This window comes from Carassius auratus, chromosome 27, assembly GCF_003368295.1.
Source record: "Carassius auratus strain Wakin chromosome 27, ASM336829v1, whole genome shotgun sequence".
NCBI classification, from domain to species: domain Eukaryota; kingdom Metazoa; phylum Chordata; class Actinopteri; order Cypriniformes; family Cyprinidae; genus Carassius; species Carassius auratus.
The window spans coordinates 31,262,380-31,334,468 of NC_039269.1; the positions used below are offsets into that span (position 1 = coordinate 31,262,380).

General features: G+C 37.0%; 2 protein-coding genes across 2 annotated transcripts; both read right to left on the bottom strand.

Annotated features, from left to right (window-relative positions):
- Positions 1–322: 322 nt before the first annotated feature.
- On the bottom strand, positions 323–3,353 carry LOC113046491 (putative protein TPRXL). Its single transcript, XM_026207333.1, has 4 exons — positions 3,281–3,353; positions 1,920–2,048; positions 634–1,343; positions 323–472 (listed from the first exon to the last, which is right to left on the bottom strand). The coding sequence occupies exons 1-4, from the start codon at positions 3,351–3,353 to the stop codon at positions 323–325; spliced, it is 1,062 nt and encodes a 353-aa protein (XP_026063118.1).
- A 262-nt stretch (positions 3,354–3,615) lies between these two features.
- Positions 3,616–32,685, bottom strand: LOC113046492 (MAM and LDL-receptor class A domain-containing protein 1-like). The gene is given in 53 exon segments (XM_026207334.1): positions 3,616–4,101; positions 4,552–4,672; positions 4,805–4,889; positions 5,004–5,263; positions 5,377–5,514; positions 5,659–5,763; positions 5,897–5,981; positions 6,107–6,366; positions 6,496–6,633; positions 6,811–6,915; positions 7,050–7,134; positions 7,242–7,501; positions 7,632–7,769; positions 7,949–8,053; positions 8,188–8,272; positions 8,380–8,639; positions 8,770–8,814; positions 8,817–8,906; positions 9,086–9,190; positions 9,326–9,410; positions 9,518–9,777; positions 9,891–10,028; positions 10,174–10,278; positions 10,413–10,497; positions 10,623–10,882; positions 11,012–11,149; positions 11,329–11,433; positions 11,568–11,652; positions 11,760–12,019; positions 12,150–12,287; positions 12,467–12,571; positions 12,706–12,790; positions 12,898–13,157; positions 13,271–13,408; positions 13,553–13,657; positions 13,792–13,876; positions 14,002–14,261; positions 14,356–14,493; positions 14,882–14,947; positions 15,172–15,256; positions 15,379–15,635; positions 15,778–15,915; positions 15,992–16,042; positions 16,175–16,440; positions 17,021–17,304; positions 18,980–19,360; positions 19,523–19,719; positions 21,139–21,679; positions 26,741–27,096; positions 27,224–27,305; positions 27,963–28,210; positions 29,546–29,635; positions 32,667–32,685. Coding segments are annotated over 53 exon segments (8,403 nt in total). The 3' UTR covers positions 3,616–4,064.
- Between the last annotated feature and the right edge of the window lie 39,404 nt (positions 32,686–72,089).

The following is a 72,089-nucleotide window of genomic DNA, read 5'->3' on the forward strand; positions in this document are numbered from 1 at the left end:
GCTCGAAGTCTTTTATTTGCTGTAGTTTCTCTTAAATTTTACAGTCCACTGCTCTTTTTCACAAAAATTTAAGGCCAGATTAAATAGTTTTGTATTATTATATATATATAAAAAATCGAATTTCTGTTAATTTCTCTAAACATACTACTCATACACAGAACCACATTCACAGTAAAGCACATTTGTGCACTATTGAAAGTAATTTTAGGAATGACTTACATCCTGCACAGCCTTCAGTGTTGCTTGCATATTAGCCTTGGAGCGCACATACATATGCAGGCCTGTGGTCACTTTCTTATAATCCATAAATGGTTTTGATGGTCTAAATGATGGAAAGTTTGGGGAGGATGGCAAGATTGATGACGATGGGGGTGAAGATGATTCTGAGAATGATGGAGAGTTTGGGGATGATGACGGTGGTGATGACAGTAAGGATGATGGAAATAATGGCATGGTTGGTAATGATGGTGATCTAGTCATTGAAGTCAACGAGATTGGTGGAGAAAAAGAGGATGATGGTGCTGCTGTTGGTGGTAATAATGGTGGTGAGGTTATTGATGAAGACGGGGATGTTGGGGATGGTGAATTTGGTAATGAAGATGGAGTGAGTGATGACATTAGTATTGGTTTTGCTGAAAGTGTCATTGTTGAAGATGACAATGATGATGCAAATGGGGATAGTGGGACTGATGAAGATGCTGCTGTGGATGGTAAAGATGAAGAGGATGGTGGAGTTGATATTACTGAGGGTGTTGACAATGATAAAGATGGTGTTGATGGTGATGTAAGCTGTAAGTCTTTTAATGATGGTAAGGATGAGGTAGATGATGCAGAGGTTGTTGACATTGAGGGCTGTGCTGGTTGGGGCAATGTTGATGAAAATAGTTGCACTGATGAAGATGATGTAGATGATTTTATTGAAGAATAAGATGATGAGGACGATGATGATGCTGCTGATAGTGAGGGCTGTGCTGCTGGGGTTGATGATAAGTTTGTTGATGAGATCGTTGTGGTTGGTGATGATGAAGTCGATGGTGTTATAGTTAAAGATGGCGAGGTTGATGAAGTTTGTATTGAGGTTATTGCAGAAGATGGTGGCATTGAGGATGACAATGGTGTGGGTGATAATATCGCTACTGCCGACACTGGTAAAGATGAAGAGGATTTTGTTGATGGTGTAGAAGATGAGGATGATGGTGATGGTTTAATGGTGGGTGAGGATGATGACTGGGGTGAGATTGACACTGAAAGCTGTTGGAATGTTGGATGTGGCTGAAGCAATGGGGCTTTTGTTTCTGTTTGTGAAAGTATTGATGGTATAGATGTTGAGTTTGGTGGAGAAGCTAGAAATATGGACGGGTGTGGGGGAAAAAATCCATTAGTCACTGAATCTGATGGAGTTTGTTTCATCACTGAAAAAGTCTAAACTGATTCAAGCAGTATTTGGTTTGTATATCTATCATATCATTATAAATTTGGTAAAATTTCTTTGTAAGGCACAAAAAAAAAAACTACCACAAAATAAATCATACACTAGTACCTTTGTACATTTTGTCACTTTTTTATCACGTACTGCCCTCTAGTGGTTAAAAAAAAACAGTACTGGGGAGTTTCTATGAAAGGGATCCTCAATTCTGGCCCACTATCCTGCAGAGTTTAGTTCTAACCCTAACCAAACACACCTGAGCATGCTAAATGTCAAGGTTGGAGTTAAACTCTGCAATGCATTTGCCTTCCAGGGCAAAATTTGAAGAACCCAGCTGACCTATGACATTGAAGAGCTTTGGCCCCAGGCTGTTTTTAAACTTTTTTTTTTTTAATTGTTTACCTAGAGTACCCCATCTCAAATTTGAATGCAAAATCAACTTTTGACAAATTATTATTTATTATATTTATGTGTTGAGAGTATTTATTCTTACGATTGCATATCTGATTGTAGTCAGAACAGCAGTCTCCGAGTATGATGCAGAACTCATCACAATAGCACTCTCGTCTGCAGTTGTCATCCCTGCCAAGACAGCAGAGCACTGTGGGCACTGAACACAGGGCTGAAAGATAAAACACCCAAGATGAATGCAGAGCTGAATTCAGCTCTTAGAATGATCAACATCCTTTCCTATTTTTTCCTTAGGTTTTGTTCATTGCTACACATTTTAGTGCTATGTAAGAAATCAAAGAAATTTAAAAAAGGAAAAATTCAAATAGGATTGTTTGTAGTACTTTACAGTAATATTTAAATACTCTTTAAATTATGTATACACACACACATATAAAATACTTGTGCATTTTATATTCGGATGTGCAAAAACACTTAAGCAAATGCATACGTTTCATCCAGTGTAATTGTGACCTCCATGTTAAACAAATAAATACATTTGTAAATAAATGTGTGTGGATTAATCACAGTACATTAAGATAGACAAAAATAAATACATTTTGTTTTTAGGAATAAAATGATGGTGAATAATGATATGAAATAAAATTAGACCATTTGGTGTATGCAAGTCCTGCTTAATAAAGACTAACCTAATGGGGAAGTCGTGGCCTAATGGTTAGAGGGTTAGACTCCCAATCGAAGGGTTGTGAGTTCTAGTCTCGGGCCGGCAGGAATTGTGGGTGGGGGGAGTGCATGTACAGTTCTCTCTCCACCTTCAATACCATGACTTAGGTGCCCTTGAGCAAGGCATTGAACCCCCAACTGCTCCCCGGGCGCCGCAGCACAAATGGCTGCCCACTGCTCCAGGTGTGTGCTCACAGTGTGTGTGTGTGTGTGTGTGTTCACTGCTCTGTGTGTGTGCATTTCGGATGGGTTAAATGCAGAGCACAAATTCTGAGTATGGGTCACCATACTTGGCTGAATGTCACTTCACTTTCAATGTCACTTCACTAATCTATTTTTTATTTATACAGTAAAGATCGTTGTTTTACATTTATTACACTTTTGTACTGTTTTCTACTGTTGTACATGCCTTAAAAATGTAAACTAGCTTGATTAATTTGAATCAAGAAATCGAGAAATTTCACAGCTATGAAAAATTCTGGTATCATAAATCACATGAAATACTGCTACTTTAGATAAAAATCTAGACACAAATAGATTCAAATAGATGCACTTAAATGTACAGTTTTGAATTTTTGTTCCAGGTGTCTGAATTTAGTGCCTTGCCGTACACAAAGGGAGGTTTTCCCTTGTGGCTATCTTATATGAATTTATTGTTACCTGTAGTTTCTCACAGAACATGTGTATACATGCAGCTGACCTGGAGAGTGTCTGACTTACCTGACGCCAGATTCTCCTTTCTTTGGTGCAGAAGCAGTAAAAGAAGCCAGAAACGGACAACTAAAACCTTCATCCTGTTCAGGTAAATGTGTCCAACTCAACTCACTTCACTAAATGTTTAAATAGAGCTGCTGAGATTTCTTGAGGCTACATACTGTTTTGCATCTGCATCTTGCTAAACCGGTTTTGCTGGATATAAAAGTCACTTAGCATTACACTTAAATTCTGAAAGTATGACAGGAATGCTGGAAAACTATTTTGTAACATCAAAATAATTTGCAGAATCATACAAAATCACAAAGTTAAAAAATAAAAGGACCTTCAGAAGATTTACTCAATGAAATTAATGTTTATTAAATGAAAGACAAAAACACAGACTTACAGATAACATGCATGCACATAAAACATTCAGCAACAAGAATTTAGCTAGTTTTATAAATGATAAAACAGATTAATTGTTGAAAATTAAAATAAGTATTCAGGCGTTATATGGATGTTTAAATATTTGTGTAACATTCTCATGATCAATGTAAAGTGGTTACTCTGCTAGGAGACGTAAACTTGAGGAAGAAAAAAAAAATCACAGTGATTTTAGGGGAAAACGCATCTTTTTTGTAAATCATAATATGAAATAACGATGTAAAAGATATTTCCTAGAAAAACAACACCTCAAATGACCTTGCTAAAACTGGTCTGAGTAGCTCTTGAGCTTTGATGTTGAGTGGGTTCATATTGACAGATGACAGGTGCTTTCAGCTAATGGTTTGCCTCGTAGTGTTCCAGCTCAAGCCCGAGAACGTTCCCTAAACAGTAGTGACCGCCTGCATACCAAAGATTATAGGCAAATTAACTGATGTCAACAAACAAACAAACAAAAAACAGCTAACACGAGTAGTTCTTAAACAGATGCATAATTTTCCTCATATTATATATGAGCAGAAAGGAGGACAGATATCAAAACAAAACATGCAATACAGTAAATGTCTTAAATGTATAACTATATAAAATGCACCACAAAAAGTATTTAATAATGACTCTCTCACATATATACATGGCTTTTAATCAGTTCATAATCATATTGAATTAATTGTATATGGTAAATAATTTACACACACTCACTCTCTCTCTCACACACACACACACATACATATATATATATATATATATATATATATATATATATATATATATATATATATATACACACACACACACACACACACACACACACACACACACATATACATATATATATATATAAGGCTCTCTACCTTCTTCTTGCTGTGATTTTGTCATATGTTGCTTTCCAGCTTTCTTTCTTAGCCACCTCCTCATCCATGATATTTTCGCTTATGCTGTCATAATTTCCATGCGTCTCCAAGAGAGTGATCTCTGCAGAGACAGAAAGAGGTTTCGCTGGAATGCTTAGTTATTGGATTTAGATAATGTGTATTAAATCGATTGAAAATTCTGAACACATTAGGCTTTTTATACTAAGGGCCTCCAGACACACGTGGAACATACCGCTACAGGCTCCTCTGTGCAGTGAGACGTCATCAATGGCAACATCTGACCGGGCTGAGCTTCCTCTACGCCCCTCAAAGATCACCTGATAGAACAATAACAGATTTTCTATGTCTCCTTATTGTCCCTGTCCAAATATTTCTTGTCATACTGTAGTTTATTTAATTTAACACAAAGTATTCCAAGAAGATTCACTGACCTGGAACTTAACATCTGGTCTCAGGTCCACCCGTGCAAGATGCCACATGTTTCCTTGGTCTTCTCTCATTCTCCACACCTCTTTAGCCACATTGCCATATTGCAGCAGGTAGACACTCAGTCCCATGGTCCAGCTGGAGCCATACATGTGATACCAGAACTGAAGACACTGAGGTTGAGGATCAGCACATTCTGCACTGAGGAGACGGGCCGTGTCGCCATGGACAGCACTGTCACCCTCAATGTACATGTAAAACCCACCTGGAACAGAAGTTGTTAAAACAATTATTAATTTATTGATGCAAAAGAATTCATGTAATGATTTTGATGTTAAAATGGTAGAATGACCTGAAGATCTAGAAATCAAGACCTACTTCCTGTTGTGTGGTCAGAGGAGGGACCAGTCATTGATGTGGGGGTGGAGCCTCCATTTCTTGTCCAATCAAAAACGTCAGTTGCCAGCTGAGTCCAAGCACAAATGTCTTTTTCAAAATCACAGTCGATGCTACAAGCTGGAGGAAAGAAGCAAAGTTCATTCATTTATAACTGAATTACATATGAAGGAAGATTCAGAGATTTCAACATGAGTGTTAATTTTTGGCATCATCAATCATTACAAAATGTGATCACACTACAATTGTGGATAGTGAGCTTACAAGCTGAGGTGTTTGGTATTTCTGCAGTTTGGATGGGTGCAGGTTGTGGCATTATTGCAGCTGGTGGCAATGGAACTGAAGATGGAGCTGCCTGGTTTGGTAAATCTGAAAGACATTTACAACTATTTAAATAAAGTTAAGAACCCTTTTGCAAAATGATGTCGTTGTTCTACTGAGTGAGTTGGTTTTTATTTAATCTTAATGTTTTACTAAGTGCCGCTGCAGTGTAGAAACATACCGCTACAGGCTCCTCTGTGCAGTGAGACATCATCAATGGCAACATCTGACCGGGCTGAGCTTCCTCTACGCCCCTCAAAGATCACCTGATAGAACAATTACAGATTTTTATCTGAATAACAGTCTCCTAAGTGTCACTGCTGAGATATTTCTAGTTATAGTGTATTGCATCTCATTTAACATATAAAGCATTCCAAGAAGATTCACTGACCTGGAACTTAACATCTGGTCTCAGGTCCACCCGTGCAAGATGCCACATGTTTCCTTGGTCTTCTCTCATTCTCCACACCTCTTTAGCCACATTGCCATATTGCAGCAGGTAGACACTCAGTCCCATGGTCCAGCTGGAGCCATACATGTGATACCAGAACTGAAGACACTGAGGTTGAGGATCAGCACATTCTGCACTGAGGAGACGGGCCGTGTCGCCATGGACAGCACTGTCACCCTCAATGTACATGTAAAACCCACCTGGAAAAGGAAAAAAAAAATTATTGAACAAAGAAATTGTCATATAATTTGTGCAACAGTACTATTAATTTGGTGATCTTAAAAAACTGCTTTAATTTTTATGCTGTAGCTCTAGAAAATAGGACCTACTTCCTGTTGTGTGGTCAGAGGAGGGACCAGTCATTGATGTGGGGGTGGAGCCTCCATTTCTTGTCCAATCAAAAACGTCAGTCGCCAACTGAGTCCAAGTGCAAATGTCTTTTTCAAAATCACAGCTGATGCCACAAGCTAGAAAAAAAAGTAAATTTAATTAATTTATATTTGAAATACATAAGCAGGTATTTGACAAAGAGCTGTCATGTGTCTTTCTGAAAACAAAGGAAGATTTAATTGTGAGTGTTATTTCATGGCATCATCAATCATTACAGAATGTCATCTCGTTGTGTTGTTCGATAGTGAGCTTACAAGCTGAGGTGTTTGGTATTTCTGCAGTTTGGATGGGTGCAGGTTGTGGCATCATTGCAGCTGGTGGCAATGGAACTGAAGATGGAGCTGCCTGGTTTGGTAAATCTGAAAGATATTTACTACTGTTTAAACATTAAGTTACACTTTTAGCAAAACATAGTAGTCATTTTGCTGAGTAAGTTGACTTGATTTTAAAGCTGAATGTTTTTACTAAGTTCTGCTGCAGTGTAGAAACATACCGCTACAGGCTCCTCTGTGCAGTGAGACGTCATCAATGGCAACATCTGACCGGGCTGAGCTTCCTCTACGCCCCTCAAAGATCACCTGATAGAACATTAACAGATTTACCTTTCCCTCTTAAATGTCTCTGCTCAAACATTCTAAGTTATAGATTAGTGTTTAAAATTTAAAGCATTCTAAAATATACTGACCTGGAACTTAACATCTGGTCTCAGGTCCACCCGTGCAAGATGCCACATGTTTCCTTGGTCTTCTCTCATTCTCCACACCTCTTTAGCCACATTGCCATATTGCAGCAGGTAGACACTCAGTCCCATGGTCCAGCTGGAGCCATACATGTGATACCAGAACTGAAGACACTGAGGTTGAGGATCAGCACATTCTGCACTGAGGAGACGGGCCGTGTCGCCATGGACGGCACTGTCACCCTCAATGTACATGTAAAACCCACCTGGAAAATGAAAAATAAAAATTATTGAACAAAGAAATTGTCATATAATTTGTGCAACAATACTATTAATTTGGTGATCTTAAAAAACTGCTTTAATTTTTATGCTGTAGCTCTAGAAAATAGGACCTACTTCCTGTTGTGTGGTCAGAGGAGGGACCAGTCATTGATGTGGGGGTGGAGCCTCCATTTCTTGTCCAATCAAAAACGTCAGTCGCCAACTGAGTCCAAGTGCAAATGTCTTTTTCAAAATCACAGCTGATGCCACAAGCTAGAAAAAAATAAGTAAATTAAATTAATTTACATTTGAAATACATAAGCAGGTATTTGACAAAGAGCTGTCATGTGTCTTTCTGAAAACAAAGGAAGATTTAATTGTGAGTGTTATTTTATGGCATCATCAATCATTACAGAATTTTATCTCGTTGTGTTGTTCGATAGTGAGCTTACAAGCTGAGGTGTTTGGTATTTCTGCAGTTTGGATGGGTGCAGGTTGTGGCATCATTGCAGCTGGTGGCAATGGAACTGAAGATGGAGCTGCCTGGTTTGGTAAATCTGAAAGACATTTACAACTATTTACATAAAGTTAAGGACCCTTTTGCAAAATGATGTCGTTGTTCTACTGAGTGAGTTGGTTTTTATTTAATCTTAATGTTTTTACTAAGTGCCGCTGCAGTGTAGAAACATACCGCTACAGGCTCCTCTGTGCAGTGAGACGTCATCAATGGCAACATCTGACCGGGCTGAGCTTCCTCTACGCCCCTCAAAGATCACCTGATAGAACAATTACAGATTTACCTTTCCCTCTTAAATGTCTCTGCTCAAACATTCTAAGTTATAGATTAGTGTTTAAAATTTAAAGCATTCTAAAATATACTGACCTGGAACTTAACATCTGGTCTCAGGTCCACCCGTGCAAGATGCCACATGTTTCCTTGGTCTTCTCTCATTCTCCACACCTCTTTAGCCACATTGCCATATTGCAGCAGGTAGACACTCAGTCCCATGGTCCAGCTGGAGCCATACATGTGATACCAGAACTGAAGACACTGAGGTTGAGGATCAGCACATTCTGCACTGAGGAGACGGGCCGTGTCGCCATGGACGGCACTGTCACCCTCAATGTACATGTAAAACCCACCTGGAAAAGGAAAAATAAAAATTATTGAACAAAGAAATTGTCATATAATTTGTGCAACAATACTATTAATTTGGTGATCTTAAAAAACTGCTTTAATTTTTATGCTGTAGCTCTAGAAAATAGGACCTACTTCCTGTTGTGTGGTCAGAGGAGGGACCAGTCATTGATGTGGGGTGGAGCCTCCATTTCTTGTCCAATCAAAAACGTCAGTCGCCAACTGAGTCCAAGTGCAAATGTCTTTTTCAAAATCACAGCTGATGCCACAAGCTAGAAAAAAATAAGTAAATTAAATTAATTTACATTTGAAATACATAAGCAGGTATTTGACAAAGAGCTGTCATGTGTCTTTCTGAAAACAAAGGAAGATTTAATTGTGAGTGTTATTTTATGGCATCATCAATCATTACAGAATTTTATCTCGTTGTGTTGTTCGATAGTGAGCTTACAAGCTGAGGTGTTTGGTATTTCTGCAGTTTGGATGGGTGCAGGTTGTGGCATCATTGCAGCTGGTGGCAATGAAACTGAAGATGGAGCTGCCTGGTTTGGTAAATCTGAAAGACATTTACAACTATTTACATAAAGTTAAGAACCCTTTTGCAAAATGATGTCGTTGTTCTACTGAGTGAGTTGGTTTTTAATTAAATCTTAATGTTTTTACTAAGTGCCGCTGCAGTGTAGAAACATACCGCTACAGGCTCCTCTGTGCAGTGAGACATCATCAATGGCAACATCTGACCGGGCTGAGCTTCCTCTACGCCCCTCAAAGATCACCTGATAGAACAATTACAGATTTACCTTTCCCTCTTAAATGTCTCTGCTCAAACATTCTAAGTTATAGATTAGTGTTTAAAATTTAAAGCATTCTAAAATATACTGACCTGGAACTTAACATCTGGTCTCAGGTCCACCCATGCAAGATGCCACATGTTTCCTTGGTCTTCTCTCATTCTCCACACCTCTTTAGCCACATTGCCATATTGCAGCAGGTAGACACTCAGTCCCATGGTCCAGCTGGAGCCATACATGTGATACCAGAACTGAAGACACTGAGGTTGAGGATCAGCACATTCTGCACTGAGGAGACGGGCCGTGTCGCCATGGACGGCACTGTCACCCTCAATGTACATGTAAAACCCACCTGGAACAGAAGTTGTTAAAACAATTATTAATTTATTGATGCAAAATAATTCATGTAATGATTTTGATGTTAAAATGGTAGAATGACCTGAAGATCTAGAAATCAAGACCTACTTCCTGTTGTGTGGTCAGAGGAGGGACCAGTCATTGATGTGGGGGTGGAGCCTCCATTTCTTGTCCAATCAAAAACGTCAGTTGCCAGCTGAGTCCAAGCACAAATGTGTTTTTCAAAATCACAGTCGATGCTACAAGCTGGAGGAAAGAAGCAAAGTTCATTCATTTATAACTGAATTACATATGAAGGAAGATTTTAGAGATTTCAACATGAGTGTTCATTTTTGGCATCATCAATAATTACAAAATATGATCACACTGTAATTGTGGATAGTGAGCTTACAAGCTGAGGTGTTTGGTATTTCTGCAGTTTGGATGGGTGCAGGTTGTGGCATTATTGCAGCTGGTGGCAATGGAACTGAAGATGGAGCTGCCTGGTTTGGTAAATCTGAAAGACATTTACAACTATTTACATAAAGTTAAGAACCCTTTTGCAAAATGATGTCGTTGTTCTACTGAGTGAGTTGGTTTTTATTTAATCTTAATGTTTTTACTAAGTGCCGCTGCAGTGTAGAAACATACCGCTACAGGCTCCTCTGTGCAGTGAGACATCATCAATGGCAACATCTGACCGGGCTGAGCTTCCTCTACGCCCCTCAAAGATCACCTGATAGAACAATTACAGATTTTTATCTGAATAACAGTCTCCTAAGTGTCACTGCTGAGATATTTCTAGTTATAGTGTATTGCATCTCATTTAACATATAAAGCATTCCAAGAAGATTCACTGACCTGGAACTTAACATCTGGTCTCAGGTCCACCCGTGCAAGATGCCACATGTTTCCTTGGTCTTCTCTCATTCTCCACACCTCTTTAGCCACATTGCCATATTGCAGCAGGTAGACGCTCAGTCCCATGGTCCAGCTGGAGCCATACATGTGATACCAGAACTGAAGACACTGAGGTTGAGGATCAGCACATTCTGCACTGAGGAGACGGGCCGTGTCGCCATGGACGGCACTGTCACCCTCAATGTACATGTAAAACCCACCTGGAAAAGGAAAAAAAAAATTATTGAACAAAGAAATTGTCATATAATTTGTGCAACAGTACTATTAATTTGGTGATCTTAAAAAACTGCTTTAATTTTTATGCTGTAGCTCTAGAAAATAGGACCTACTTCCTGTTGTGTGGTCAGAGGAGGGACCAGTCATTGATGTGGGGGTGGAGCCACCATTTCTTGTCCAATCAAAAACGTCAGTCGCCAACTGAGTCCAAGCACAAATGTCTTTTTCAAAATCACAGCTGATGCCACAAGCTAGAAAAAAATAAGTAAATTAAATTAATTTATATTTGAAATACATAAGCAGGTATTTGACAAAGAGCTGTCATGTGTCTTTCTGAAAACAAAGGAAGATTTAATTGTGAGTGTTATTTCATGGCATCATCAATCATTACAGAATTTTATCTCGTTGTGTTGTTCGATAGTGAGCTTACAAGCTGAGGTGTTTGGTATTTCTGCAGTTTGGATGGGTGCAGGTTGTGGCATCATTGCAGCTGGTGGCAATGGAACTGAAGATGGAGCTGCCTGGTTTGGTAAATCTGAAAGATATTTACTACTGTTTAAACATTAAGTTACACTTTTAGCAAAACATAGTAGTCATTTTGCTGAGTAAGTTGACTTGATTTTAAAGCTGAATGTTTTTACTAAGTTCTGCTGCAGTGTAGAAACATACCGCTACAGGCTCCTCTGTGCAGTGAGACGTCATCAATGGCAACATCTGACCGGGCTGAGCTTCCTCTACGCCCCTCAAAGATCACCTGATAGAACATTAACAGATTTACCTTTCCCTCTTAAATGTCTCTGCTCAAGCATTCTAAGTTATAGATTAGTGTTTAAAATTTAAAGCATTCTAAAATATACTGACCTGGAACTTAACATCTGGTCTCAGGTCCACCCGTGCAAGATGCCACATGTTTCCTTGGTCTTCTCTCATTCTCCACACCTCTTTAGCCACATTGCCATATTGCAGCAGGTAGACACTCAGTCCCATGGTCCAGCTGGAGCCATACATGTGATACCAGAACTGAAGACACTGAGGTTGAGGATCAGCACATTCTGCACTGAGGAGACGGGCCGTGTCGCCATGGACGGCACTGTCACCCTCAATGTACATGTAAAACCCACCTGGAAAAGGAAAAATAAAAATTATTGAACAAAGAAATTGTCATATAATTTGTGCAACAGTACTATTAATTTGGTGATGTTAAAAAATTGCTTTAATTTTTATGCTGTAGCTCTAGAAAATAGGACCTACTTCCTGTTGTGTGGTCAGAGGAGGGACCAGTCATTGATGTGGGGGTGGAGCCTCCATTTCTTGTCCAATCAAAAACGTCAGTCGCCAACTGAGTCCAAGTGCAAATGTCTTTTTCAAAATCACAGCTGATGCCACAAGCTAGAAAAAAATAAGTAAATTTAATTAATTTACATTTGAAATACATAAGCAGGTACTTGACAAAGAGCTGTCTTGTGTCTTTCTGAAAACAAAGGAAGATTTAATTGTGAGTGTTATTTTATGGCATCATCAATCATTACAGAATGTCATCTCGTTGTGTTGTTCGATAGTGAGCTTACAAGCTGAGGTGTTTGGTATTTCTGCAGTTTGGATGGGTGCAGGTTGTGGCATCATTGCAGCTGGTGGCAATGGAACTGAAGATGGAGCTGCCTGGTTTGGTAAATCTGAAAGATATTTACAACTGTTTAAACATTAAGTTAAACTTTTAGCAAAACATAGTAGTCATTTTGCTGAGTAAGTTGACTTGATTTTAAAGCTGAATGTTTTTACTAAGTTCTGCTGCAGTGTAGAAACATACCGCTACAGGCTCCTCTGTGCAGTGAGACGTCATCAATGGCAACATCTGACCGGGCAGAGCTTCCTCTACGCCCCTCAAAGATCACCTGATAGAACAATAACAGATTTACCTTTCCCTCTTAAATGTCTCTGCTCAAACATTCTAAGTTATAGATTAGTGTTTAAAATTTAAAGCATTTTAAAATATACTGACCTGGAACTTAACATCTGGTCTCAGGTCCACCCGTGCAAGATGCCACATGTTTCCTTGGTCTTCTCTCATTCTCCACACCTCTTTAGCCACATTGCCATATTGCAGCAGGTAGACACTCAGTCCCATGGTCCAGCTGGAGCCATACATGTGATACCAGAACTGAAGACACTGAGGTTGAGGATCAGCACATTCTGCACTGAGGAGACGGGCCGTGTCGCCATGGACAGCACTGTCACCCTCAATGTACATGTAAAACCCACCTGGAACAGAAGTTGTTAAAACAATTATTAATTTATTGATGCAAAAGAATTCATGTAATGATTTTGATGTTAAAATGGTAGAATGACCTGAAGATCTAGAAATCAAGACCTACTTCCTGTTGTGTGGTCAGAGGAGGGACCAGTCATTGATGTGGGGGTGGAGCCTCCATTTCTTGTCCAATCAAAAACGTCAGTTGCCAGCTGAGTCCAAGCACAAATGTCTTTTTCAAAATCACAGTCAATGCTACAAGCTGGAGGAAAGAAGCAAAGTTCATTCATTTATAACTGAATTACATATGAAGGAAGATTCAGAGATTTCAACATGAGTGTTAATTTTTGGCATCATCAATCATTACAAAATGTGATCACACTACAATTGTGGATAGTGAGCTTACAAGCTGAGGTGTTTGGTATTTCTGCAGTTTGGATGGGTGCAGGTTGTGGCATCATTGCAGCTGGTGGCAATGGAACTGAAGATGGAGCTGCCTGGTTTGGTAAATCTGAAAGACATTTACAACTATTTACATAAAGTTAAGAACCCTTTTGCAAAATGATGTCGTTGTTCTACTGAGTGAGTTGGTTTTTATTTAATCTTAATGTTTTTACTAAGTGCCGCTACAGAGTAGAAACATACCGCTACAGGCTCCTCTGTGCAGTGAGACATCATCAATGGCAACATCTGACCGGGCTGAGCTTCCTCTACGCCCCTCAAAGATCACCTGATAGAACAATTACAGATTTTTATCTGAATAACAGTCTCCTAAGTGTCACTGCTGAGATATTTCTAGTTATAGTGTATTGCATCTCATTTAACATATAAAGCATTCCAAGAAGATTCACTGACCTGGAACTTAACATCTGGTCTCAGGTCCACCCGTGCAAGATGCCACATGTTTCCTTGGTCTTCTCTCATTCTCCACACCTCTTTAGCCACATTGCCATATTGCAGCAGGTAGACACTCAGTCCCATGGTCCAGCTGGAGCCATACATGTGATACCAGAACTGAAGACACTGAGGTTGAGGATCAGCACATTCTGCACTGAGGAGACGGGCCGTGTCGCCATGGACAGCACTGTCACCCTCAATGTACATGTAAAACCCACCTTGACCAGGAAAAGGAGACATTTGATTAGGAAAACGGGTCAAAAAATGTATGCCAAAAACCAATATGTAAAATAATATTTTAAATTAACCTACTTCCTGTTGTGTGGTCAGAGGAGGGACCAGTCATTGATGTGGGGGTGGAGCCTTTGTGTCTTGTCCAATCAAAAACATCAGTCACTGGTTGAGTCCAACTGCAAATGTCTCTTTCAAAATCACAGTTCATTCTGCAATCTGACAAAACATGGCAACCATATAATCATCATGCCAAGCAGTTAACCATGATATCTGATATCTCACAAATCCATGTTAATTTAAATTTTCTAATGTTTTTATGTAACCCTCCCTTTTCACAATCCATAAACTTTACATTTATATTCACAAGACACTTTATGTTAAATTGCATTGAAGGTATACTGAACATGTGATCAGTTAATGCATTCCATAAGAATCAAACTCATGTTCTCTGCAGTTCAAACTACAAAAACATGTACAGGAACAATTACCTATGAATATTGTCTGAATATCTTACTTAATAAAACAACAGACGAAAATAAATTGGGTCACAAACAGTGTTTTACATCACTTTTACGTTTTACAATATTATTATTGGAAGTCTTACTTGGATGGGGGTCATGTAAGTTTGGAGTAGATGGATGGGGTGCAAGAGTGGTCGAGTCCAAATCTTCTGCAGACAAATATTTTGAGATAAAATTAATTGGAGCTTGTTTTAATCATATAATTGAAATATACTAAAAAAGTATATAAAAATATCAAAATATATCCAGTTAACAACATTTCTGAAGTAGAATCTGAAGTAGCAAAGCTAAAAAATTAAAATAAAAACACTGAAAATAGTCATGTCACAGAAAAGCTTCAAACTGTTTTTACAGATCAGTCTGTAACACTTACGGACACATGCACCATGCATTATGGACACATCATCTATGGACACATCTGAGCGAGGATTTGAGCCCCTGATGCCTTCAATGATGATCTGAAACAACAAACAATCACTCATCATATTTAACATATCTGCCTAGAGCACATCATCTTTTGTCCTCTGAATTCAATGACATTAACGCACACTTCTTGGGTTGTGCACATAGAATAACATACCTGGAATGACTGTTGTGGTTGGATTTCAACCTGGCCTTGGTACCAACTGTTGCCCTGGTTGTTAGTTCTAGACCATATTTTGAAGACACGACCGTTCTCAAATATGTAGAGGTTGAGTAACATAGCATTTGCCAAGCCATACATGTGAAACCAGAAGCTCAAACACTGCTTGCCAGTTGTGTGGCAGACGGGGGTCATTATTCGGGCTGAGTCGCCATGAACCACACTATCCCCCTCTATATACATGTAATAGCCACCTATATAAAACAGTCAGAGAGGCAGAGAGGTGAACAGGGCAGTCAAGCCAGGTATTTTTTTTTTTTTTTAGTTTTCCCCAATGTCACCAGAATCCCATAGTGTACTTTAGATTGTATAAACCAATTTGTACAGAAAACCTACTTCCTGTGGTGTGGTCACCGGCTGGCCCAGTGAAGTTTGTTGGCGTTGACCCTGACCATCTGGTCCAATCAAAACTGTCTTGGATAAGTTGTTCCCACCCACATTCATCCTGCTCAAAGTTACAGCTCCATGGGCAACCTGTGTGATGACAAAATAATTCAAATTAATATAGAAAAAAGAAGAAGGATAGATAGATAGAAGAAATAGTGCTTACTTGCTGAAGATGGACTTGGTTTGGGGTCATCTGTTGGCAGTGGATCAGCAACTGTATGGAAACAGAAACAAGTTTATATAGTTGTTTTTTTTTCAACTAATATACGAAAAAACATAAGAAAACAATCAATTAATTATTCGAAGTTAATTATTGAACACTTTTTTTTTTTTACCAATCACTTACAACACAAGGTGTGATTCCTCCAGTCTGGCAGAAGGACCTCAGCTATTTCACAAGCAGACACATAGTCCTCCAAAGAGGTGCAGAGCTGAGCTTTGTCACCCTTGGAAATACAGTAATCAGAAACACAGCTGCTGACATAAATCTGTGGTGGAACAAACCAGTGGCACTCTTTGAAAGCATCTTCAAACAGTTCACTGCACTTTGTATATGCATCATTCTCCAGGTCTGGATGACACTCAGGGGGGTTTGGAGAGCCATTAGTGCAACTGGAAAAAAGGTATAAAAAAACATTTGATATTACGATGTTGATTTTCATCACAGAAAATAAAACAAACAAACAAACAAACAAACAAACCAATAAATAATTAATGTTAATAGTGTCTCAAAACTTTTTGCCCCTTTGTATTTCACATTCCATGAATCAGTTAGGCTGCTGTTACTTTCCCATTTCCCATAACACTGGACCGATGAGTCAGTGAGTCACTTCGTGAACCGGACCATTCGAATCATTTTTGTGAAAAGTATCAAAAGATCCGACTGAAAAGAATGACTCGTTCACGAAGCAGACTCATAAACACGCCAAGATCAAGTGTGCATGTCATTTGTACAGAGTGACAACATTACTTTAAGTCTGTTCATCTTACAGAACTGTCAACACGACTTTTATTTTATTTTTATTGTTTTTTATTTGGTGTCTGAGTTGAGTAATACTGCTTTAAATCACTGAGGTGCCGCGCAACATCTATCAGTATCATTGCACAATATCTGTTTGTTTGTCTGTCTTTGTCCATTCAGCTTAATATTTTAGGAATCAATATATTTTTTGTCAGGTTTCCAAACTCTTACGTCCAGTCGCTTTCGTTGGTATTCCAGCTGCTGGCGAACTCGTGCGGATTCGCTACTGTGTTGCCGTCCGGTGTCAGAAAGTCATCAAACTGACTTCCGGAGTAGGTCCCGCACAGGCCGCACAACACTCCTCTGTTGCGTTCATCCACCTGGACGAACAGCCTGGCGTTTCCAAATAGCAGCCTTAGACCGAAGTTTGTATTAACCTGAGCGTAGGGCCCCGACTGAAACACAGACACAGAAGAACCAAACTCCGCAGGGAGGCGAACCCGACCACCGTTTACCTGGAGTGAAGAAAAACGAGTCAAGGTAAGGAACTTTTTGAATATAGCCTACGTCAACAAACCTTTCGAAGAAATGAAATGAGGCCTAGATTTGGACCTTTACGAATTTATTTACAGTACCTTTTTTATTATTGATTATTATATGTTCAGTAATTAATCAGAATTAATTTAAATTAAATTAAATAAAAAAATATTTATTTTTATCTATCTATCTATCTATCTATCTATCAGTAAAGGATACTTAAATTGCCTATGTTTTAAATTCAGTAGCTACTAATACTATTTATACATTAATTTACTATTTACTGCAGTTTTGTTTCCCTATGCAGCTTTTTAATAACTTTTATATTACAATAATAATTTATTTTGGTAAATGTCTTAAAATTAATGTAACTATGGAAATAAATTAAATGGTTCTACAATAAGATATAAGCAAAATATAAAGTCATATTTTTTTTCTTTACGTTTTTAGATTGAGTTTTTTTGTGAGGTTCAGGTTTTAAGACTGGGAAAAGGAGGGATATAAAATTTACTATGATGGCCATGGATTCTGCCAAAACATGATTCATCGTGTTGCTAACATGAAATCATGATACATTTCTCGTAGTAGTGTAATCTTCAAACTGATGCTTTTAGAAGTATTTTTTAAAATTGTCTTTCTGTTTCTTATTTTTTTATTTTATTTTATTTTTATTTTTTTTACTGGCTGCTGCTGCCAAGTTGTGACAGTTGTATTGTTGTAAAAATAACCAGAGTAAGTTTAGTATTCTTCCGGAAACTATTTCAGTAAATGTTTGATAAGGGATATTTGATTACTATCCCAAATCATCATGCGAATCAAAAAAATGTGCTTAGATTTGTACATTTAAAACTGGGTCATTCATTTGTTGGCACATTGTTTTATTTTCAGTGTGAGGGCCAGAGAGTGTCATGTTACTGATAACATGGTGATGAATACTTTGGTTAAAAAAAATCTGTGCCAGTGGCCTGATTATGTGAAGCAGAAGTCACTATCAGAACACTTCTCAAATGTTATCACCGAAAGATAACATGTGACGTCATAAGCATACACGTCTCTTATCACTTACCTTTAAAATATGAACATTTTACTTGCACTAAACACTAATTATGGGTCATATATTTTAGATGGCAGCTCCTGCCCACATTTCTTTCCATGAACTGCCCATGTATATCAGGAATGATTAGGTACATACTGGGAGATTAGTGCTACGTGGAAAACCCAGACATCACAGACTTCCCCTCACTGTAATTTGTTTGCTTTTCTTGTTCTCTGGCGCTATCTTTCTAGTTTCTGATCACATGTATAATCACCAGATTGATGTGTAAATATGGGTGGTCATGTATTGATGTATTTATCTTTATGATGTTACAAAGTTAGCATTTTTGCAGCTTGGAATTTGTTTGGACTAGGCAGTTTTGAGATCTGAAATTTAAAAAAAAATTTCATGGTATTTCAAGAATCGAGATCTCATTATATAATTCCTTTGTAACTCATGCCGTATGGTACCACAAATGGTTAATCAATTCATATTTTCCCCCCTATTTTTTAATATGCATTGCTTATTAAAGGTGTAAGTGAATACATTAAGTCTGTACAAACACTGATAGTACAATGTAGTCAAATCCAAATGAATGACAAAAACAAGACACTCACAGAAACCTGCTTGTTCTTTCCAATGACAATATGTAGGCCATCCATGTCAAGAGCTACAGAGTTAAGAGAGGAAGTTGCAGAGTTGTTCTGGCCCTCATTTCGTGCTGTTATTGTGAACAGGGTGTCAGTAGCCCCGCAGGTCTTTGCTATGGTGTAGTTGCAGGTGCCCCAGAAGGAGTAGGCTTTGCCATCGAAAGTGATGTAATGAGGGTCACCGTAGACGCTGCAGGTCACCGGGCTGGACGGAAAGCAACCCAAGACTCCGTCTTTAACCATGCATACTTCATCAGTTTTGCAGGACGTAGGAGAACACTGAATGTTCCCATTGCCCAAACACTGGCACTGCTGCTCACATTCACCCTCCATAAATGTCTCTCTGACCTAGATAGGAAAGGAAGAGAAAGATTAAAATATACTATTTTAGTAAAATCTACAGAAATATTTTAGTAAGCTATGTGCATTAACAAAATCTATCTATCTGTGTCTGTCTGTCTATATCTATCATGACATGATGATAACAATAAGATGGCTAAGCTACTGTACCAAATAATGCTGTCCATTAGCCCAGCATCCACAGTCATCAGCTGATACACATGCTCCTCCGCTGAGCATGAGGCCATCGTCACACTCGCAGCGCTCCTCACATATCCCACAAGACCCTGTAGCATCCTGGCTGGAGCAGGTCTTAGGGCAGCCGCTGGCACAGGTATTATAGTGGCTTTGAGGGCCACACGCCACAGCTAAAACAGAAACGTGAAGAATCAAGCATAAATAATCAGATTTATAGATTCACTATATGTTTCTCAGTGCCTTTGTGGTTTGTAATGGAAAGTTAAGGATCAGCTGGTCAAGGTGTGGAAGATTATTAATTAATAACCAGTTACTATGTGTAGTACATCTGTGTGGGTTGTTAGGTGGAGACCGCACCACTGCTACTGATTACAGAAGGGCTGAGATTAGGCCATTTGCTCAACATGGGCTCAAATCAGGTAGTCTAATCTGACATGTCAAGCTTTAATTTATATATATATATATATGCTTAGTCTAATAATACTTGGCAGTACTTGTATCGCTTGTCTCCATTGTTTCATAGTTTTGGGTGGAGATGAGATACTAAGGCTTTAAACTGATATTCAAGGTCAATGGTTCAAGGCCAGTTTCACATATGCTGCTTGATGCCTATTTTTGAGATTTAAAGGGTAATATTACAAACTTGAAGTTGAAAGGATAACAATATATTATGGCAAAGATTTAACCCAAGATTTAGTGAGACTATGGGGGTGGACCTCCGTCCCTCTAGTAGGTTTCGGGGCCGTTGTGCCTTTGAAGAAAATTTTAGATATTTTAAGGTTAAATGCATCAATCTGGTGCATTGTTTGAGGAAAATTATGAATAATATCTTAATATTATAATTCAACTAATAACTATAGAAATATTGGTATATAATTTTTTTTTTTTATAGTAACCAGCACATTCAAATATTGAGTTCACTTTGAATTGAGACATTGAAACACTGGACCATGAGCTGCTTGCATCAACACAGTTCTGCAGACATGCAGAATTATTTAATTCAATTGCAAGATTTTGCTATTTGATAAACTCACAATTTAAAGATGCTTTGACAAAGTAATGTCTTTTATGAAGATATGACGCGTAATTTTTTTCCCGGTTTGTTATGGAACTGTGACGGACGCGCAGAGCCTGAATAATAATTGTGGTTTTATAGGAGATTTCATAAGACATATTTGTCTATATTTCGTATTATACATCATAATGTGATGCCTAAAATTCACTTATAGTATTTTTTTAAATAAAGTAATTTAAAATAACAGCTATTTATTGGTCATCACCCAAAAGTAATTACTGTCTTATCAGTATCGACCATAATATATTTTAATCCTGGTGCACTTTCAGAAATTGCATTAGTAATGCATAATGTAAATATCGAATGTTCATTCACAAATTAAAGTCTGTTTAAAAAGGAAAACTTTACAGATCAAATAATACTTTTTTTAACTGAATAAATCATGGCCAAAAAAGCCTCAGAGACTTCCATTGTGGCTGCATTACTGTGACACATTCTTTATTGAACACTAATGTTGAGTTTATGAACAAAATGTTCTTTTTATAGATAATTTTAGAAAATGTTAAGCACATACGACAGAATGTTGTGTTCCTCCAGGCCAGAACAGAGATCCCAACTTTGTCGCAGGTGGCACTGAAGGCCTCAATGGCATCGCAGAGGGCTGTGGGATCTCCATGAGTTGTACACATATCATACATACAGCTTCGGAAGAAACTGTCTGCATTCAGAACAGATGAGCACGTTGAGAATAGCCCTTGTCTGGATGTTAGAATGCCGCAGTAAACCTCGCTGGCGTACTTCTGTTCCTCTGCATCTGTACAGACCCTGAGCAGGGTGGGTTCCCCACACACACTCTGCCCTAAAACATGTGTGTCCTGCACCAGTGACCCGTCTGGGATCTTGAAGTCGTCTTCTGTCTCGTGGTTAAAGTTACCACACATGCCACAGATTCTGTTTGAGTAATGGCTGGGGACAATCACCTGTACGGCACCGGATCTCAAGTAGAGGACAGACAGTTTGAAGTCTGTCTGAAGGACCAAAGCATCTCCCTGGGCATTAACCGTAACTTTGTTTTTTTGCAGGAGTAGAGGGAGATTCTTCCAAATCCCATTAACCTGATAAGGACGACAGTGGAAAGAGGTTGACGGAGTAGTTCACATAAAAATTAAAATTCAAGATGTAGAAGAGATTGTTTCTTCATTTGAACAGATTTGGAGGAATTAAGCATCATTGCATCAATGGATCCTCTGCAGTAAATGGGTGCCGTCAGAATGATTTAATTGCCAGAAGTGAGGGTTTAAAGTTAAAATGCCTTAATGGATTTGTTTATTAAAACACATAGCTTTGGGAAGTCATGGCCTAGTAGTTAGAGAGTATGACTCCTAACCCTAGGGTTGTTGGTTCGAGTCTCGGGCCAGCACCGAACCCCCAACTGCTCCCCGGGCGCCGCAGCATAAATGGCTGCCCACTGCTCCGGGTGTGTGTTCACAGTTTCAGGGTTTATGCGGGGTTGTAAAAAGTAGTAAAAGGTAGTAAATTAAATTATGTCAAATTAAGGCCAGTAAAAAGTAGTAAAAAGTTGTAAACGTCATCTAACGAGGTAGTAAATTTTTGAAGCCCCATCTAACTAGGTCTATATCATGGGTGTCCAAACTACGGTCCAGTTTTTATTGGCCCGCAGCCAGGGTCCGAAATTAACACCCACCAAGTGGCCAGTAAATCTCAAATCTTTCTTAGATAATAGATATAGGATATTTCTAATTTGTTTAGGTCTGTGAGGCGAGTAGCCTAGGCTATCTATACGCTGAGTTTCGGTTCATGTCTGAACGTGTTGTGATTATACAAAATAATGAAACATGGATTAAAATTAAGATGAAATTAATACAAAACGAAATTCCTTTCAAAGAGAGGCTTTGTGTTTTCTGTTTGATGTCTCTGGGAAAGTTTTAAAAGCATCCTTAATGGAGAACGAACAGTTAGGCTACATAACATGTTTTTTTCCTCAAATGCAAACACGAAATAAAAGACAAAATACTTTTTAAAAAGACAAACCATACATTTTTGGGGAAAAAATATGTATTTATAGCTTTTGAAAAAAAATATGGATGGATTAATAGCGTTTTGGAAAAAAATATGGATTGATTTATAGTGTTTGGAAAAAATCTGGATGGATTTATAGCGTTTTGGAAAAAAAATCTGGATGGATTAATAGCGTTTTGGAAAAATTTGGCCTTCACTAAAAAAAGTTTGGACACCCCTGGTCTATATGGTTTTCAATTAGGGTAACTTACGTGTGCAGGCCTATTTCCTTACTAAACTTCGATGAATTTATTTTTATTTTGATTCGGACCCAAAGACAGAGAAAAGAATGGTCGGACCTGAGTGAACGGAATGGCGTCATGCGATGTGTACGTTGGGCGGTTCAAGCTGATAGCTTGGCGGTAAACCTCTGCTTCGCGCGAGTTTACCAAGTAAATATGGGGAAGTGCAAGTTTTCGGAACTCTGGCTGGATGACGCTCGGTTTAAAAACTGGCTTAGGCCAGTAGTTGGAAACAGCCGAGAAGCTTTTTGGAACGTTTGCAAGAAAACGATAAATATGATATTATATATATATATATATATATATATATATCAGAGATGCTCACAAGTCTCTGAGCTAGAGTCCAAGTCAAGTCTCAAGTCTCTGAGCTAGAGTCCAAGTCAAGTCTCAAGTCTCTGAGCTAGAGTCCAAGTCAAGTCTCAAGTCTCTGAGCTAGAGTCCAAGTCAAGTCTCAAGTCTCTGAGCTAGAGTCCAAGTCAAGTCTCAAGTCTCTGAGCTAGAGTCCAAGTCAAGTCTCAAGTCTCTGAGCTAGAGTCCAAGTCAAGTCTCAAGTCTCTGAGCTAGAGTCCAAGTCAAGTCTCAAGTCTCTGAGCTAGAGTCCAAGTCAAGTCTCAAGTCTCTTTATTATATTAAGTCTCTGGTTATAATAAATGTTGCATCACGTACAGCGACCCATCCAAGCTGCTTAGAACACTGCATAGCTATATATAAGGAATTCATTTGTATTTTGCATTTATGGATTCAGTAATGGCCTTCTGTCTGTCCTGGCTGTATAGCTGCACACCTCTTGTCTGGCTTAAGAATGAACAAAGCTACGCTGACTTATGTTATTCATACAATACCTACTCACAAATAAACATCAAAAACAAAGCCGGCTGCAATGAATTTCTGTGCAAAACAGCTTTTACTACAAACACTTCCACACAAGAACATTGTTATCACACAAGAACATTTTGATAGAGAACCAAAAATATTTAAAGTAGATAAAATTAGAATAAATAAAATGGAAATGTCTACATACTATTATTACTGTAAACTTTGCAAATAGGACATCAGCCCCTTCAAGTCAATGAACAATAACAAAGTGGGCTGCAATGAATATCTGTGCAAAACGTCATGGCTCCGCTCCTACCCAATGACAGAGGCACGCATGTTTTTTTCCACTGGAGTACTCACGTGAAGGATGCGTGCACAACTAATAACTAATATCATCACGCTATAAAGGGTTGGCCTGCGCTGGGTGCGCCCCTCCCCCTAACTGTTCTGTCTCGCGGAGGAGCTCATTTGTGTGCATCTGTGTGAAACACGCGCTCTGAAACACGCATAGGAAAAAAGAGCGACAGAAAGAACGGCTCCCCTCCAGCCGTGACTCGGCTCCCATCGTTCATGTTTATGAGCCGTTCAAAAGAATCGGTTCGTTCGCCAACGTCACAACTAACAGCGAGCTCATCTGACGTTTACTAAAAATTAACATTGTTCACGAGTCCCGGAGCTCGAGTCCGAGTCGAGTCTGAAGTCTTTCGAGGACGAGTCTCAAGTCGAGTCTGAAGTCACTGTTTGTGCGACTTAAGTCGCACTCGAGTCCGAGTCTCAAACTCGAGTCCCCATCTCTGATATATATATATATATATATATATATATATATATATATATTAGGGGTGTAACGATACGCGTATTCGTATTGAACCGTTCGGTACGACGCTTTCGGTTCGGTACGCGGTACGCATTATGTATACCGAGCGGTTCGTTGGAGTAATTAATTATATTTGAAAAAAAAAAAAAGAGAGAGAGAGAGAAATATAATGATATGCGTTCAACAAGGTAGCCCAATAACCCAAACAACGTAACAGGCAACGCCCCTGACACCCCCGAAGAAGAAAAAAACACCATCTTATATGTTTATGTTAGGCTACTCAGCAGGCGCTCGCTCACTCAGCACGCGCTGAAGGCTCGTTGCAAAATAGCCAATGCGTTTAACAGACTAGAAATGAGAAGATCCTCCAATAACCAACAGGTCTGGTGTTTGGGTGCACTTTGGATTCCCTTTAAGCTATAATGGTGATGGCAAGAGAGTGGTGGATAAAAAAACAACGGTATGTCGCATCTGCAACATGACAGGGTACACCAGCGGGAATAAAAAAAAAAAAAAAAAACACCAGCGGGAATATCTGGGATATATGCGTCAGTACTATCTGGGAAAAGACGAAAAAAAGGAGAAACATGCACGCAGCAAACTATCCCTGCAGCATTTAGACACTATAGCTTACAGGGAATCCAACCCAAACACCAGACCTGTTGGTTATTTTAGGATCTTATATTTCTGGTCTGTTAAAGGCATTCGACATTTTGAAACGAGCCTTCAGCGCGTGCTGAGTGAGCGAGCGCCTTAGGGGCCGTTCACATATCGTGCCTAAAAACGCATGGAAAACGCTAAGCGCGTCTTTCTCCTCCTTTCCAAAGCGCTTGGGCAGAAGCGCTCATGAGGCGTCTGTCTTTGCTAAGCAACAATGACGTGCTCTCTCCATGAGACGCGGAAATTTCAGCGAAGGATAAATGGATTTGCAGCTCTAAAAATCGCTTGCAGTAGCTCTGCTACTAAATTTATTTCAAAATTGCAATCCATATACAACTATGATCAGCTGATCCTTCATCTTGGCTGAGCTCTCAACGTTGTTACGGGAAAGGATGAAGCTGATTGGTTGGTTCTTGTCACATGACCCGCGGTGCGCTTGCGGCATTCTGAAAAGTTGAGATGTTTTTACATTTTGCTGTATCTAAAACGTACCGAACCGTGACATCAGTGTATCGTATCGAACCGAACCGTGAATTTTGTGAACCGTTACACCCCTAGTATATATATATATATATATATATATATATATATATATATATATATATATATATATATATATATATATATATTATATATTATTATTAAGTTTGTAACATATTATTATATTATTACACATTGTGTAGCTGTTAATTCTAAAGGTCCAGTCTGTCTTCAAATTTTTATGTAATTGTAACTCTTTGACATATTGAGTAAATCCTATGGACCAAGGCCTGTTGTGATATCTTGATTAATCCAAGTTCTATGGTAGAGTTACCCTCTTACTTGAATGTAGCTCACTCACTTGTCCTAACACACATGCACACTCACATACACCTACAGAACCTCTCCTGACTTTCTCCTTCTCGCTCTCTCTGGTTCTCTATTTCTCCCTTCCAGTGTTGAAATTAAGTTATAATTGCCTCCTTAAATTGTGATTTAAATATGTTATTAATTCATTTTGGAAAGATATTTCATGTCTTTACTTGTCACTTTACTTAACACTTAACACTGCTACAGTTGAAGTTTGAAGTTGTGTTGGTAGTAAAAATATTGTGATGGTAGTAAAATAGGTGGTAAAAAGGTAGTAAATTCAATTTAAGAATCTCTGTATAAACCCTGAGTTTGTGTGTGTTCACTGCTGTGTGTGTTCACTTTGGATGGGTTAAATGCAGAGCACGAATTCTGAGTATGGGTCACCATACTTGGCTGAATGTCACATCACTTTCACCTTACAAGATGCTAATTGATGGACTGAAGTGGTGTGGATTACGTGTGGATTATTGTGATGTACTGTATTTGTCTGCTGTTTGGCCTCTCATTCTCATGACACCCATTCACTGCAGAGAATCCATTGGTGAGCAACTGATGTTATGCTAAAGTCCTCCAAATCTAATCTAATGAACAAAATCCTCTACATTTTTGCCCGAGAGTGCGTACATTTTCAGCAAATGTTCATTTTTGTGTGAACTATTGCTTAAGACAAAGACAAATATGTTCATCATTATGTTTGGTTGACAGCTCACCATGACTTTGCTCCTCTCTTTCCTCACCATGGTCACTCTCAGACCATGTACATTGATGTTCACCTGCTGAATGGAGGATACGTGCGAGTCCCCTTTATTCTCATTTTGCACCTCTACTGCAAACTCAGGAAGCAACCCTGAGTCATCGCAGACCTTTGACAAGACGTAGGTACAAGGACTCTTAAATTGGAAGCTGACCCCATCAAAAGTAGTGTAGTGTGGGTCAGAGGCCACATGGCAGGTGCCAAAAGTATCTTTGGACCGAGGGTCGTGAGAACAGATGAGTTGCTCATCAGTGCAAGTGCAGCGAGTGCTTTTATCAGTCCAAAATGTGCTTCCTCGCCGACATTGTGGCCCTGTGGATGATATATCAACACTTTACTATTTCCCAAAGGCCAGTAAATATGGTGAATTTAGATTGAGGATGTTTGTATTTTGGTAAGTGATGTACTAGGTCAAAATAATAATAATCATGTCACTCACCACATTGTCCCTTCCGTATTCCTATTTTGTCAAAGGCAGTTTGTTCATCATCTTGCAGACCTTTCAGTCGCTCAAAAATAACCTGCCAAAGAACACAATTACAGTTGCAGGGAGTAATAGTGATTCTTCAGTGCCAGCAAAATGTTCATCACTCAAGACTCAAAAGTTTTTAAAATAACTACAATTACTATTGTCCTCATTATTTTCACAGATTGCTTTCTTTTATTAGACAACTTACAGAAATTAATGTCGTATTTTAAGATGGCAGACAGCTTAACTTACATTGCATGAGTCTAGAAGTCAAATTCTGTAGGTTTTTCAAGGGGGTTACTTCCTACCTAATAAGTCTCCATTTGTGAATTGAATGGAGTTATTTTTGTATCTGTATTGCTTATCCAAATTTTTTTGCATCAAAAACCACAAATATGTTTTATTTATTTATGTTTAAATAGATTTTTGCCCAAATGTTAAGGTTAGAAAGTTTTGAGATCACACACACACATATATATATTAATCTTGCATCATAATTTGCTGGCCAGTGATCTGTGCCAGTGATATATATTATTATATAATTATTATTATTTTTTTTTTTTGTGCCGGCATGATAAAAAACTTTCTGCATACACAGTTAAAACACATGAAAAAAAAAAATCTTTTTCAAAAGATCTTTTTATATTATCTGCTATCTTTCTCTATAAAGATGCCCAAAACTTAAATATGAATATTTAAATTGCTGTACCTGGATGTTGTCTTTGTCAGACTGCTTTGTGAGAGGGACGAAGACTTGTCTCCAGTCTCCAGTGCTAGATGTCTCTGAGGTCCAAATCACTGTTTGCAGAAAATCAGCCTCTAGCAAAACCTTGAGTTCAGAACTCTTCTTAAGTTTATGGTACCAGAACTCCAGACAGGAGTCTTCTGAGATCTCAAGAAATCCACTCTTAAGGCGAAACACACCAGATGGACTCTCAGAATGGAGAGATGTTTCATCTATAGCACACAGACAAAAAACTAAAATAGTGAAAATTTGATGCTTTCCATCTTTTCCATTTTGGTTACAATAACAATAACCAATAATTGATTCAGGTTTAATGCTGTGTTTGTGGGTAAAATGTATCCTGATACGTAGCGATCTGGTGCTTATGTCAACTGTGCAAGTTTGAATCTGGATTGTTGTTACTTGTCATTGTTCTTATAAGTAGTACAAAGGCCCAAATAGAGCTCTGTTTTGTACAGAATATAGAGAACTATGATTATGTTTTCTCAAACACAATGAGTTTGTCATGTTTACAAGCATAGGCTGTATTAATAACATATGCTCTTGCATATAGTTCATAGAGTGACCTCTAAAAGCATGCAGTCATAAATAACTACCAAATCACCTGCTTGCAGACTCAAAGCCAACATATGCCACAAGTTAGACTCTGATCTGTACTTTGTGTTTTGCAAATTTGCAATACAATGTAGCTTGTCGACATCTCCTTGGTGTTATAAGGTTTTATCTTACATTCTTATCAAAATTGAATTATTCACATATTCTTATTCTGTAAAATGTTCTTCCTAAATTCAGGCCTTATTCTCATGTCATATACAGTATAATTGTGATGTTCTGCAAAACAACACATTTTCTAACACTTTTTCTTACAGGTGAAAATCAGATGGTCAGATCTGTTCTCTCGCAGGTGCATGACAGTGTAAGCTTCACAGTGAACACTACTGCATCACTCTCTTCAGCATAGTCCATATCAACAACTAAAATATATTTTGACTCCATATAGTGGTTATTTTGGGAAAATCATAATAGAATCAAGTACTTTTTTTACTTTCACTTGAGTAAAATTGAAAAAACTAGTACTTTTATTTTACTGGAATAATATTTTATTATACATATGTGTACTTTTACTCAAGTACTTGATTTGTGCACTTCGTCCACCACTGTATGTATGTATGTATGTATATAATTATACATTTTACATACATATGTAATTTTTTTTTTTTGGTAAAAAGTTAATAGGGTCACTAGGAAGAGGTAGGCCTATATAATAGTGTCAGTATTTTTATATTTTTTCTGCTCAAACATAATACCTGATGACTTAATAAATGCAAATCACCTTTAGCTCCTTAGAGTGGCACTGTTTTATAGACAATGACGACGTGATGTTTCACACATAATTACCACAGATCGGCAAAAATTGAACTGACTTGATCTCTGCGTGTTGTAAGCAACCTGTTAACTGCTGTTGTTGTTCAGCAGGTGGATGGATTGGTTGTAAACACAAAGCAGTTACTGTCTCTGCAGCAATTTCGTCTCCACAGTATAATTACCTGTTGCCTTCTGAGCGCTGATGGGTCCCTCAGAGGTCCAATCACAGGATGCTGGCAAATCACTGCCAAAATCACACTTCGCAAAATAATCTACAGCACAGGAGGGAAAAGTGATTAAAGGACAATAAAAAAGTGGAGTGAGAATAAGAACCTAACCACCAAAAAAGAGAAAGAAACCCGAAAACATAGTTCTGTTTGGATTGTTACAACAAATGTCCATGTCTCCAGCCACTCATGCGTGAAATTGGTCATACCGGTGTGAGTGCTTCTATTAGAGAAGACTAAAAGGTTTACAACTCATCAGAGTTTGATAGCATGGTTTCTAACAGGTCCTCTTTTCAGTTCCACAGATGACACTTTAATTAAAACTTTTCTATATAATGCATTATAGATGTTGCATTAATTATGCCTTGTAATGCAAATCATAATGCATTGTACTATTTTATGAGTAATTTTAACCACTGTTATAATAGATTATATCACTTATGCATTAGTTGTTAAACATTTAGAATATATAATGCATTAAACAACAAAAAGCTCTTTATGTATGATAACGCATTTGGTTACAATTATTTCTAAAATATATATAATGCATTATAATAAACAAGCTGCATAATGCATTATACATTCAGTAAGTATTGTAGGTTAAAAATGCATTAGAATATTTGCAGATTTTTACATATACCTTTTATAAAGGTGTAACAATGCATACATAAATATTATAATGTATATTATCTTATATTATACAATATTATTAATAATAGTAGTAATAATAGTAATATAATTATATATATTTTTAAACATTAATGACTGAACTTATTCAGAGAACTCATTATATTGTTCATTACAAGTTATAACTAATGCATTATATACATTATAAAAATAATATTTTATGTATATATGTGTTACCACCCTAAAATTATAACCTTATAGAAGCGAGGCATCTGGATTTGTGCTGATGTAGTTCCTACCTGCATTTGACGTCCAGTCAGGAAGAGTGAGTGGAAAACCACTGCAAGTGATGAAAAAAAACAAAAACAAACCTGTATTATTAAATGTTAAAAACTCGGCTTTGTTAAACACAATATAAGAGTGATAGAATAAAAACCTACCCTGAATGAGCCTCAGTGTTGAGAACACATAAATAGGCTACTATAGAGAGCAACCTCAGGTATGCGTCCCCTGACATAGTTTGTCTCCAGTGTCTCTTGAGAGTCCTCTAGTGTTGAGCTGAGCTGGGTCTACCTCAGGACAATGAGAAGGGTTCGAATGTGCTGGCTGTTATGAAGGTGCTGAAAATGCACCATTGACCTGTACTAGGTGTGGTTTTGTCAGTCGGGAGGGGTTTTGATGTATAGTTAGTTACGCATGTTGTTCACTGTACTTTATTCAATTCAATTTAGTCCCAGTCACGTCCATTTCAAAGTCCAGCTTTTGTGTTTTAGCCACAAGTTTAATGATTTCTGTCTAATGCAAAATTGCTATTGAAATATTAGATTCTAGCCAAAGCTGGTATAATCCCATTTTGGGCTAATGTCTCAGAATGGCCAAGCTGGTGTTTAGCTGATTTCCGTGGTTGGTGTGGTGGTCTTTGGGCTTGGCTATTTAGAAATCAAGAGACTTGATCAGATCGAGTAAGCAATTGAATTGATTGATTTATTTATTACATATTATTAAAGACAAATGGCACTTTAAACAACAATTATTATTTTTTTTAAATCGTATAAACATTTTTAAGATTCATAGCATGCCAGATAGATTTTCTTAACACTGTTGTGATTGTTAATTGGACTTTTTAACAGTGCATTTGTTATTCAAGTACTGTATTACAGTTTATGCGAATAGATTTGCATTGTCCTCAGGTTAATTGAACCTTGTCAGGCCATTAAAGTCACCCTGCCCATATTTGTACCACTGACCTGTTTAATGCTCATTTCTATTTGGCACAAACACTTTTCATAGGACAGCTATTGAGTTATGGACTTTGCTGTAATTATGTCCTAGCCACTGGCTTTATTTGCAATATGAGACCTCACAAGTAAGTTTCCAATTGACACTCTTTTTTTTATATGTATTTCCTGTTCTTCTCTTCAAACTGTCCGACAGATAAGAGAACGCCAGCAAGCCTTTGTTATAAGAGATTGACACATGCAGTACTTTTCTTTAACGATATCATCTCAGGCATATGTAAATGGTGTGACTTCCAGGATTTGGGTGTCATACATGTGCTATCAACTAAACTCTTGGACCGCAGCAAACAAAGTTTCTCCTTTACAGTAAGCTATGAAACAGACTGCAGGTGCAGAGACAGGTGAATGACTGCAATTTTCATCTCAGATAAGATTACAATTGCTGTTTACCCTCAGTGGGTCATTAAGTGTCGTCCTCTGACAGCAGATGCACAATATCAGAAAATGAACATTGCTTTTCTCTCAGCGCTTGGTTTTAATGAGAAAGTGTGTATGAATGATGTGAAATGACTGTCCTGAGAGAGGTTAGAAATAGCTTTTCTTTGATGCTCAATTATAAAAGAATCAAGGTCAAGAGCAGGTCCAGCCCTCGAGTATAAAGAGCTGAGTAGGTTATGACTTAGCCTATTACATAAAGGAGATACAACTTGCAGTCGTTTATGCTATTGCTAGCGTTAACCAAGTTGTACACCAAGGCTGCATTTGTTAAAGCAAAAATACAGTAAAACATTAATAGTGTATAGCAATTTAAAATAAAATTTTATATCTGTATATATTTAAATGTAAATATTTATTTATTTCTCAGCAGCCATTACTCCAGTCTTCAGTGTCATAATGAAACGATTTTTATTATTATCCGTGGTTTTAACATAATTTGAAATCTCTTTGAAAAAAATTAGCTGGACCCAAAATTTTTAATTGTAGTGTATGTATCATATCATATTTTTGTTTATTTCTGTTTAATTCAGTCTTTTTTTATTGTTAAAAACTAAAAGTATTTCTTAAAGAAGCCAGTGCATTCTATAATTTCAGCGACAAACAAACATGTACTTCAGTTCTACTCCAAACCGATTGTTATTATTATTTTTTTGAAACAACCATAATTTGCTCTCTCCTTGGAATATCAGAAAGGTGAAAATTAAAATGTTTACCTGGAATCTTATCCACCATGGATTAGATCACACATGCCTTTTTCAGATATTTAATAATATCTTCCAGTTGAATGATTGCAGAGTACTCCCTGTTTTCAGAGATGAATACAATCATGTGTTAGAATTGTTTTTATTGAGCCCTTAAGGGAAGTTTACCGGCATGTGATGTGTACACTGGGTCCAGATAAAGGCTGGTGTCAATGAGAGTGTTTGTGCAGAGTGTATTTGCTAACTGTCAGAGATAAGCGAAGTCTCTCTATGAGAGCAGAAGACTGACAGCTCTAAATGGACATTCCCCCGGCCGTTCCCTGACTCTTACTGTCATTTGTGTCAATATGGAATGAACTAAAAGAATATTAATGCTACGTTCTGTTCCTTTTTCATCTCATAAAGTTTCTCTCTGAGATTGTCTGTCACTGTTTGCACACAGAGAGAGTTTGGCTCTCTTATGAATTGTTTAATTTTACATTTTAATATTTCTTTCATTGATTTTTTTTATTTAATTTTTTTAAGTGAAGTGATATGACAACTAGATGGCCCTTTTGACAAAAACAGTAAATTTTGGTGTGTCATTCTCCCTTTTTTTTAGTCCACAGTTTTGTTGTGGGGGAAAAAGATCTGTTATGGTTGATAAATTCTTACATTTTAACATTTTTACATCGCATAACTAGTTTTAAACATCAAATGAATCAAAAATAAAGCATATATTGAATTGATATTCAGTTTATTGCATTTTTTTATGTAAAATTTATTATACAGTATAAAAAAATGCAAATATTAAAATACATTTTTAAATGTTATAACATTTTGTCAAATTTTTTTTAGAGTTGTTCCGATTCCGATACTAGTATCGGAAATATCTCCGATACCACAACAAATTCTGGCATCGGCATCGGCGAGTACATGAACCCATATACCGATCCGATACCATTTTCTTAAAAAAGACCTAGTTATGACCGCAAGCTTTGCCTAACCGCTGCACGGTTCTTCTTCGCTGCTCAAAATGCATTGAAAACACAGGAAGTTGTGCTGTGTTGCCACAAGCAACCCCTGTTTAGAGCAGCGAAGAAGAAATGAAAACGCGTTAGCAGCCCTTATCTATATATGACTGGATCACTCATCACATTCTAAACTGCCAAAAGACAGTGAAGCCGCTACTATATTATAGATCAGTGGTTAGCAGTATGTCTCTGTAGTACCGGTAGTTACAGACTCTCGAGTATATTCAGTACCGGCAGCTGCGTTCAGTTGCTTCCGTGTAAGTCAAAGCGCAGGGCTCCAGACAGTAGCCGAATATATACTAGTGTCTGTGAATATTAAACTGCAAAATACTATTTAAATATTACTCCCGCAAAATCTACATCTCTGTGGGTGACTGGCACAGATGCGCGAGAGCTCGCTGTTTTGTAGTCTCTGCTGTGTGTCATGAGGACACGAACGCATAAACCGTCACTTCATGAGAATTTACCGTTTCATTTGAGAATACTGTCATATCATAAACACAGACACTCAAAGATCTTCATGGCAGCCCATTAAAATAAATGTTTGGTTTACATGAGTAAATTGACAATATATAAAGCTACTGTTGTAGCCTACAGTAATAATAATACATCTCTATAATAATAATAATTATGCCTAGATGGTTGCTTGTTTTTTACTTGTTAGAGATTATCTGATTAATAGATCTTTTTTTATATTCCTAGACTTATTTGTTGCAGTTTTTTTATACAGTTATATTGTAAAACTTAAATACCTTTTTTAGTTTGCGGTGTTAGATTTTTGGCTGCATTTGAAGTTCTTTTTTGCATAAGAAAATAAATAATACTGTCAAATTCATGTTAGATAATAAAAATACTGTAATAAATACAGTAGTTCACCATGTATTTGTTCATGTTTTATTGAGGGATCTGTCTGAAGCACACCATAAAAAAATTCTAGCAATTTACACAGGGCTAGTAGTATATACAGCTGTATATACAGATATACACCCAGGTATCGGATCAGTACTCGGTATCGGCCGATACCCTGAGCCCAGGTATCGGAATCGGTATCGGGAAGAGAAAAAGGGTATCGGAACATCTCTAATTTTTTTGTTAGTTCTGCTAGATTTGTTTGACAATTTAAAAGTTAAATATTGTGAATAGTTCATTAGAACTGTTATATATCTGTGATATGAAGATAAATATAATTTTTATATATATATATATATATATATATATATATATATATATATATATATATATATATATATATATATATTTATATATATATATATATTTATATATATATATATATATATACTGTATATTTATACTGTATATATCACTTACAGGAGAATGTTTGGATGAGCTGTTTGGAGTCAATTTCTTAAGATTATTGCCACATTCAAAATTCTATACCATTTACATTTGATCCAAATGTTTTTGGTATTAAAGATTTTACAGCAGTTTTGGTTGATTTTACACAGCCCTTAATTAGAGTTTCTGAAACTTTCCTGCAGAGACGTCAGAAGTGTGAGCTGTTTGAGAAACTTGGGAGTGACGTGTTTGTGGTTTGTTGCTCAGCGAGGGATTTGTTTCAGAAGCCCAGGCGGGTTAAGCTGAGAGCTGCTCTGTGTTTGAAGTGTAGTGTTGGAGAGGTGATATATTGTGTGCTTTTCCAAACCGTTTCCCCTGGACACTCAGGACCGTACACTTACAAAGCTCCAGTTCTTCATAGTGTTTCATTTCAGACGTGATCTGACCCATTTCAAAATGAGGCAAAGCACCAAACTCAGGTTTAGTTAGTAAGATGTTGCCAAGAGCTCAAAAGGTTCAAAGAACTCAATCCACATACAGTAGTTCAGACACTTTTTTGAGATCATAAGTAATTTACACACTTAATTTTGGTCCTCTGGTTTGATTGGCTGAGTGGTTTAGAGTGCTTATTGTTAGGGAACATGTACAATTATACAATATACACATTCTTACACCGAAAATATATGAGGAAAAGTAAAACAAGCTAGTAGACACATCTATTTACTTTAATTGCTATGCATTAACATGTAAATTCCAGCAGGGAGCGCCAAACCCCACTGTTTCTTTTCATTCTACTTCTTTTTATTTAAATCTTGTGCAAGAAGCAAGAGCTAAAAATGTGTGAAATCCACCTATGCTGGTGAACATTTACAATTGACATGAATCTTAAATTTCTCAGTATAAAGTGATGCTTTTGAGCAGATGTTATTGTCAGCAATCTGTATTAGCTGCGTTTCAGATATGCTTTACATGATCTATCATTGCATGTTGTTATCAGACATACTGAAGTTGTTCTCTGCATGTATTTGCATGCATTTAAATGTGGTCGAAGTGTGATGGATTCTCAAAATTTCATTTCATTCCATCTGGGTATCACCCTAAATGGTAATACCACGTGCAAACAGGGTCTAACAGTGTTTGGTCTGTCCTAGATTGAGTGTTTATGTGACTTTGTTTGTGTTCAGACCTTGACAGGGTCATGCAGCTCTGATCTCAAAGTCATTTCCACACCCTGCATGCCACCTCAGCACCACACAAACCCATCAAAACTGAGAACAAATACGAGGAAGTTTTAAAAAAAGACTAAAAAGAAAGGGCTGAAGAACAAACTCCCTGCTCATGCCTCCCTGGTCTCATCGATCCGGTGAACTTCAGAGAGGAGATGATCTTATGCTTGTGCCTTTCTGGCCAAAGCAGGGGGGAGGTGAGGGGGGGACTAAGATCAAAGAGCTGTTCCTGTCTTTCTATCCCTCTATCTCTGGCTGTGAGTGAAGGAGAGGAGGGAGTGAGAAAAGAGGAGAAGAGGAGGAAGATCAGTGCATGAAAGGAGGAAAGATCTTGGTGGATTTAGTGGATCTGAGTGGATGGCACCCCGCTGTGTTCACCTTGCATATACGCGCACACACACACACACACACACACACACACACACACACACACCGAGTTTGACCGCATTGAGGGAGTCAAATAGTAAGGCATTTGAAATGGTAGCATGTTTCAATTTACTAGATCCAAACTAATTTGGCATAAAACAAGTAAACAAACACTCATGTTACCGCCCCCTCCAATAAATCATAAGAAACGACTTCCTTTTCCAAAGTTTTTGATAATAGTGATAATAAATGTTTCTTGAGAAGCAAATAAGCATATCAGAATGATTTCTAAATTATTTATTTTACTTTTTTTTTTTTGGTCAAGTAAATGAAGCCATAGTGAGCATCTAGGAGACTTTTTGCTAAAACATTTCAAAAACTGCATCAATCCCAAACTGAGAAAATAAAATATATTTTTTTAATAATTTCTGAGTAACTAAAAGTTTTGCAGAGCTTTACTTGCTAACTCATGCTTTTTCAAGTCAAAAATTTATTATTTGAATTTAAATTCATTCTCATGTGTATGTACATGGGGGACTGTAAAATAAAGTGCTACCCAAATCTGTTTCAAAACATTCTAAACAAAATGGTAAAGAACACGATGTAAAAGGGGAATGCAACAAAAACAGTCCCAAACAAAATCCCTCCCCATATAAACAGCCCCACTTCTCAGAGCAGATATTACAGTGAATCGGGTCTCTTCTGCATTATACGATTAATTGAATACATTAGCTGAGCGCACCTGTGACCTGACTGCATGACGAACTGCAGGGAATGGAGGGGAATATCAAATGAGAGCAGGATGTAGAGAGATGAAAGAGGGAATGATTTCTGCAGCAGTGTGCATTTCAGAATCCCCAAACAACACGCTCTCAGATTAAACTCTTTTGTACCAGTGTTGTGTGTTTCTACCGGGGAGGCATTCTCACTTAACCAACCTACCCAGACAGGTCCAATCTAGTGCTGCTTAACGGAGAGTGATAGGCCAGACCAGTAGATTTTACTTGTACGTTTATATTTTTCAACATACATCATGGTTGCTTTTCCCTCAAAGCTCATTATTTACTTGTTTAAATTAATTTCTAAAGCCATAAATTCATTACTGCAACTCTCCAAAGCACTTGAAGTGTTCATTACAGTTTGCACTAGTAATCAGTTGTTCCTGTCATGTTCAGGATCAAAATAATGACTGATGGAGTTTGTTAATAACTATGTCACAGAACTTTAAAAACGGCTTTAGTTTGATTAATTTAGCATGGATTTAGATGCTCTTTTCTAAGCCTGAGTCTCTTCTCCATAGTATTTGAAGGTTACCTGTTATATCTCTCTATACATGTTTTTTTTATTCTATCCCTCTGAATATTACAGATCTTCTCCACACCCATTCAGACAAGATGGAAAGAGGGAAGGAAAGCCTCCAAAGTGCTATTAAACCACCTCTCTGGAAGCCGCCAGGACAGATAGATGTTCTTCATCAATTCTGGCAAAAAAATTCAGACACAAAATCTGTTTTGATTATGTCATTTCTATGCCCCCCGTCTACTGTCTTTAGCATGATTGTACAGTATCATTTTACAGTATGTTTTGTTTGTAATATCAGCTATAATGCAACTACTCTTGTGCCTCATCAGACAAATGCTCTTCTCATTAAGAATTGTGCATGTTAGAAAGATGGTTTTCAGTTCAGCGAGTAAGAACCATTTGTACTGTCTCAGTTTTGTGAACCAGTTGTTGAGTTCAGGGCTGTGTTTCCCAGAAACATCGTAATCCGAAGTAGATCACAGGGAACATTAGAACTGGTCTGTCGACCATTGTAAATTATTCTTTAAAAAAGGATCGGCTCAAACAGAAGGATTCGTAGATCAATCTAACATTGGTATGTTATAGCTCTGATCTGCTCAGGTTAGTCACTAGTGAAAAGTTCTAGACTCTGTTTGTTGTTGTGGTGCCATCAGCCAATCAACAGTGTCACAATATCATTTTCTGTTCGGGTGCCAGGTTTAACCAGGTATCTTCTTGATTGAAATGTCGAGAACTGCTATATTCTGTCTTCTGTATGAAGTCTTCTGACATTGCTTAGGCTGGTCTCACAAGGTCTCCCATCATGGTCAAACTAGACAGATTTGCTGGTTTTAGAAGGGATTGTGTCCTTCTCAGCTGGGAGAACACTTGATGAAACACCAGCTAGATCAGTTTAAACTAGCTAAAACCATAAAACCAGCTCGAGCTGATTTCACCCTTGTTGCTTCTTTTGTAATATACGAAATACCCTACACACACACACTGTTTCTTTCTTTCTCTCTGCTTCTCTTTGTTTGTCTAATCAGCAGGCCATATCAGATCCGGTACTAAAGGTCAGCAGGTGGAGAAAATCAATCTACACCTTGCCCTTTTTAACTGAGGAACAGGTCACACCGTGCAGTAGAGGAGAGACTGTGTGCTGCATCATCTTCCTGCTGCTCACACACACACACGCACGCACGCACAGAGATTATCAGGTCAAGGTCATTGCTTTTGTTCCATTCTGTTGCACTCGCTGACCTTTCGTGTTTTCATCTGCAGTCTCTGCGGTATCTGTCTGTAATCAGGATGCTTTTCTCAAACCGAGTCTTATTTCATCTTCAGACCTTTTAAAAGCTTTTAAAAGTCAGAATAGAAAATTCACTGTTTGCAGAGCATTTGGGAGGCTGCTGAGAAAGAGGGTCACCTTTGATGGCTCAGAGCTCTTTTTGGGAAGCACATGTGGAATCTCAGAAAACCTGAAGCATATGCCTCCTAAAAAATTAATTACCATATTTTTCGGACTATAAGTCGCACCTGAGTATAAGTCGCATCGGTCCAAAAATATGTCATGACGAGGGAAAAAACATATATAAGTCGCACTGGACTATAAGTCGCATTTATTTAGAACCAAGAACCAAGAGAAAACATTACCGTCTACAGCCACGAGAGGGCGCTCCATGTTTTCAGTGTAGACTACAGGAGCAGCATAGAGCGCCCTCTCGCGGCTGTAGATGGTAATGTTTTCTCTTGGTTCATTTCTCTCGGTTCATGTCAAATTCATTTTGATAAATAAGTCGCACATGACTAGAAGTCGCAGGACCAGCCAAACTATGAAAAAAAGTGTGAATTATAGTCCGGAAAATACGGTATATGTATGTATGTATGTATGTATCTATGTATGTATGTGTATGTTAATATAGACATGACTAATGATTAATGATACACCCACACACATAATCTATCTCTTTATGTTTACATATTATTTACATATGGTGGTACTACCTAATGTATCCAGATTTGTATTATCATTGTTTTGTGTAATATTTAATACTTTTTTTAAATTAATGTATTTCAGTCATAGAAGTCTCCATTGACAATGTTAAAAACTTTAAGAAAAAAGGACAAGAAAAGGCTTAAAAGTAAAACATCCAGACACATTAGTAATGGAAATTCAAGGGCAAGTGTGCTTAACTGTCATCCAAAGAATGGCACAAAGCAAAACATGTTTATGGTTCTAAATGGCTTAATTTTGTTCATGCCAAATGCAGACATTTATATTTTAAGTTTATTTCTGGGAGGTGAAATGTGATGTTTTGTTAGATTCACAGGAACAAGCGTTAAATGAGCAGCAGATATGAATCTCTAGACGGGCGTCTGTCTTGCCGAGGGTGGATGGAGGCAGGGGATTTCTGGCTGAATATGGCTCCTGTTGTTCTACATTGGCAGAGCAGTGCATTGTGTTAGATATGATCAATAGATGTGAGCAGCCAGCGTTTAATTGCCTTTTGTTAACATGGAGGTGTTTGACAGAAGGAAAGGAAAGTCCCCTAGGGCTGAGCAAGGGTGTGAGCGGATGCAGGAGAGTGTGTGCGTGTGCGCGTGTGCCGTTCTACATGCAGGACACGCTTATACCTTTGTTCCTGCTGATGCCACATTAATTGCAAATTCAACTCAACCACTCTGCAAACGTTGCCTGTTTTCCTTTCAAGGCCCGAAGCATAGCCTGTGCAACTATAGCTAACCAAAACACTTCTAGCTACACAAACCTGTGTCAATGAGTTATGAAATGCGTCAGACTGCAGTTTATACTGCATGACGAGAAAGGGCCTACCTATTGCACAGTCCAACGGGAATTAGTTCAAACTCTTGTTTTATGGTCGGCTTTCTTTCAGGTCACCTATCTTCGTGATTTCTAAAAGTTTGAAGAGAATATTAGAAAAGTTTATATGTTTACAATGTCTGATTTAATGTCATAGACATTTGAAAAAGTTTGTTAGCAAAGCAAAAACATTAAGTATGGACATCCAGCAGCAGGACGAAAGATGGTCAGGAAATTAGCTCATGAATATAAATTACTTTAAGATGACGTTGCTTGATAATCTTCGTAGACTGTTCAGTCACATTAACAGATTAATATTTATAAGCCACAATATCATGCTAGTTGTTGTTGTTTATTATTATTATTATTATTATTACTGTTATTGTGTACTTAAATTGACTTGATTTTTTTTTCTATTTAAAATATACAGTGCATTTATATATTAAAATATATATATATAAAAAAAACAGAACATTTATGTAATTAAAATTTATAGTTAATTTTGTACACCGTTCATAAAAAATAATTTAAAAATGTACTGTTGTCAGTTGTTTGGATATTGTGCCACACACACACACACACACATACATATATATATATATATACACACAAATATAATTTAATAAAAATATTACTGTACATTTTTGTACATTTTTAGCTTGTAGATAAGGTCATAAAATAATGTCCATAATTTACAATCGTTAGATATTTGGCTATTTCTTAACACAAATCTATGATACAACATTTTGAGATACAACATCAAGCTAGTTTTACTTTATCTTTTACTTTGATTCATTAGATTTTTTTATATTATTTTATTAGATGTTTTTATTTTTTTTTTCTAATTCATTTATTTCAAAAAGGAAATTTTTATTTCATCTGTAATATCTGAAATAAGCTTTCCATTGATTTTGTGGTTTGTTAGGATAAAGATTTGAAGATTTGAAGATTTGAATATCTGGAATCTGAGTGTGCAAAAAAATCTAAATATGGAAAAAAATTGCCTTTTAAAGTTGTCCAAATTAAATTCTTAGCGATGCATTTAATAATCAAAAATTAAGTTTTGCTATATTTACAGTAGGAAATGTACAAAATATCTTCATGGAACATGATCTTTACGTAATATCTTAATGATTTTGGTATTAAAGAAAAATCTATAATTTAGACCCATACTGTACATTGTATTGTTGGCTATTGCTACAAATATACCCATATTCTACTTATAACTGGGTTTTGTGGTCCAGGGTCACATATGTTTAAATATATTTACATATTTGTTCATATATTTAAATAAAAAAGTAATATAATTAACAATTATTTTTAGCCTGTATTAAAACTCATAAAAAACATTTCCAGAATTTCTCCACACAAATATATGAAATGTAATTGGCATGAACAGTCAATCTATTTTTTTTTCCTCAGTTCACAAAGACAAATGAGCATTTGACAGTTTATTTGCTAGCGTTGTTACACTTTCAACAGTGCACACTTGAATAATGTTGGCTTCGGCTATGCTGGACATGTTTTAGTAGCTCAAATGTTCAAATTTTTCCAACTCTTTGACCCTGCCAATATCTCTGTCTGGGCAACCCTGTTCTGGCTAAGTGACAGAATCATAACCGCTCCAAAAATGTAGTAGATCTGTGCACAGATACTTTAATCTTTTTTTTTTCTTTCTCAGTGCAAGGCCAAAAAAGCACATTTACATTTTCGAAATATCACCAGGCACTACTATCGCAAATTATAGGCCTACATCAAAAATGTGCTTTTAATGCCAGCCGACGACAGTAGATCGTACATTCTTCCATTAGCTAACAAGGATGTGGGCTCCACTTGTGTATATGGGTGCCGCACACATGCAATGCGTTGGCTGAGCATTCATGTTCACGTATATGAACAATCAGAAAGCAACAAACAAAACAAACACTGTTGGAGCCAAAAGTCTGAGATGAAAAACAGGGTGCTTCATCACAAGAGAGGGAGGGAACGGAAATATAGAGGACCTGCCAAGACTAGTTCAAATTATTTCTGCTGTGTGGGTGTGTGATATCTTACAGTGTCTAAATGAGGATACACACATACAGGGATTTTAATTTGTGTATGTGTGATTGTTTTTTTTTGTGTTGCAGCTGTCATGCAGTGTGTGTGTGTGTGTGTGTGTGTGTGTATTTGTATAAATGAGGAAGCTTGCATGCAGGGCAGAGAGGACACATAGCTTTGAAGTGTAAATTACTGGCACAGGAAGTGTGTGTTTGTGGTGCTGGGACACATTTCATTATGCTCCAGCCTTTCTGTTTAGCATTTAGGTAGACCAGGTAAAATCACAAAGCGTGTTTTGGTCACATAGTCTGTCCCTGACACCCTATGAAACAGCATAATATACTGTATAGCCATTTAGCATAGATTTGGTTCATATAAATTATGATTCAGTGTTTCAGTTTCAGTGACTTTATATATTGGTGCAATGTTGGGAATAAAGGAATACCCTTGAGAAAATGAAGTACACTTTATTGCATGTTAATAGCAGTTAAATGATAAATAGACTTAAGTTCAAATGATAATGAAGTACTTTACATGTGTTTTAGTATGTTAGTCAAAACTTCAAAATAAGTGTACTTTAACAAGTGCTCTCTCTTTAATAACACTTAAGTGGCTTTTAATTGAAGTAATGTTATATTATCTGCAAGCACCGTTTATTAAAAATATATTTTTAAGGTTTCACAGAAGAAAATTCTGTTTATTTTTTTTATTGATGAATGTCACTGGGGTCAGGTTTCACTTTGAACTTTGGAAATTTCATGGTATGGACAAAAACAGTTGAACACATATGCTATTTACAGATGAAAAGTTCTGAGAAGTTATGAAGTTATGTCCTGAGATGAGGTGGAATATGGCCGGAGGGAAAAAGCTGTTCTGGTGCTCAGTGCTCTGTAGCATTGGCTCGAGGGCTACAGTTCAAAGAGAAAGTGGGCTGGATGTGAGGGTCCAGGTGATTTTCCTAGTTTTTGTCCTTACTCTGGAGGTGTAAAGTTCTTGAAGGTTGGGCAGCGGGGCACAAGTAATCTTCTCAGATTACCTTCTCAGTCCTGACTGTCTCTTATAGTCTCCTGATGTCTGATTTAGTAGCTGGACCAAACCAAATGATTATAGATGAACACAGGGCAGATTTAATGATGGCTGAGTAGAACTGGGTCGCTCCTGTGGCAGGTTGAGCAAAGTTCATATAGCCTCTGCTGGGCCTTTTTCATAATTGAGTAAAAGTGATTTTCCCATTGTCCCAGAAGCTGCTTACTTGTAATTAAAAATCCATCAAGACATTTTTAAATTTAAACAGTTGTTTCTGGCTAATACTTGAGTCTTTTCATTTTTGGGTGAACTATTCCATGGGGAACAAATGGGATCCTGGACCACAAAACTAGTCTTAAGTTGATGGGGTATATTTGTTGCAATAGCCAACAACACATTGTATGGGTCAAAATTATCGATTTTTCTTTTATGCCAAAAATCATTAGGATATTAGGTAAAGATCAAGTTCCATGAAGATATTTTGTGCATTTCCTACAATAAATATATAAAGATGTAATTTTTGATTAGTAATATGCATTGCTAAGGACTTAATCTGGACAACTTTAAAGGCGATTTTCCTCAATATTTAGATAAAAAAAATTTTGCACCCTCAGATTCCAGATTTTCAAATATTTGTCCTCTAATAACAAACCATATATCAATGGAAAGCTTATTTATTCAGCTCTCACTTAAAAAAAAAAACCCTTATGACTGGTTTTGTTGTCCAGGGTCACTAATGGTTAACTGAATTGAAGACAGAGTTTGTCTCTGTTTTTGTTGTGCTGCGCTGGTGACTTGTTTCATTTCTGACTCTTTGAGTCTCTCAGTCTTTTGAACATCAGTATGACTACCTGACTACCGGCAAGACAAAACACATCACGCTCTGTCGGCCTGCAAACATATGAACTCAGACACTCTCTCTGCAGTCATCAGGCTTTTCTGTCTTGCTAGTGTATGCTGTTTCAAACGCAAAAGCATTTAAACCTGTATACGGTGGAATCAATATTTTCTGACATCAATAGAACCTGACCGAGCTGTTCCCTTTCACAACAGCAGAGGAACCCTCTACTGTAATTGCCAGTGAGAACATGTACACACACACACACACACACACACAGCCACAAAAGCTTCGCTTAAGGACATTTATCAGTGGTTTGCCAGCAGCAGAGGCTTGCTGCACTTTGAGGCTCTGTGTGAAATGCTAAGAAGGTCTTTCTCCTCCCGCTTTTGTCCTAATGTCTCTTTCCTTCTCTCGCACCCCTGCTGTCTCTCCATCACTGCATTAGAAACACCAAGCCCTGACCTCTGACCTCCAGACTTCCTTCTGAGTGCGCGGCAGGCACAGATAACACACCGTTCCTCGGTCTCACGCAGGTACAGAGCACCTGAGAATGTCAAGCGCCAAATATCAGAAGTTTGCTGGGAAATGGCACACGTTTGCTATCAATTCTTATTGAATCGCTCTCTGTAGCTGTGAATAATAATAACAGGAGTAAGGTATGAGATGTTTTAAATGTATGAGTGTGATTTCTTTCCCTCAGATGGAGCATGACTGATGTAGTTTTTTACTAAAGTGAATGGTTTTGTGTTGGTTTAATAAGGCAAGAGTCAAAACACAGGGAACTTTATTGGGCAGATCATATGAAATCTGTCAGTTACCCCAAAAATAAAGAAAAAATTAACAATTTTAACAACTGGATGAAGATATTTCAAATGTTACTGGTATTTTGTAATTCATATTATTAGCATTTAATACGATTATGAGTTTAATCAAGTATTTTGCATTTGGCTGTTTACAGTAAATTTGAATATTTTTGTACATTAGAGAAATTAGAAATTGGAGGCATTTGTTATTTATTAATTTATTTTGGCAGAGACAGCGCATATTAATAAGCAATGAAAATACAGTTTTTAACCGAATTAGCTGCAGCTATTTATTTTTCATTTGTAGTATCTGGAGAATGCTTCTGTCACTGTAAAAATGGAGCAAAAAATAAATAAAATCTTTGTATAACTATCATGTAGTTATTAATTAACTAAAATAATTGATATTATTATTATTATTATTAATTATCATGAAAGTGTCACAATGCAAAACATGGTTTTAGAAATAAGCTTCATTTGAATTATCTAAATTATTTCTATTAATTTTGGAGTGTTTATATTATTATTATTATTATTTTTATTATTATTATTATTGACCCTCAGTCAAAATGAGATTGTAAAGAATATTTATAGGGTAGGAAACCAGTGTGTGAAAGTCAAATAGAGAAAAGGTTTTTCTTTCCCGCTGTTCTTGAGGTTTATAGTCTGCTCTTTATAAATAGTTGATCTGATGTGAGAGATGACACATTTTTGTTGGCTGGGTAAAGGAAAGCTCATGGTGACTGTGGGACTGAGGTGACTCATTAGACACAACAGATGTTAGGGGGGAACTGAGATCAGACACACATTAGCATGAGTCACTCACCTTGGTCTTCCTCGAGGACCCTGAGACTTGCAGAGAGAGCGAGTTTCAAAAGGGTCAAATATAGAAATACCACATTGTTTTGTGTGCTTTGCAAGGGAAATGCATTATTCTGTTATATGATCCCTTTAAAATTCTCTTTATAATATCAGTATGGGCATTTCTTGGGAATCAGTCGCATGTCCTTGGAGTTTCTAGCGTAATGCTATGCCAGTTGTGTTAGAGAAACACTAAATTATAGCTGTTTTGCGGGCAAGCATCCTTGACTAGGATTATAACAAAGACAAAAAAATAAAAATATGGGCCCTTTAACACACATGTAAATCCATCATTTTGGAGACAGACTATCATATCTGTGGCTTTGACGAGGGCCGGTGAACACCTACGCAGACACAGTCGATAGACAATCTCCTGGATTTGTGAAAAATATATACACTCTTTGATCCAGCTGGCTGACATGTGATCTCTGAAATGTCAGACAGTGGATTATTGACTGATGCCATTTCAGCGATATCCTTGAGTCGTTCTATCAAATGGGTGCCATTTTCTGCAGAAAAGTAGATTTTGGTCAGATCTTATTTTTTCGAAACAAAGACTTACATTTAAGTGCTAGGTGCATTTTCTAAATTAATAATAATTGAGTGTCTTGGGATATTCTGAACTTGTGAACTTGCCAGGTTTGGATTAATCGTATGGGCGTTTGGACACCTGCCCAGGGGCTTATGACCACCACATGAGGCCATCTAAATGTTTTCAAATAGCAGGAGATGCAGTGCAAAAGGACAGAGACCATCCCCAGCAGTCAACTGCTGATTGGCCGCCAAATCAACATCAACAGGGGCCCCGTGATACCATAATCCAGCACTGGCTGCTGCTAGCCCTGTTATCATGTCTCTGGTCTCAATATCATTAATTCAAGAGTCAGCAATATGTGAAAATTAAACACTTTTTTTCTGTCTTCTTTATGTGAAAGGAAACCTAGATAAATGTATTTATTATATTTATTTATTATAATGAAAACATTAATTATAATTTATAATATATTGTTACATATCATATAAAATATTGTAAATGTATATATAATATGAAAAAATGCTTCCTTTTAAAATATTTATTATTTATTAAAATATAAATAAAATATAATTTATCTGATAAAGTATTAAATTCAGTTAAATCAGATAAATTAAATTTTATTTGTATTATATAAAATATAATATACAGTTACAAATAATAGCAAGGTTTTTTTTTTTGGTGTTATATATATAGATATATATATTTATTTATTTATTTATTTATTGAATTCAATACATTACCATAGAAATGAATAATCAAATTATATATTTAAGGTTGCAAATCTCAAGTTTTAGCTTTTTTTTTTTTTTTTTTTTTTTTTTTTTTTTTTTACAGTTTATCATTTGTTTAGGGTTTGAAATGGTACAGTACTTCTTCAACAGAATGACTTAAGATGTTCCTAATGGCTTATGATATGAAGCGAATAGTCACGATGTGACTGACTCCCTGTGTGTATGAAGCTACAGACGGATTAGAGTGTGGCTGAGGGCTTGTATGTTTGTTACGGTTGCCCCACTGCTTTTCAGATGAACCTCTGAGTCTTTGAAGACAGCACGACTCAGGATTCAATCATCTAATCTTCCTCTCTCCCTGACGGCAGACCCCAGAGATCCTCTCTCAACCCCACATGGCCTCCGAGTGTTCTCAGGGTGGCCTGTCCCTCCTCTCAACTTTCTCCATCTCTGTCTCTACCCTCAGCCCATCTTTCTGTATTTCTGTTTTATTTATTTTTTGGTCACACTTTATTTTAGGGTCTCCACTGTGTAACCATCTCTCTCTCTCTCTCTGTCTCTCTCATACACACACACACACACACACACACACACACACATACTAAAAAAAAAACATACTAAAAGTAGCTGATTCAGAAGTGCCAGATTGTCATAGCAAAGTCAGAATGAGAAATTGAAGACTTAACTAGCGTGGCATTGATTTAGAACAAAATCAATCATGGTTTGTTCTGGAGTTTGAAACATCTCACTAAAGCAAACTTTCTGGCAGGTTTGTCATTTGATTTCTGCTCAGTACTTTGCGTTCGCCTCTGTAGCAGGCACTACATGTGCGAATCGGGGGGCGTGGTTAAAACAATGTAGAAGCAGGTGTTGTTCATCTTCTGCTGAAGTGGTGTTTAGCTGCACTATTACATGTGTAATATGTCACATTCAACAACAATAAAGTGTCACATTCCACAAACTGTGGTTTCAGTATGAGCTGTTTTTAGACTAGCGAGAAAGTTTTGAGTTCTGAAACTTAAAGGATGTTTTATAGTACAATGATCTCTTAGATGACCCCTTTAAGCACAAATGCTGTAATTAACAGTTACAGTTCTTGTGGCTCAATCTCAAAATACTGTAGGCTATAAAGCGACATACATACACATACAGTACATACATACATACTCTCACAGGACACTGGACTTATTTGCAATCACAAAAGCATCTTTTTTTAAAGCCTTACCGATTAAAGGGTTAGTTCATCCAAAAATGAAAATTATATCATTAATAACTCACCCTTATGCTGTTCCAAACATGTAAGACCTCCTTTTATCTTCGGAACACAGTTTAAGATATTTCAGATTTAGTCTGAGAGCTCTCAGTCCCTCCATTGAAGCTGTGTGTACGGTCTACTGTCCATGTCCAGAAAGAAAAACATCATCAAAGTAGTCCATGTGACATCAGAGAATTTGAGAGTTGGAATTTTTTGAAGCATCAAAAATACATTTCGGTCCAAAAATTGCAAAAACGACGACTTTATTCAGCATTGTCTTCTCTTCCGTGTCTGTTGTGAGAGAGAGTTCAAATCAAAGCAGTCTGGATATCTGGTTCGCGAACGAATCATTCAGTTCACCAAATCGAACTGAATCGTTTTAAACGATTCGCATCTCTAATACGCATTAATCCACAAATGACTTAAGCTGTTAACTTGTTTAATGTGGCTGACACTCCCTCTGAGTTCAAACATATCCCGGAGTAATTCATGTACTCAAACAGTATACAGAATTTTTGCTATTTTTGGACCAAAATGTATTTTCGATGCTTCAAAAAATTCTAACTGACCCTCTGATGTCACATGGACTACTTTGATGATGTTTTTCTTACCTTTCTGGACATGGACAGTATACCGTACACACAGCTTCAATGGAGGGACTGAGAGCTCTCGGATTAAATCAAAAATATCTTAAACTGTGTTCCGAAGATAAACGTGTGCTTTTTCTGAGCACCTATACCTGAAAACTAAAAAAACCTGTCAAACACCGCCTGATTACTGAACTAAGTTATCTTTTGCGGTAATACTGTCAAAACACACAAGGTTTACATATAGACTTATATATAGAGTTATGTCTAAAATGAAAATAAACATTTGAGAGAAAAACAGATGCATGCCTGTATATTAGATGCGTGCAGCTCTTAAAGGGACAGTATTAAACATGCAGCTGACTGTCATTAAAGGGATGGTTCACCCTAAAATAATTTTGTCATTATTTATGCACTCACATGTTGTCCCAAACCTGTATTAATTTCTTTCTTGTGCCGAACACAAAAGATGATATTTTGAAGAATGTGGGTAACTAAACAGTTGAAATTTATAGTAGGAAATACATACTAAGTCACTGTGCACCAGCAGCTGTTTGGTTTTCCACGTTCTTCAAAATAGTTATATTATAGTTAATTATGTTCAGCAGAAGAAAGAAACTCATTCAGGTTTAAAACTAATTTTGAGTGAGTAAATGATGGTATAAAAATTAAACACTAAGACAGATTTGACAGAAATATTTAAATTTTTGGGTGAACTATTGCTTTAATGCTAATAAAACAACAAAACACAAAGAGAACGATCACCCACTACTCTTAACTGAACAACTTTTATACAGTTGCTTTGATCAGAATCAGTCTATAATGTTAGATTTTTATATTTGTTCATTCAATTTCTTAAATGCTGCTGTTAAATACACCTATTGTACCTTAAAATAATGCACTGTTGTTTTATTTCTATAATGTATTTATAATTTGTATCTTTGTTCTTATTTTTTTAATTACAAAGATAAAATAATGACGAAGATTTTTTATCCTTGTCCACTTTGGCCTAAATATCTGCCATTCATTTGATATTCTGTTACCTTGAAAGGCTTTGTCTTTCATTACACACTGCATGAAAGTTTAAAAAAAAATCCATAATGGGACACATAAACAAAAAAACAATTATTATATATATATATATATATATATATATATATATATATATATATATATAAATAACATATATATAAATAACATATATATATATATAAATAACATATATATAAATAACATATATATATATATATATATATATATATATATATATATATATATATATATATATATATATATATATATATATATATATATATATATATAAATAACAAATATATATATAAATAAATAAATATTTTTGCCATCTCAGATTTTTTCCATCACTGTGTCTTTTCAGGAACTTCTTAGTTTTGTAAGGTCTTAAGGTCTGTGTACAGGATATGTGCAGTTTAGTCAGTCTGAAGTGGCTAGTGCTGTGTGTGGGAAGGAAAAAAAAAGCTTTTGATGTCTGTGTGATTCTTTTGACTTTCCAGCCATCAAAGGATATATTCACTCTGGAACACATACTCACACACATATACACACAACATCTGCAGGCTTTTGGGGTGCTACTGGGAGTAACAAACACACACACACACACACACACACACACACGTTTGTTTTTGTGAAAAGTCATCCCATAGGCGTAATGGTTTTTATAATGTAGAAACTGTATATTCTATCGCCCTTCACCAACCCTACCCCTAACCCTAACCCTCACAGGAAACTTTGTGTATTTTTACTTTCTCAAAAAAACTAATTCTGTATGATTTATAAGCGTTTTGAAAAATGGGGACATGGGTTATGTCCTAATAAGTCACCCTCTCCTTGTAATACCTGTGTCATACCCAAGTCATTATACAGAGTTGTTTCCTGATATGTCACAAAAACATGCCCACACACACACACACACACACACACACAACACACACTTTTTATTTGCCCATCTTGGCAAGGACTTGCATGTTTTTATACTTAGCTAATGATGTTTTTATCCCCTAATCCTCACACAATCCTTTTTGCATTATACATTAAGTCATTATTTATTATGTTTATTAAGCCATTTTCCTCGTGAGAGGGCTATTGGATGCTTCTAAAATTGATTTACTATTACAGTTCTTAAGGGCACATTTCTGTACTGCTATATTTTAGGCTAGTTTGTAAACTAATTGACTCCTTTTCTTCATGTAAGGATTTTTTATAAGCATAGTAAATAACTGTAAATGGTATCATTGAGTACAGTATCAGTCGCTGAACTACATCTGAGAAACTGTGTGGACTAAAACAACCCCTCTTCTCCATACATCACGCACCATTCAAGATACACGTACACTCTCAGTTCTCTCTCTTAATTCATTTAATCAGGCAGAAAGTGAGGTAAAAATAAATGAGAACAAGATATAACAGGAAAGAAATGAAACGAGATGAAAGCTGACCTGTCACTGCATTGACGAGTGAGCTGTTTGCATTTTTCTTTGATGTGGTTCCCTGGAAACAAAACTTATGGAAATGAGTCAGGTAAAGAATCTTGTGGGGAAATCGCTATATTTGCATTCTTCTGTCTGTGTGACCTTTTGACCCCTCTCAGGAGTGTAGGAAATGAAAGTTGCTCTGAAGAAAGGTAAAGTGAACAAGCAGTACAGACATGACTTAATTTAGTGAAATAATATGAATGTAAAATGAAGGATGTTTATATAAATATAACATGGCCCAGTTATGTCAGTCAGGGTTTTTTTTTTCTTGTTTTTTTTATATAGAGGAAATGCTTGATTTTTCTGGATTTACCTGTGTTTGTTTGCATGTATTATAGTTTTAAATACTATATATATTATTTTTAGATAAAACAATTAACAATAATTCAGTCTAATTATATTGATGTGATGACAGTATTTGATAAAAAATAACTTTAAATTTACTTTAGCTTAAAAAAAACTTTTATTATTACTTATACATTTTAGTAAAAAAAAGAAAAAAAAAGGCAAATTTTAAATGATTGGGGTCTGTTTGTTGCATACTATATTTTATATCAGGTAAAAAAAAAAAAAAAAAAAAAAAATATATATATATATATATATATATATATATATATATATATATATATTTATTTCCCCTCTCTGTTTGAGATGGTCATCTGGTTCTTCTCATGTGTGCCATATTTAGGCCACTCATGCAGTCTGCCTCAGCCTTTTGCAGCTTTTATTTATGTCGTCTGACCACCTGCTTGACCCCTTGTGCTCTTCAGAGTTCACTGCCTATCAGATGAGTTACCTGCGAGTCACAGTGACCTGCTAACATGTGGTGCGTCTAATGACAGCGGCCCAGGCTGGACGTCGTTATGTGATCGATCAGAATAATGAGCATTTTCAGATTCAAAACGAACAATCAATAGATGAATGACTCCTGCTGGCACCAGCGGGTGCCTGAATGCTAAAGTAAACAGACCATTAGCAAAAGTCAAAGGTCAAGAGCTGATAAATGCAGAGGAGCTCAATATGAACTGATTTCTCTGTCACTTCTAATTTAACAGCATTTGCATGTTAGCTGAGTAAGTAACCAGGTGAGATTTTGACGACGGCAGGTCACGGCACCCCCCCACTGTTTGGCATCAATTAGCGGCTTTGCTGAGTACAGAAAAGCGCTAAACACAAGATCATAATTACCTGGTAAATTGTGCAGCATAATCAGCACAGGCAAGTACTTAGGCGACTTAGCAAGTAATGATGCTAATAACTTGTAAAAGAAAGTAATGTTCTTAGGTATATATGGTAAGTTGTGCATCTTATTTTTAAAACTGTTGACAAGAATTCAGCATTAGATGAAACTAACATTTAATTGTCTAACAAAAAATATTATAACTACAAGCTGCTTTGCTTAGTTTAGCTTAAAATATTTTTTTTTTCAAATTTTCTAGAGTAAAAGGTGGATTTGGTTCCAAGATTTTTGTATATACAAGTAATTGGGGAAGTCGTGGCCTAATGGTTAGAGGGTTGGACTCCCAATCGAAGGGTTGTGAGTTCTAGTCTCGGGCCGGCAGGAATTGTGGGTGGGGGGAGTGCATGTACAGTTCTCTCTCCACCTTCAATACCACGACTTAGGTGCCCTTGAACAAGGCATTGAACCCCCAACTGCTCCCCGGGCGCCGCAGCATAAATGGCTGCCCACTGCTCCGGGTGTGTGCTCACAGTGTGTGTGTGTGTGTGTGTTCACTGCTCTGTGTGTGTGCATTTCGGATGGGTTAAATGCAGAGCACAAATTCTGAGTATGGGTCACCATACTTGGCTGAATGTCACTTCACTTACTTTCTTTCACTTTCTTCTTTTCACTTTCTTATTTTGGATACAGTTTTTGTATTTCTTATTTACTTCACGAACAGAGCGTAAAGAAAATGACAGTGTGAAATATTTTAATCATTATTAAGAGTAGATTATTAACTTGACCTCCATTACAGTAAGGCATTGTTGAGATCATAATTAGTTTACCATAATTATTTATAATGATCTCTGCACTTCTTTATGATTTACTGATTGATTACACCAGTATTTAATTAATTACCACAAAAACAGTGTGAAAGTAATTCATAGAAAGTGATGAGTGTGGCTGTAGTACTAGTGTGGCTGGTGGTTCTTTATAATTTTATCATCATTTGATTTAAAAGTGTAGGTTGTATATGGAAATGAAAAATGGTTTTATGCTGAACAATGATCTATATATAAATATCCCAGCTGTTAGTGAATTTGGTCTTAGTTCTTAAAACATTTATAAGTTATTCCTTGAAACGGAGTCTTCTGTGATACGTTTATAGTATTATTCAAAATTATATTATGTTATGTTATATTATATTATATTATATTATATTAAAGTGGCATGTGATCAGGGAGTTCTGAGTTAATCTTATATCACTATAGTGTATCATTGTGTATCATTTGGGATGCTTCATGTCATGTTTATTTTTTGTCAATAAAAGTCTATTCTGGTCTATTCTGTTACCTTTCGTGCCTTATTTCAGATGATTTACTGGCCTGTAAATGTCTCAGCGTCTGATGATCTCAGGTGCTGTTCTGAAAATCACACTCCATGCTCAGCCCACCACATGCTCAGTCACACTTGCCATGGCCTCGGGTTCACGCCAACAATTTCAGTCGCATTAACCCGCTGCCATGAAAAAACACTAACCGCGTTATGAAACAAGCATGTACGTTCTTAATTAAAAAATCTGCTTAATGTGCAGGATGGCAGTTTATTGAACCCGATGATGCGTTTTAGCCATTTGGTTCTTTGAACAGCCGTCTTGGCAGATGTAATCACGACATTCAGGTGTTGTACAAGATAGCTTATGATTATTACCCGCCATTGTGGACGCTTCCTCTCGCTGCGCGGTGATGCTAATGTGATGGGAGTCGAGGGACACGTTGTAATGGGATCCATCTTGCCTATGACACGGATTCATTAAACAAGCACAGGAATGAGATAGAAAGAGTCCCTGTTTGTGGAATGTTACAGATATTTTCTGCTCTCCTGACAACATACTGTCAGGAAATGACAGATGTTAATGTAAGGACGCACGATACGAATAAAGGTTGAGCGCATTATCAGAAATACGGTGAAAAGGGGTGGCAACTGCTATCGTAAGTACCTATTTAAGTAACTGCAACACATTTGTACCAACTCATCCCAGCAGGGATGGCTTCGGCATTTGGTCTTTGAGGAGAGAAGGAGAACACTTACAGTTTGTAGTGTTTATGGTGGAATGTACTGGATTATCAACTAGATTGAAATAAAAGTGTGCTGGCAGGACGTTTGGAATTCTGAAAGTTCAGACATAAAACTGTTCTGAATTGAAATGCTGTGGGTGGTTACCAGAAAGTTTCTATGCAGTATAAATATATGACTACTTTGGTGCATTTATAACGTGTAATTTTATTGAATTACAATTCCCTTAAATAATATAAGAAAGAATAATAAGAGCGAAAGAATTTAAGAATTCAAGACATGAATACACGTTTTTAACACTAAAATCCCCATTAATGTTTATATTATATTATATTATATTATATTGTATTGTATTATTTGCATATTTATGTAGTCTCGGACAATACATATTACAATCATACATAAAATCAATTTTAAAATGTCCCAGAAAACAACAAAAATACATCAAGACATAAATAAAGTTTTATTTTATTTTATTTTTTTCATATATGTTAAGATTCATATGATGCAATTTCAGTTATTCCTTTCTCTTTGGAGTCTTACAAGCTCTTGGTGCATAAAAAGATCTGTAAAGTTGCAAAGTCTAAAGACTCAAATCTATAGAGAGATTCTTTATCAAAGTTTAGACTAAAACCCCCTAAAACGGCACGTTCCAACACCCCCCACATGTCTACATCACTATGTGGAAATATTTGTGTAATCCCGCCCAAATGTTCATGCAAAGAAACAAGGTGTGGTTTCATTAACCGCTGTTAGTGTTGAAGCAGCCATGTCAGGGAGATGCTGTATGCAGGCGAAAGCAAAAGCACTTTATTTGGCCTTCTGAAAGGAGATGCATTTAGGAATTTTCAAGATTACTTACAACAGAACAACACCACATTTTATGGACGACTGTTTCGTGAACCAAGGAGAGGAGGTCATTCTGACTTTGCTATGACAATCTGGCACTTCTGAATCAGCTACAGTAAGTATGTTTTTGTGCATCGTGTGTGTGTGTGTGTGTATGAGAGAGAGAGAGAGAGAGAGATGGTCACACAGTGGAGTCAGCTGTCTTAGGCCTGGTTCACACCGGACGCCGAAGTGACGCGGAACGGAAAATCACGCACGGTCCGGCACCTGCCTGTTCACACCAGACATGTATTCTCCGCAGTGGTCGACAAGCGCTTCTCCTCCCACCCGCCCTGTAGTCCGCCCACTCACCTGCTCTGTGTGTGCATGTGCGTGTGTGTTTTTTTTTTCATTTTTCTAGTCTGCTTAGATACACAAATATGATCGCATTTGTCACTCGCGGTATTTTAATTAGAAAATAGCTTCTATTTTGACAATTAACCGGATTGTCTCGTGTTTCTTGGTGTGACTTCCTTCCGGAATTGATGCAGATCGCTCGCGGCTCGCGCAAAAAATAGACCAGACACCGAAACTGGCGCTTCACGCTGTGAACGACACCTTAGGTTAACATGGGTGCCGCTTCGGCGTCCGGTGTGAACCAGGCGACTCTGTTCTCCTTTCAAGCTTGAAATGATGGTAAAACTAAGGACATTATTAACTGTCTTAACATTTATTTTAAAAGATAAAGCTTGTGATTATAGAAAGGGGCGTTACATTTCCAACGAGCGCTTGCAGTGTTCAGGCAATAACAATGCACTGGGCCAATTGCCCAACCAGAGCAGACTGGGCTTGTCAGAAGGAGGGACTTTTTGTAGAAAATGATGCATTTGAGAGAGGCGCGGCATAAAAGACATACAATGATGCACAGTAATTTAAAAAATAATGTGTTTTTTTTTAACATTTAAAGCATGTCAACATATTCTGTTACACCAAATACTCAAAATAATGATCTTTAAAAAAGCATCATATGACCCCTTTAACATTTTATTAATGTTCACATATTACATAACATTACATTATATATGAAAAGCACCATTTAAAGTTTTTTATGCTTATGTATAACATACATTACAAAACAATTCATTTCTTTACCACAAGAGTAAGTACTATTTTATTTGCTTTTACTTCAGACCAAAGTTGTGATTTCCATCAGTTGATTTGGTTCTGCTTTATAACTCCTGAACTAAGACTTTTAAAAATCCAATTGGGAAAAATAAACAGGAAAAATACTTTTGGAACTGAACCCGCTAAAAAACTGGGCGGGCATTGCTCCACTATATAGCAATAGGGACATTTGCTTCAACAACACTTCACTAATGAAATATTTAAAGTTATGAAATCTGTCGGAAGTTTAAGCATATCAGGAAAACCGAATTGGTAGCTTAAAGAGAGCTGGAGGTGTACTGCCTCCCTAGAGGCTCCTATACCCTTTGTGGTATCAGTCTCAGACAGATGTCACAAGAGCACGACACCCACAGGGGTCCAAGAGGGAGATTTGGAAAGCCAGGCTAGCTGAGCTTTCCAACCGAGTAACGGCCAACAGCCAGCTAGCTTGTTGCCCACTGGCCCATCCTGTGCTGAAGCCCTCTCGCGGCTCTCTGGGGTCTGCAGCAGAGCCAGCGTCTTCGCCCACAGGGGGTTTCCGCATCCCATGTGACTGACTCTTTATCAGTGTGAGATAGGCTATTACTGTGCTAAGGTGCTGACATACCCGTTGATTAGCCAGCTAGCTCTGCATGTGTGGAGGCATGCTAGCCCTGCAGCAAGACTGAGCTGTTTTGTAATTTAACAGACATTTTACAGAGATGAGATGTAAATGTAAAAACTAACTGGCATTATAATGTTTCCTTTTTTAAAGCCTTAATCTTTCTTTTTATTAGCAGGCTTGAATATGTGGTTATAATGTGGTCTCATACTTTTTGACCACTCTATATGTTGCAGTGTTTATTATATTGTCAACTAGTTGTTGAAACCAGGCCCTTTATACTTTGTGTGTTGTATTTATTATTTTTATTGTTCAGGAAGTGCTGTTCTTCAGATCTGTCAAAATGTTTCCTATATCCTTTATTGTTCTCTCTCTCTCTCTCTCTCTCTCTCTCTCCCTCCCTCCCTCCCTCCCGCTTTCTGTGTATATATATGCACTATTTGCTGTTAAATTTGCACATTGATTCAGGTATTAAATTTTTTTCAGTTTAACGTCATTAAAATATTTAACACAATTAACACAGGTGGAACTACTAGTACTTAGAATTTGTTATTAAGTCTAATTTGTTAGAATTTGTCTAATTTGTTATAAGTCTATTAAATGTTAAATTGATAGCAATCAATTATACTGCAATGTTGAATGGCTATTATCAATGGTTAAATAATAAGGGAAAGAAAATTATTTCCTAGAGACATCAGTAGTATATCAGTGTGTAACAATATTAAAACTTCCTAATCATCTGGAAGAAGGAGGCGGGAACCGGCGCACAATCAAAACACTTTAATAATTCAAAAATAAATACAAAACGGCGCGTCAGCCACTCACGGCGACTGACGCGCACAAATAAAAACCAAAACATAAAATAATGTCCCAGGCCTGGTCCTCTCTCGTCCTTCACTATAGTCGCTCCAGTTTTATATCCTTCCATCTCCTACGTGGGACTCGATACTGGCGGTGGGGCGCAGGTGTAGCTCATCTCCAATCACTACACCTGGCCTCACTCCTTGTTCCCACGCCTCTCGGCCCCGCCCCACTTGCCACACAGTGATACACACCTTCAGTCATAAAAAAGGTGCCATGAAACAAATATACATTATGTTTGTGTGTGTGTGTGTGTATATATGTATACATATGCAGTCATAAAATCAGACCTTTTTGCTACTAAGTGTAAGCACTGATCTGTCTGTACTAATTGTCTGTGATCACGCAAGGCAGATCTTAATAGCAGGGATACCAGGCCTTATTGTCAAGCAAAAAACCTCCCTTGAGGAACTTACATCCCATAACTGGATTTTAAACATCTGCTGTCCCTGCCTGTCAAGGTGCCAGTCTTTTACTTATATTTTCTACTTATTTAAAGTGGAAGTGAAAGTGACATTCAGCCAAGTATGGTGACCCATACTCAGAATTTGTGCTCTTCATTTAACCCATCCGAAATGCACACACACAGAGCAGTGAACACACACACACACACACTGTGAGCACACACCCAGAGCAGTGGGCAGCCATTTATGCTGTGGCGCCCGGGGAGCAGTTGGGGGTTCAATGCCTTGCTCAAGGGCACCTAAGTCGTGGTATTGAAGGTGAAGAGAGAGCTGTTCATCTACTGTTCATCTACTGTTCATCTACTGTATATGGACAGCCTCATTGGGAGAATGAAGTGTCATTAGGACCTTATCCAGGTTTACTCCATTCTCATCCCCTAGTCGCTTCGCTCAATGCTTTTTTAGCTGGCATTAAAACTTCTTTGTGGTTTTGGGTGTGTTTAATCCATTTTAGTAAAATGTTGGATAATGGTCTCTAAACCCATTATTTATTGAACAGAAATCTCACAATTTCATAGTAGAGGCTCACAGTCATCCTAATGTTCCATCTCTCACACTACCATCAATTATTTAGCCTGAATCAATAAATTATTGACTACATGTCACCAAGAATTGAAATCCCTCTTGAAATTGTAATACGTATTAAAAAGTATTGCACAAAATGATAATGATTGTGTAATATCTGTGTGCTTGCAGGGCCTTGACAAGCACATTCATGTCCTATATGGCATTGATACCTGAATGCACATTTGGTGCAGTGTTTCAGTTTGTTGTTTAAACTAAATAAATAGTCAGATGAATAGTGAGTGATTTTATTTATTGCCACAGGGGTCAGGATTATAGCATATGTATATATATATATATATGTGTGTGTGTGTGTGTGTGTGTGTGTGTGTGTGTGTGTATATATATATATATATATATATATATATATATATATATATATATATATATATATATATATATATATACATATATATATATATATATATATATACATATATATATATATATATATATATATAATATGTTGTCTAAGAGCATAGGACCACTTGTGGGGAGTTTCAGAAAGATCTGGAATTAGCATGTACAATTGTTTCAAAGAAAATGATAAGTACAAAAAGTAATGCACTCAACCACCGTGGTCTGTATGCATGCTCACCACGCAAGGCTCTATTGCTGAAGAAAAAGCCTGTTGAAGCACATTTACAGTTTGCTGCACAACATTTAGACAACCCTGGGAAATAATTGGATAATATAGTCTGGTCAGATGAGACCAAAATTATACTCTTTGGATGCCGTAACTCACACCATGCTTGAAGGGCAAATGCCACATCACCCCGAAACATCCTGGTGTAGCACTGGCAAAATACATATAATTGAAGGAAGGATGAATTGAAAAATTGGCAAGACATTCTTGATAAAAAATCTGCGGCCATCCACCGGGATGATTTAGATGAAATGAGGATGGACATTCCAGTGAGACAATGATCCCAAACACATAGTCAATGAAACTCTCATTTGGTTTCAGAGAAAGGAAGTAAAGCTGCTAGAATGGCCCAGCCAATCACCTGACTTGAATCCAGCTGAAAATCTATGGAAAGAACTAAAGATCAGAGTTCAAGAGGCCCATTGAATCTTCAAAATTTGAAGAATGGGCTAAAATCAGACCCGAGCAATGCATGCCACGAGTTTCACTATACAGGAGCCGTCTTGAAGCTGTCATTACCAACAAGTATTAAATACATTTCAGTAAGCGTGTTCAATACTTTTTCCTTTTCCGTTTTCCATTTTATTACACAGAACTTAATTTCTGAACTTTTTTGTATTGTTTTCTTTGTGTGTATGGATTACTTGGGTTGTAACTGACATCTGGTGAAAATCTCATGCCAACAGGAGCTTTAGAAATATATTTACTGAGAAAAACGGTGATCTGTTCAATACTTATTTTACCGGCTGTATATAGTGCATCAACAAGCTCTGCTATTTTCTATTTCAAACTGTCATTGTCTTGACACAAGGTCTCAATTATTTTCACTCTCAAGGACTAAAGCTAATTAGTGAGACAAGTACACAGGATGCTCTACACCCCCGTGTTTTTGTTTATATTTTTAATTCATTTTTTTAATGACAATTATCTGCACAGCTGCCAAGAATTATAACCAAACAAAAGATAGTACAAACACATTTTTTTCACTTCCTCACAATTCCCTTTTTTTTTATTATTAGTCACACGGCTTCTAAATGACCTGCTCAGGAAAGTGCTAAAACTTGCATCTGGGTATTTAGTTAAAAAGAGCTGCTAATTGCTTACACACTCACAGATAGATCCTGGAGTTCACGGAACCCCTGAAATCAACTCCTCAGATTAATACAACACTCCGCAACAATGCTTAATACTTACTCTAATTACTAAGCCAGAATTAAATGTAATAAATTGAACATACTCATGTAAGAATAAACTGAAAGTCTCCCTTGAATTTTAATTGCCTTCTACTGCCTTACATTGATAATACATCCTGTACTCAATTGCTTGTGTTTGTGCTAGAATGATCTACCTGTTTCGTGTCAGTCTCTGTACAGAAACATGTGCAGGTAGTTCAGGTGGAAAAGCCTGATCATATCATCCAGATTTCATTACTGTATGCAGAGAGGGCATGTTTTCAAAGGATGACGGCAGCACTGATGTTTTCTTACTTTGTGAATCCTTATAACATTTACTTTGTAACAACTGTTCCTTGTATTTTTCTCTACCGTATTTTCACCCTTTCTTTTCTTTATTGCACATTCATTGCTGTGTAAATGCACGCTTGACATATTATTCTCTAAATAAATCAGTGTAATGAGCTCATTTCAGATGTTCTCCTTTCAGTACTCTCCACTGCCAATTAGTTCTTAATGCCATGCAATAAATAAGGATTAAATTACATTACATACCAATTACATTATATAAGCCACGATTTCACGGAGACACGTAAACATTTACATGACAGATTTTATGCATTGAAATTCCACACTAATAAACTTAGAACCTGTGTTAGTAGCAGAGAAAAGAGTTAGAGGAGGCATGAATCACGTCCAGCATGGAAAGCATTTAAATTGCATTGTAATTAATTCATTTAGTGGACGACTTGGTCTAAACCTTTACGTATTGCTATATAACAGGCAGTCAGCTCTTGAAAGTGCTTCATAATTTAAGATATAAAGTAGTAAATCAGCCCATTGGTGCTATTGCTTTTAGAGAAGGTTTTTGATTGTTTTGAGAATACAGAACATAGCACAATGCACACATTTGAGTGCAATCAATGAAGAGTGTAATTTTTGTGCAATCAAGACGCAGAGCGTTCACTAGACAAGTGCTTTAATGAAGGGTAATGAGTTCGGGGGTTTAATGCAGGTACAGAAGTGCTGTTTTCAGACTGCATGTTGGCAGTGATTGGGCAGATTCAATTTTAGTGCGTGATTGGTAGGCCAGAGCTTGGAAACTGGATTTTAAGGCTACATCCACATTAATCTGGATCTATTAGAAATGGTGTTTTAGTTTTAAAAAGCTGTCTATAAACAGGGTGATGGAAACACAGATACTGATGCATCTAGAAATTCTGAGTGTGAGGAAGAATCAGATTCTTCTGGCATGATCATGATATTACAAAATATCACACAACTCACTGGTGTGTCTAGGTCATAGTCAAAATCAACATTACATATATGGTCTTAAATTGTCATCATCTTCTGCGGCATGGCAGCAATGGCAAGTAAATATTCTGCCAGTTGTGCAAAGTAATATTTATCTTTCGAAACATTGTTAAAGTGCCCCATTATGTATTTTTGAAAATTACCCTTCATGCAGTGTGCAACACAGCTGTAATTGAATGAAAACTTCCTGCAAAGTTTTAAATATGAAAGTGCACCATGTATAAAGTTATTGTCTCTTAAAGAACGAGTCAACTCATTGAAACGAGTCATTTTAATAATGAATCCCAAGCCATTTTGTTGACATCAACATGAAACATTAGCATATTGCTCACCCACTTCATGCACATTGTGCACTCAGACCTGGAAAAACTTGAAAACACTATAATGGCTGTGTTTATCAACAGGTTTATTTTCAACATTCAAATTTTTGGTTCTCTTTATGAGTGTATTTTTCTGAATGCTGAATAAATAATGATCCGTTTCATCAGTTTTTCTCAGATGTATTGTTGAGATTAGTTTTATTGCGTCTTTGAACAAAATCAATCCATTGGAATTCTGTCGGAAAACACATTAATGCCCATGTACTGAAATACTAAATCAGTTTACATTACAGATGTGTGGAAATTATAGAAGTGGGTAAACCAATCACTGTCACTCACAGGCCGGCGAAAGCTCTCGAGAGGCATGCTGGGTAAATACAATCTCTCATCCCATTAGTCCAACAGGCGTGTCACAATGGCATCTAATGTATAATGCATGTCATCGCTTGTTCCAATTTGTCTGAGTAAATGCTGATAACGGTGGGACTGAGGGTCGTCGAGATCCTCATTCATTTCATGCCGCTCCTCTCTCTTAACTCCTTCCCTCTCACTCATCCTTTTTGTGTTTCATACGGTGGCTGGAGTCACTAACTGACTTTGTTTGTGCACCTGCATAGTCCATTTTAATGCTAAGGGGAGTTGAGATACTAAGTCAATAATTGAGTAAAAGGGCAAGCATTTGGTTTCTGTGTCTAGTAGGCATGGGTAGGTATGAGATTTTGATGGTCTCAAGGTATTATTGTTACAGAACGGTTTAGTTATATAATTCATATACATATCATTTATATAATTTCATATAATTTAGTTATATAATCATACACATCATTTGATTTAATAATAATCCAATTGAAAGCAAAAACAGAATGTTCTGACAAGCTTTGTGAAATTATACCACGTAAACTTTTCCGGAGACAGTCGGTTCCCCTCAGAAGCACATTCATATAAATCCCCAAATCAATATTGAGGATTTTCTTCCAATAGTTTGTGCATCATGAACAGTGAGTGATCTGCCTCAGGGGCGGGTCTACGTGGTGGCCAGGGGGGGCACCGGCCCCCCCTGAAATTCGATTGGCCACCCCAGGTGCCCCCCCTATAAGATGTCTTGTGATTGGTGAAGTTCGCGATTCAAAGAAGTGCAGCGTCTTTAGAGAAACAACGCTCGTCGCGATATTGGACTTAATTAATTAATTCTTGACCTGGGTCTTCAGTCTGTGATTAACTCACCTCGTGTCTGACAAGTCTTCGGGTTCAAATCATTCCTTAATCACGTGACAGACCCATGCGCTATTTCTGACATTTCTGTCACTGTGTTTTTGTTACTGTTTCTTGAGGATCTGTGGTGTTATTATTTTATAAATAAATAAAACCTTTTTATAAATAAAATATTGATTAATTTGTCTTTTTGACTGTCTATCAGTAAATAAACACTAGGCTATATAATAATATAATAATCCAAGTATTTATAGCCTAGTTTAATTTTTAATCCATTTTTAATAATATATGTATAAGATGCTTGCTCAAAAAGGACATAATGACATAAATTAAAAGCAAACAACATTTTGACAAGTACATAACTACGTAACTACATAAACAAGTAACACTACAGTTCTATAGTCTAATCTGAAGGGTGAACTCAAAAGACATAAATCATACAACACGGTCATTTTTGAAGATTAGAATCCACTGTAAAAAAAACAAACAAACAAAAAACAATCAAAGTGATGTCGCTGTCATAGAGACGACTCGTTCTTCCCTAGTCACATTAAAGATTCGTCGTTCAAGAACGACACATCACAAGACACCAAACAAAGCAAAAGAGCTGGTAGGTAACCTTTATGTATGGTTTAAAATGTTTGTATGGTTTTCTCAGATCAATGTTTTTACCCCGTCAGGCTCTGCTCGCGTTGGTCGTGGTTGATTTCAATCGAACGTTCAGTCAACGTATAATAAAACACAATAAAAGTAAAATACGCTGGGGGGCTATCAAACAATAAACAGTCATGTTGATTTGCATATTTTGTATCAGTTTATTTTGTGACAGTGACCACATATAGCAAGATTGCACCAAATGACAATATGCACAGAATGTTCCATAATAATAATTGTCTGGTGACACGTTACTTGTTAATGCATGAGAGTAAGTCAGTTAGAGAGTCAGTTAAATTGTCAGGCCTAACTTAGCCATTTACACATGAAATGTTGTGGATGCATTCTGTGCATTTCATTTACAATTTGATTTTTTTTTTTTTTTTTTTTTTTTGAGATTGAGAAAAACAGACACACATAAGTGTTTCTTTTGAAGGCAGGGAAGAGAGCAGTGGCAAGCCATGAAAAGAAGTAAAGATATAGGGAGTTTCTTTCAATGAAAAAAATAAATAAATAAATATATGGGATCACAAAAACTAAATTAATCAAAAATGTGCTTTATTACTCCATTTGTTTACAAGTAACTTATTCAAGTTAATAATAATAATAAAATCAATAGGATATACGTAATACACTGTAGAATTTCGCTTTTTTTTTTTTTTGGCCACTGGCGGCCACCCCATTAGGAGGCAGTGCCCCAGCATGGCCCCCCCACTGAAAATGCTCTAGACACGCCCCTGATCTGCCTGCCTTCAGCGTCTGTGGCCTGTGTTAACGGGCGTCAACAGACTTCATATTTTCACTGAAATTACATTTCGAAAAATGATTGCATTGCAACGTAGTTTGTGCATGTCCATAACAGAGAGTTGCAGTAAGGCAAAAAATGGCTGGTTGCTGATCGTGTAAAGTCCGAATTATATTTCGACTGTCCGCGCACCATTGGCATTACGTTATTTTCGTCATCAAGAGGGCTAGCGGAATGCCACACACCCCGTGGTACTGCGCTTGTGTCGAGGTCATCCATCCACGCTCATCTGCGGTTGAGTTTACTTTTGAAAGCTGTGTGGACGTGACTGTGCATGAGATGGAAAGGAACGCTGAATGTGAAATGTACCGTGGCCTTAAGTTCAGCCATCCGACACACACGTGACTGACCGCTTGCTCGCACCAACAAGAGGAGGAGTCACTGTTACTCTCTAAACTGGACTCAGCCTGAGGGAGTCCTACTCTTTCAGTCATCGAGGAGACATGGAAAACGGCGCATACTGCAGGAACGGTATATACTGGAAAATATTAGTGCTTTTGAAACCATGAAATTTTCAGTATCGCGGTATACCTTTAAACCGGTAAACGGCCAATGTCTAGTATCTATCTATCTGTCTATCTGTCTGTTTTTGAGTTCAGTATCATTATTATTTGTTTGTCACCAAACAATAATCGTATGTGAACTGATCATTTTAAACTAAATGTTTTAAATGTTAATTTAAAGTAAGTTACAACACTGTGTGCTCCATCATCAAGTAGGATGAATTTAGGTTAAACAGGACATTTTTGCCTTGTCATCTCAATGGAGATAAGTGTCAAAATGTACCTAGATTCACCCATAGTGCCGGTTATGTACTGATGACCTGAATCTGGTTTGGGTCATTTCCCAATCCCATAGTATGACAGCAAGGGTCATTGTTGTGACCTTATGAGCATGACTGTCAATTCTCTTATTTGCTCAATCTCAGGCATAAATGCATGAATGGATCAGGGAGGACAAAACAGCTAAACACTTCGACTCTCTCATGAATACTGAAAACTTCAAGCTTTAAAATGCCTCTAGAATCTATCTCTCATCCGCTTAGATCCTCTTCTTCATCAGCTCTCTCCATATGTTCAAATCATCTTTCATCTGAGAACAGGGCTAGTGATAATTAAAGAATTTACTATAGCGGAAATAACCTCTGGTGGAATTACATCTGTTTTTGATCACCTAAATATTCCTGAGTTAGTCACACTGTATGCAAAAACTCAAAGCCATTGCTGTAATTAAATATGATTAGTAGCTTTACATTAACGAAGGTGCCGCAGTTTAGTGAAAGCTGAGCTTCAGTGTGTTCTCTCGCAAACACATCATTTCTGTACAGCCTTGTTTGATTACTAACAAACTGTGTGCTTCACGTAATTGCAGCAACATCATCACATTAAATGTATTTACAGTACTACTGAGGAAGTATTATTGTTGCTTTTATTGAAGAATTTACTCCAGGGGTTTTCACCATAATTACCTTGGCAATAGATGTTAATTTTTGCTCTAACAGTGACAAACATTTTAATTAAATTACAATTATTTTCTGAACGATACACCATGAAAGCTGAAATTTGTTCAAAGTTCAGTGTTTTTTTTGTGTAAAAATGTATCAAATTTTTAACACACCATAATAATAATAATAATAATTATTATAATTATAAATTATTATTGTTATCATAAGTACAAAGATTCTCACTGAATATTTAACACATTTCAGATTTCATGGTGCATTATTCTGTAAATAATTGTGTTTTTTTTTGTTGTCTTTCATTGTATTTTTGAATAAATAAATCAATTTTTTTTTTTTTTTGGTATGGTTTTGCTTTAGGTCACAGTTATGAATATAAACATATTATTATTATTATTATTATTATTAATCATTGGCTCTCTGCTGGATTTGCTTTAGGCCACAGATATAAGTATAAAGTAGTGACCCAAAACAATACCAACGTTATTTACCATGTAGAACTAAGCTAAATTGCCATTGAAAGATTATTATTTATGTTTTAACTTGCAGCATTTTCTAAGATAATATCATACAAACTGTCCATGCTGGCAGCTGATTAATTCAACTACAAAATATAGTGGAGTTTGAATGAATAAGGAGTGATGTCAGAAGCAAAACATTTGGTATGCATTTGTGTCTTGCTATTAAAAGTTGAAAAGTCAGTTTTTATTTTACTATCAGTTTTATTTTGTGTAAGTAGCATTGTTTGTCCTGCTCACCATGAGTCCATTTACAGCAGATCCGCGACCCACCAATTGAGATCCATTTAGATAAACTTTACCCCTGTGCTTAGATCTCTTTTATTTACTTTGTGGCAAGCATATTATCATTACTTCTCTTTGATAATAAGGTTGACACTTTTATCACTGACCCTGAGACCTGTTATGGCATATCTGTTCATGTTTGGATTTGTGCTTTTAGCTGAAGGAGGCTGAGCCCTGCATTTTAGCTGCGTCCCAGAGCAGCCTGAGGAACTGATAGATGGAGCACAGAAATAAAGGAAACAAAAAGCTTCTAATCGATGGCTGGCAATGGCGGCTGACATGAGAGAAGATAGAGTGTGACACGTTTATGTCTTCCATTTTATTGAGTGTCAAGACTGCTTACTGCCAGCTGACGCAACCCCTTGAACCCTGTGTTGATTTCTGCCTCGCCGTCTAAATTACACAGGATTCTGACAGGAAATTTTTTTTTTTTCACCATCATCAGAGAAGAAATACATTTACACAGAGACTGAACACTAATCGCGGTGTATTCTGGGAATACTTTGTCTTGTCTACATATAATGCTGCCTTAGAATAAGGCTAAAGTGGTCTTGAAAGGTAGCATCATTTTTGGTTCCTAGTTTAAAGGGCTTATTAAATAAAATTTCCCATCATTGTTACTCATGCTATTGTTCCAAACATCATTTCTTTTTACCTTTTTTACCTTTCTTTTTCTACCTAAATGTGTCACATTTAAAATGCAAAGTTTTGGGAAAGACCCCTGTGTGTAATGTTTATTGTTCTAGTCTCTGTGTTTGTGTGTTTGCTGTGTTTCTGTTAGCGAGTCTGTGCAGGGTGTCATGATCTGCCCATTGTTGGCAGTGTCTATTAGGGGACCTCTTGAGTTTTCCCAGAATGCCTTATGTTCTGACAGAGCCTGTATTGTGGACTGAGTCTCTGTTCTCACATGGCTGATGAGAAGCACCTGCTGTCAGCGAGCATCAGCCAATCAGCTGGTCCTCTCCCCTGGGTTCAGCCGCAGAGAGCATGGCTGTGATAAGTGCGGGACGTGTGTGAGGATGTGATAATGGTCCCGGCAGCTTCCCGGCAGGGGCAGACCAACTATTATATTAAAAGATTCAGAAAGAGTCTTATAGTTTATATAATGTACATATAAATAAATATATAGTAAAATTAAAAGTAAGTGAAACTTGAGAAACCATTGTTAAAAAAAAAAAAAAGAAAAAGCTATGCTCCGTGATAATTCAGTATGAATGATTGATTGGTTGATTGATTTATTCAATTATTGATTTACACTTTTACAATATTAATTACTTGTGTATATATATATATATATATATATATATATATATATATATATATATATATATGTATATATGCTAATTCACACATAATATGTCCCTTTCTCTCTCTCACTCTCTTTCTCTCTCTCTGGTTCCTGTGTCACTGCTTGCATGTGGATTGAGTTCAGTGGCTCATTTGGAGCCGTTTCAATCACTGCTCAGGACTGGCACTTACTTTGATCCTGTGTTCATATTTCTGCACCATACAGGTGCTTTATTATTTTATGTGGAGCCACATATCCTGCCCTTATCTCCTTTGTGGATCAAGGGGTTGGTTGGAACCACATCTGACAACTACACTGCTACTCGGAACAATCACCACGTCACTCTTCTCTTCTCTTCTCTTCTCTTCTCTTCTCTTCTCTTCTCTTCTCTTCTCTTCTCTTCTCTTCTCTTCTCTTCTCTTCTCTTCTCTTCTCTTCCTTTCCTCTGTTCTTTTCTTCATTTTCTTTATTGCTCTATCTGTCCATCTCTTCTGTTCTGCATCCAGTCTTGGCACTGCGTCTAAACCCAAGTCCCCAGTGAAGCAGCATCATGTTTTGTAAAACAAGCATGTTAGGCATGAATAAAACATTGGCCATCAAATGGACTGGAAATGAGAGACAAAGAGTGTGTAACTGCTTAGTGATAATTACACACACACACACACACACACACACACACACACACACACACACACACACACACACACACACACACACACAGGCCCAATGCTTGCCAAGCCCTGCAGACTGACAGAAGCCTATGTGATAAAGACACTTTTCAAGTTATTGCTAGATAAATATCACAAAACTTTTCAAGACAAAATAAAAAAATAGACTTAGTATAGAATTTTTAGGACCATTGTTATTATTATTATTTTATTTGTTGTTTTGCCATACCCTATGTGTACGGCAAAACAACATAGCGTATGTTTCCTAATATTATGTTTATTTATTTATTTAATTTAGTATTAATTACAAAGAAAATGCAAGTGGCACATTAAATTAAGAATGACATTTTGGAAAAAACTTTAATAATATTTTCTTGTAGAAACACACTCCAATAATCTTTGTTCATAAATAATTTTTACAGTGTACTTGTGGTGCTGCCATTCATTTATGCTGATTGAATTAAAACAAAAAAAAAAAATTTCTGCAATACATTAACAATTCTATAATAACCATAATTTACATAGTAGGTGTGTTTTTGCTTAAAAGAAAGACAATGACTTAATTTACTGTACATATACCTGGGCAGTTAACCTGGCTTGTGAATGGTATGAATGAATAAAATGGAGGTTTTTATGCTGAAATACCTTACCCAGCTTCTTCTTCTCCAATCTGAATCTTTGCCCTCTATTCTAGTGTTGATTTGTCCGGGGGGAACTGATATCTCCTCTACATAGCATGCCAGCCCAATCACATTCAAATAGAATGACTGACACCATTTTCTTCTTCTTCAATTTCTTTTTGTGCTATGTTAAATTTGTATTGCTTCCTTTCTTTTTTGCCTGTGGTGTGTGCAGTGCAGAGGGTCTAATTAAAGAGCAGAGATGATGTTGTGATGGTGCAGTCATACTGCAGTAGTTTTTTTCAATGCGGCGCTGTTCCTCCCGGTCGTGTCTTTGAAGATGAGAGCTTTTAGGAAAGGGAGAGAGGTGACATCAGCACACATGCATTTTCCATCAGTGCTGCATTCCAGCCAGCATTTAGACAGATCCAGGGGACTTTACTCTCCATAAGAGAACAGGTCCGTCATTGAATAATGCATCAGAGAGTATGGAAGGGATTGTGCTTAAACCGCCATTCCCCGAAGTGTCAAAGGAGCAGAAATGTTTAGAGTCTATCAGTAATAGGATGAAATGATGCAGATCGGTTTTGCTGATCCAATCTGGGATGAATAAAGCTGTGGATTTTTTTATTGCTCTTTGAATTAAATCATCTGATTGAGTAACTGTACCAGTCAACCAGACTAATTTTATTGCAGAGTCTTTGGTAATATGGTGAAAAAAGTATTATTTCTGAGTCCCCAGTGTGTGATGAAAGTTCAAAATGGAAATTAAATTTGTCTGATATTCTTTCTTTTATGGAGTACAGTCTTATACACTTAAGTATATATGTAATATAATGTCTTGGTTGTCAGACTCCAACATTGTAGTCTATACAGCTCAGGCATAAATTATTAAATCTTCTGAAGTCATTCGGGTAAAAACTATGAAAATATTGTACATTTTTGACATTTTATGTCTAGAGTCTCATTTGCATACATTCCAAATATGAGATATTCAAATAACAAGTTCACGAAAACATCTATTCTGTTCAAAGTAATTCATGTCAAACAAACCTAGCAAGATGTGTTTAGTTAACCAGCTTCACCAAAAAGGTCTTGCGGGTTAACCAGCAAGTTTTAACCTCGGCCAAACCAACATAGACTGGCCTGGACTAATACGACGTGAGCTTTTCTTCTAGCAGAGTTTTGTTTTCAAACAGTTCCATCCCACATCAAAAAGGACAAATATAGTTTCTCATTTCAAATTCAAATCTTAATTTCCTTCCTGTTAAGTCTAAAACAAGAGATGAATACTGTGGAAGTGTATTTCTAAAATTACACGGCTTGTTTCTCTTTCATTCTTGCCTCCTGAACCTGCTCAGACTCTGTGCCAGATTTATCACTTTGAAATCCTCTAAAATGAGTTCAATTATGGAGACAAAGAGAGTTAAAACTTCATTAGAAGACAGTCCAAAGTCCTGAATTAATTTGAATATTATGTCACGGAGTCTGACGCACTCTCCCTCTGAAAACAGAAGACGAGTTCACACTTGCTCACTTTCTCCCAAAAACAATTACATTTG

Bases quoted from the DNA above. Each gene is read 5' to 3' on its own strand.
- LOC113046491 (XM_026207333.1), bottom strand. From the start codon at position 3,353: ATGAAGGTTTTAGTTGTCCGTTTCTGGCTTCTTTTACTGCTTCTGCAC. The intron at 2,049-3,280 runs GTAAGTCAGACA...TTTATCTTTCAG, and splicing joins AAAGGAGAATCTGGCGTCAG to CCCTGTGTTCAGTGCCCACA. The intron at 1,344-1,919 runs GTAAGAATAAAT...CCATATTTCTAG, and splicing joins CTACAATCAGATATGCAATC to CTTCTCCACCAAACTCAACA.